This window comes from Humulus lupulus, chromosome 1 (assembly GCF_963169125.1).
Source record: "Humulus lupulus chromosome 1, drHumLupu1.1, whole genome shotgun sequence".
NCBI classification, from domain to species: Eukaryota; Viridiplantae; Streptophyta; class Magnoliopsida; order Rosales; family Cannabaceae; genus Humulus; species Humulus lupulus.
This window is the reverse complement of record NC_084793.1, coordinates 216,105,979-216,178,067: the sequence shown is the minus strand read 5'-3', so window position 1 is coordinate 216,178,067 and position 72,089 is coordinate 216,105,979.

Below are 72,089 nucleotides of genomic sequence, written 5' to 3'. Positions count from 1 at the left end.
TAGTAGACGGGTTTCTGTATTCTCTCTTCCTCTCGGACGAGCACCGCGCTTATCGCGTGTTCAGTTGTTGAGAGATATAAGAACAGTACTTCTCCCGTCTCAGGTTTCGATAGGATAGGTGGTTCGGCCAAGTGCCTTTTTAACTCTTGAAAGGCTAGCTCGCACTCGTCTGTCCATTCGAACTTTTTACTTCCTTTCAATAAGTTGAAGAACGGGAGACCACGGTCCGTTGACTTCGAAATGAACCTGCCCAGAGCTGCCATCCTGCCAGTCAAGCTTTGAACATCTTTATGCTTCCGAGGTGACGGCATATCAATCAGGGCCTTTATTTTATCGGGATTAGCCTCGATTCCACGAGAGTTGACAATGAAACCCAGAAATTTCCCTGAAGACACCCCAAAAAGTGCACTTCTGAGGATTCAACTTCATGTTGTACTTTCTGAGCACGCCAAAGCACTCTTCGAGGTCATCAACATGGTTCTTGTTAAGTTGAGACTTTACGAGCATGTCGTCAACATAAACTTCCATGTTGTTCCCTATTTGCTCTGAGAACATCATGTTTACGAGCCGCTGGTACGTTACTCCGGCATTCTTGAGTCCGAATGGCATGACATTGTAGCAGTAGAGCCCTTTATCCGTAATGAAGCTTGTATGCTCTTGGTCGGGGGCATGCATGGGAATCTGGTTATATCCAGAATAGGCATCCATGAATGACATCAGACCATGCCCCGCTGTGGCATCCACGAGCTGATCAATTCTCGGTAGGGGAAAACAGTCTTTCGGGCAGGCCTTGTTGAGGTCTGAGTAGTCAATGCACGTCCTCCATGTCCCATTGGGTTTCGGGACCAACACTGGATTGGCCACCCAATCAGGGTAAAAAGCGTCCCTTATAAAATTATTTGCTTTCAGCCTGTCCACCTCCTCTTTTAGTGCTTTCTTTCTGTCTTCATCCAGCTGCCTTCGCTTTTGCTGGTTCGGAGGAAAGCTTTTGTTTATATTCAATGCGTGGCTCGCTATATTAGGGCTTATTCCCACCATGTCAGAGTGGGACCACGCGAAGACATCCTGGTTTTTCTTCAGAAAGCAAATTAATTGCTATTTTGATTCGTCTAGGAGGTGTTTCCCGACCTTCACCTTTTTCGAGGGACTAGATTCATCGAGCTGAACCTCTTCGAGCTCCTCCAAAGGTTGGAGGTCAATCTTCTCTTCAATCCTTGGATCGATCTCCTCGTCAATTTTTAGAACTGTCCCGTCTTTATACTGTATGACAACAAGTGCTTGCGCGCTTGTTTGTTTCTTTCCCCTTAAGGAAATGCTGTAGCACTCCCTTCCTGCCAGTTGATCTCCTTTCAATGTTCCGACCCCGCTTGGAGTTGGGAACTTAAGGGCTAGATGCCTTACAGATGAAACTGCCCCCAGCCCGACCAGGGCGGGTCTCCCGAGCAATACATTGTAGGCAGATGGTAACTCTACTACCACGAACTCCATCATCTTGGTCACCGAGACTGGATAGTCTCCCAAGGTCACAGGGAGTTCAATGGACCCCATACAAGCGGTTCCTTCTCCAGAAAAGCCGTACAAAGTGGTTGCACAAGCCCTCAGGTCGCGAAGGGAGAGCCCCATTTTCTCTAGGGTTGCTTTATAAAGAATGTTAACTGAGCTCCCATTGTCTATGAGAACTCGGCGCACTCTTTTGTTGGCAAGCTGTAGGGTGATGACGAGTGGATCATGATGAGGGAACTGGACGTGAGAGGCATCCTCCTCGGTGAAGGTTATAGGCTGAGTCTCAACCCTTTGGCTTTTTGGTGCCCTTGGTTCGGGTTCATATGGAGACCCGTCCCCTGTCTTTAGCTCATTCACATATCGTTTTTGAGCATTTCTGCCCCCTCCTGCGAGATGAGGACCTCCCGAGATGGTTATTACGTCCTCTCCATCTATCGGTGGAGGCCTATCCTCATCCCGAGATCGGGAGTTATTATTCTGTGTTGCCGGAAGCGCGGCTACTCTCTGGCTGGCAGTAGCCTGTCCAGTATTCTGGTTTTTGACATACTGCCGGAAATAACCTCTCGAGATCAATCCTTCGATCTCGTCCTTGAGCTGTCGGCACTCATCAGTTGTGTGGCCGGTGTCCCTATGAAATCGACAATACTTGCTGGAGTCCCTCTTGGACTTTTGATTCCTCATAGGATCCGGTCGCCTGAAGGGGACCTGGTTTTCATTAGCCAGGTATATGTTTTCCCGGGACTCGTTGAGCTCGGTATGCACTTTATATACGGAGAAATATCTTTCTCCTTTTTTCTTCTTTCCTCCATCAGCCTCGGGATTATTTCCCTTGCTTTTTTTTCTCTTGGAAGGATTCTCCGAGGCAGGCTGTGTAACTAGAGGGTCAACCGAGGTTGAGGCGGAGTTAATGTTTATCGTTGTAGTTTCGGTCTGCGAGGTCGCTTTGAGTGTTGACCTCGCTTCCTCTACATTAACAAATTTCTGCGCCCGTCTGTTAAACTCGGTTATCGACCTCACCGGTTTCCCTTGTATGTCATCCCAAAGTGCACTCCCGGGTAAAACACCAGCTCGGATGGCCATCAAGTGCCCGCTGTCATCCACGTCACGAGCTCGGGCGACCTCTAGATTAAATCTTGTCAGGTAGCTCTTTAGTGTTTCGCCTGGTTGTTGTCGGACGTTAGTCAAAGTGGATGCTTCGGGTCTGACTCCCACCATAGCCCGGAACTGCTTCTTGAAGTCTCTAGACAATTGATCCCACGAAGTTATAGAATGTCTCTTGTACTTCTCGAACCAACTCTTGGCAGGCCCGGCCAATGATGTTGGAAACAACATACATCTGAGCTCGTAACCTACGTTACTAGCTCTCATAATAGTGTTGAATGTACTCAGATGGCTGCATGGGTCGGTTTTTCCTTCAAACGCTGGGACGTGAGGAATCCGGAACCCTTGGGGGAACTGAGTGTTAGAAATATTGGGAGCAAACGGCTCGAGTTCCTCATCAGAGTCCTCATATCGACCGTTTCCTCGCTCATTCTTCAAAAGCCTAAAGGCTTTTTCGAGCTGATCGATCCTTTCTTGTACTGGGTCCTTAGGCGGCGTTTGGAATTGATAGTCATTAATCGCGATCCCAGGCTCGCGTCTCCGTGAGGGATCTCTACGCCCATTCAGATGATTCCTAAGATCCGGGTTTGTCTGATCTTCCTTTCCCCTGCTCTGATTCAGGTGATTGCGCAGGTCGGGATGGCTCTTGTGATTCCCAGTATTTTTACGACCCCGGTCGTGTTTACTGACAGACCTTGTTTCTCCGGACTCATCGCTAGTGAAACTCATCGATCGGTCATTTCGTGGTGGATCCTTTCTACGTCGCCTCGTCACTGCAGTACGAGATCGGGACGTCTGACTTCTCTCGGATGGCGCGCCTTTCCGCCCCTGGAACGTCTCCCCGTTTCCTTGTCTCTCCCCTGTACGCCCTTGATCCTGATCTCGACCAGGTTGAGCGTTCCTGCGGGGAGGTGAAGGATATCTTATGGGAGACGGAGGAAACCGTATAGGTGACGGTGGTTCCCGTCCTTGCCTCGGCCTGGAAGGTCCAGAATTTGCCCGAGATGGGCCGGTTGCGTTTGGTGCGCTACCAGGAACCTGAGTCCGAGCCTCGACAGGAACTTGGTTGTTCTCAGTTCCTGCAGGCACTTCCACAGGTGGATTAGGCGGGACCCGAGCTCGGGTACTCCTCTGAGGCCTAGAAGGAGCAGATGGCTCTGTTGGTGCTGGAGGCTGAGCTGGCCTCCTTGTGTTAGCATTTTTTCGTGGACGTCCACGGGGCTTCCGAGGAGGAACGTGTACGTCCCTTGGAGGAGGGGCTCGGTCTTCGCGCGGAGGTGGGGGCTGAGCCACCTGCGCCTCCGCGGCTATCCTAGTCAACTCCTCGTTACGTTTGTTGGCATCTGCCAGCAGTTGTTTCAGCTGCCGATTCTCCAATTCTACAATAGGGACATAACGCTCAGGGTTATAGTACATGTCCTCATCCCTTGGTTGTGGAGGTGGTCCCCGGGAATCAGAGGACCCACTCCTTTCATCAGCGTCCGGGTTCTCCATTGGCTGTTTTCCAAGACGCCTTGGGTAATTTTCTTCAGGAGTGTTCTGATTGTTTGTAGCCATGAATCTCTCAGGGATGGATGCTTGAGGCTCTCAATGAAAGCACCAAACTGTTGACGCCGCTTTTCGTCAACAGATAAAAGAAGAGAGCACGCAAACAATTAAAGACAATGGCTAAAACAAACAAACGAATCAGACACGCGGTTTTTACGTGGTTCAGCAGTTAAATCTGCCTAGTCCACGAGTCTCTGTTATTAATCTCAAGATTATCTCTGAACAATCCTTTAGCATGAATTCTCCAGAGTTTTCTCTCAAGAATCAGAAATTCGATCCTTTACAATGGTGCATGCCTTCTCTATTTATAGAGAAGGATGCAGAATACTATCCCACATATTTTGGGTAGTTACTCTTTTGTGAATAAAATAAATGGCTTTAAATGCCTATAATCAGATATAAAAGGAAACGTCCCTGAAGACCAGGAAACGCATAACTGACCAAATAATATCCCACGATTCTTGGGGATTTACATTAATAAATGAGGATCATATCCCATATCTACAACACTTGTAGACATTCAAGGTAGTCATTGCGTATCTCCAAGGCTTCACGTCATTGTGCGAGCCGCTGACACTTCCCGAGCTTACATTTCTTTCGAGATGACATATCGAGCTCGAGATCCCTGCTCCGAAGTTGCTTCTGAAGATGAGGGGCTCACAGAGCTATCCTTCGAGATCGAGATCATTTCGAGGTCACCATATTCGAGATCTGTATCACACTTTGCAGGCTCCGATTTACAATCGTAGAGCATACCCTTAACCCTCACGAGACCATTTAATGCGAACTCAGCTTTCGAGGTCATATTTTCTACGGCTCGAAATCTGGGTATAACACTTTTCGTAATAAGAACAATCTTCCTATCCAAGTTGCTCCCAAGTACTCACACCAAGATCTTCCACAGCGTTCTCTACACCTTAAGAAGTGTGTGGGCACTTAGAGAATAAGAGAAAGTTTATTTGTGGTTCTACATGATGTACTCAACACATAAGATCAAGAGATAGGCCTGAGAATTGGTTCTTTATCTTTTCAGGGAGAGAAAAGTATCGTTTTATTTTTCGCAGAGCGAATGACTGAGATGTCTGAGTTTTTTTTTTTTTGTATATTTTCTGATTAGTCATACTTAAAAGAAAATATTCATATTTAAAAAATAAAGCAATAACCAACTTACAATTTATCTTATAATTAATTAATTATCTTATTAATGAAAATATCAAAAAATTGATTTTTTGAATTATCCATTAATTAATTAATTAAATAAAATTGAAAAATCTGTCCCTGAAAATATGCAGTACACGCCACACACAGTCCATGGACTGTGTGTGGTTGTGTACCACCCCTATTTATAGAGATATTTGATTTTTCTATTTTTATTTAATTATTTATTCAAACTACTTTGTTAGATAAAAATCTAACAACCTGATAACTAATTCAAATTTGAATTCAAATTTAAATTAAATATCTTTTTAACTAATTATCAAATATAATGAATTATTTGAATAAATATCAATCTTTTAAATTCAAATCCAATTTGAACTTATCAGATTATTATCTCCCACTCAAATAAAGATATTTAATTAATTCTACCAATTAATTAAACCCAATAATTTCAAAAATTAGATATTTAATTTATTATAATTTCGAAAATTATAATGAATTAATTATTTAAATAAATTTCAAAAAATAATTTAATTATTTAATATAATTTCAAAAATTATATTATAATTAAATATTAATTAATTAATTAATCACTATTATCATATAATTGCATATTTGGCCCGAAGAACAAATTTCTTCTTAAATATGTCTTTCAACTATTTTTTCCTTAATATCAACTCTTGCCTTGAATAGTGTTGATAGAGCCGCTGTGGGGACCTATGAACCTATAATTCCAAGCTCCAATAAATTTGAGATTATTAATTAAACTCTTTAATTAAATAATCTTAATTTATTAATATCATGATTACTCCACTATAAATATGAGATTGCACTATTGTAATTATAGACGTTTCATTTACTGAGTACTTTATAATGATAAAGCGTCCTGATATAATCATTGCATACAAATTGACTCTCTAATAATGGTTCATAATTAATCAGGAATAAAATTACCATTTTACCCTTTTAATTATCTCCCGTTTCCTTAAGTACCATTGACTTTACTATTGAAGGTTAATTCATAACTTAATTATGAATTTGAGCTCAATAACCTTTCAATCCCAAAAGTCAACCCTTAAGAGAACCATTATTCAATCTCTTGCGAGAAGGCATAGATTCCATATCTGTATACTATGTCCCCAGCCATTTCCATTAATGAGTTCCTAAAACAAAAGTTTCTAGCCTGATCATTCTGACAAATCCTAACGAGTGAATCAAAGAACTCATATAACATAAACAAGAGTTCATAGTAACTTCAGGATTAAGATCTATTTATATATGATCATCAGTTGATATATTTAATCAATACTTCGAAACGGTATTTAACTAAGTATTAATAAACATATTTGGTCCAGTTCTATATATTCTCTAATATATATAGTACCTCCACTAAAGTGTCCTACTACACTAGTGATCCGAATCTAGATCACATGTATTCATAATACTAATGGATCGTACTTGCAGTAATTAATCTAAAGATTCCATAACTTTATTTTACTGTAAACTATTCAAGTTCATTTATCTCAAACACAATCCTCCCGTACCAATACGTGTTTGAGATCACATATATGAACTTAGAAATTTTTCTGATATTTACATAATATTATCACAGAATAATATAGTCCATAAAATATATGCATAACAAATTCAATTTATTTATTTATTTCATAAAACAATGTCTACTACATATGCTTTCAGAGCACAATTCCCAACACTTACTAGTGAGGACGCATATACAGTTGACTAGCATGTAGATCTCTATGTGAGAGATAGTGCACCTTCATGGGGCTCTGAGGTCGATTGTGTCAGATCGGGACCCCACATTTACTTTCAAGTATTGGGAAAGTTTTCAGAAGGCTATGGGTACACAATTGAAGTTCAGTACTACCTATCATCCTCAGACAGATGGACAATCTGAAAGGACAATACCTATATTAGAGGACATGCTTCGAGCATGTGTGCTGGACTTTGATGAGTCCTGGAGTAAGTATTTGCCTTTGATAGAATTTTCCTACGATAACAGCTATCAGTTGACCATTGGGGTGGCTCCTTATGAGATGTTGTATGGTAGGAAATGCAGATCTCCCATTCATTGTGATGAGATAGGAGAAAGGAAATACTTGGGTCTTGAGGCAGTTCAGAGGACCAATGAGGCTATTGAGAAGATTAGAGCTTGGATGCTCACTTCTCAAGGCAGGCAGAAAAGTTATGCTGATCCCAAACGCAGGAATGTAGAGTTCCAAGTGGGAGACTATGTCTTCCTTAGAGTCTCACTATGGAAAGGGGTGAGGAGATTTGTGAACAAGGGCAAGTTGAGCCCTAGATTTGTGGGACCATTTGAGATCTTGGAGAGGATTGGTCAGCTGGCCTATAAATTGGCTTTACCTTCAGCACTGTCGGCCGTACATAATATGTTTCATATTTTGGACTTTTGGAAATATGTGTTAGACGTGACTCATGTATTGAGTTACGAGGATCTGGAGCTTGGGGCAGATCTCTCCTATGAGGAACAACCAGTCCAGATACTAGACAGGAAGGACAAGGTCCTGAGGAACAAGACTATACCTTTGGTTAAGGTATTATGGAGGAACAACAAGGTCGAGGAAGCGACTTGGGAGCTGGAGTCAGATATGTGGAATCAGTATCCCAAGCTGTAAAATTTCGAGGACAAAATTCCTGTAAGAAGGGGATAGTTGTAACGTCTCAAATTACCTAATAAGGCATAGGGCCTTGATTAGGGGGCTAGAATGGAAAACTTGGGAAAATTATGTGCTTATGTGATATATATGGGCTTATTATGTGGTTATGTGAGTTATATTATAATATGACTTGGTATGCATGTTTAGGTGTATTAAATATGCATGTGGGCTAGTTTCTTATAAGAAGGGAAATTTTCGTAATTTGGCCCGTTATGGGTATATTTGGCATATATGTGATATATGTGTGAGACCACATTATTATGTGGATATATTTGGGTTACTCGGCACGAGGTGGTCATAGGGAGCAAGCTAATGGGAAAGTCACAACAGGACCAATACTTAAATCAGTGTGAGTCAAGGGGGTATTTTGGGTATTTAGTGCATTGTCGGGACATTGGGTAATGGGAATGAATATTCAAGGATATATTTGGAGTTAGTGAGATCAGGAGGGAATTCTGGGAACTTTGACTATTTTACCCCTAGGGACGTTTTTGGTACCCCGAGCCTTGGGATTTGCTTAAGGTTATTGAGCCCATTTGCTCACGTGACACTTGTTAGCATTTTCAGAAACTCGAGTTGTAGGGCTCAGATTCAAGTAAGGTTAGAGTCATAACGATTCCAGGGAAGATTAGAAGCTTGATAGCCGGAGGATTTAACGAAAAAATGACATAATCAGAGGTAATTTAAGCTTTGAATTTCCGAGATCTGTTTCCTTAAGTTTCTTGAGTTTTGGATTGGGTTTTATGAATGGGATGAGTTTTAATAAGAGGGAATGTTAGGTTTTGTTGCTTGGGAGGTTCTAGGGATTTTGTGTGATTTAATGGTGAGTTTGGTACGGATTTTGGGTGATTTTTGAGAGAATTTTGGACTGAGAAAGTTGAGTTCACGGGGTAGCACCGCGACCCTGCTCTTGGGCATCGCTACCCTCACGAACTCCGTTGTCAGGCGGTTTCCTGATGCTGGGAAGTGTTGCAGCCCATGTCCTGAGTGTTTTGGGGCTGGGCTCTCTGGTTGTGAGAGCCACAATTCTAAATGGTGGGGCACCGCGACCCTAATTGGGTGCGTCGCGGCGCAAATGGGAGTTTTTGGCCAATGAGGGTTTTGAGTGTGGGAACTCAAACCTTAGAGCTCGGGATTGATCCTACTACCTAGTTTAGTAGAATTCGACATCCCGGAGGCTAGGAATTGGTTAGGAAGCCTGTGTTTACTCGTTATTGACGGGAGTCTATACTTGGTTGTTAATAGGTTATCGATAGGGGCTTAGGATCAGGATCGTGCTCAAGGGTCGTTCTTATTCTATATTACACTCGGACTTGAGGTAAGAAAACTGCACCCAATACATGATGTATATGATTAGGGCTTGGCCCGAATGTTGAATACAAAGTTGCTTAGGTCTTGGCCTGAATGTTGAATACAATTTTTATTAGGGCTTGGACCCTTGTAAATGTGTACAATTATGATTATGCTTGTAAATGATTGACTAAGCATGATGAGTGCTCTGTTTCTGGATATTTGTTATATGATGAATGCCTATTAGCATTATATGACTAAGAAAGGCTTGACTTATGAGTCAAGGACGACAATAGTGCTGAGCGCTGGTGAAAAAGCATTGACTTATGAGTCAAGGGCGACAATGGTGTTGAGCACTAGTCGAAAAGCATTGACTTATGAGTCAAGGGCGGCAATAGCGCACTTAGCGTTGGTCATTTTGAGTTATATCTAATCAGGAGTGCATTATATGTTTGTCCGAACCAATGGTCATGGAAAACTAAAGTGCCAGGTACGTTGGACAAGCTCTAAGGCTGATTATTCAAAGGATATGGAAATGGCCCCCCGGGGTGACTTATTAGTCTCATATCCTAGGGCGCTGGGCCCCAGTATGATTCATTAATCAGTGTTATGGCCAATGGGCTTCGATATGATTCAGTTAATCATTTAATTTAAGGCAACTGACCCCATATGACACTGTAGTCATTTATAGGAATGGTATGCATGCATGAGTAGGGTTATTACTGCTAGGCATGCTTATTATGGTTTAGTAATGTACTATTACTTCTTATGAGCATGTTTAAGTTTTCTTGCAGGGCCTTGGCTCACAGGTGCTATGTGGTGCAGGTAAAGGGAAAGGAAAGCTGGACAAGCCATGAGTTGGAGAGCTTAGGTGGTGACGTGTACATATGCGGTCGCTTGACCACCACAACCAAGGTTTCTCAGAGGAACTAGGGTTAAACCCTATTTTTGTCACTTAGAATGGTGGATTGTAACTTTTGAAGTTGTAATTACCCTTTTGAAATTGTAAACAACTCTATAAACGTTTATTATGGGATCCCATGTACAACTTAACGTTTTAATGAAAAATCTATCCCTTTTGACCAAATTTTTTAACCCTGGACTGTTAATTACATTTAGTTGCACGTTTATGGACAAATGATTCGTTTAGCGAGTTTAACACTATTTAAAATACACAGTGTAACATTCTTGGATAACCAGGGCATTACACTTTGACACTTATTGTAACGCCCTGGATAGCCAAGACCGTTACACTGTGTATTTATAAAGGTGCAAGACTTGCTAATCAAGTCATTTAGTTAGAAACGTGTTACTGAAACTACAGTTGAACTAGGGTTAAAAGATTTTGGTCTTGAAAGTTTCATTTCTTATAAACAAACATTTTGTTTACATGGGATCCCAGAAGTAGTAAAGTTAAAAGACAGTATACAAAATTTCAGGATTAAAATACAGTTACTAGCCAATCTAAGGCAAAACAAACAATTGGGCTTTTCTTGTCTTGTACCACTCCTTGGTCGTGGCGGTCGATCGGCTAACTATGTACATTCAGCCCCAAAGCTCTCCATCTCAGGACTGGTCCACTTTGCCGTTGCCTTTACCTACACCACGTAGCACCCGTGAGCCAAGGCCCAGCAAGAAAACACAATAACATAGTATAATCATCAAGCAAACAATCAGATAACTCATGCAGTATAATTATATACTCAACAGTCCAAACATTCACGTTAATCAAGTATTCAACATACCAAGTACATCATTTCATATCAATAATCTATTCACATATGATAACCAGGGTCAACGCCCTTAGGTCGCACCCTCTAATTATCCCACTGACTCCGGCCCGCTTAAACGGAGCTCAGTGAATATTAAGCTGTCCTCAGCTGCCAGTGGCCGAGCCGCGCCTTGTGCACAAGTATTATTTACGGCACTCTTAGGCCATTTATCACATTTCCCATGGCATAATACCATCTATGACATCATACAGATATAGGGAGCTCTTAGTCCCAACACAAACACATAACCGGGTGCAGTTTTCTTACCTTTAGATTCCTGTAGCTTTGTTCAATTCAACCCTCAAGCACGATCCCGTCTGAGCCCTAGCGTACACTTAGTCATGGTCACAAGTTAGAACCAACTCCAAACTTCAATTCCAAAACCTAGCCTCGGGACCAATCCCGAGCCCTCAGGAAGTCCTAATTCCACCAAACGGGGTGGTGGAATCAAACCCTGAGCCCCCGGGCAAAAACCCTAAGAAATAACCCAAAAATCCCTTTCCGGGAACAGGGTAGCACTACAGCACCCTAAAGTGGGTGCTACAGCGCTACAAACAGAGCCATCAAGCTCCCAGACATCAAAGCCTAGCGCTGTAGCACCCTAAGGCTAGCGCTACAGCGCTAGTCACAGCCAGGCAATACCCAGACTTCTCCTCTTCGAATTTCCTCAAGCCAAACCTTTCTAAAACTCAACCAAACCTCTACTAAACTTCAAAACAAGCCTCCCAACATCTCCAACTCATCCCAAACAACCTAACCACAAATAATTCAATCACATGCACCCCAGAACAAGGAAATCACCATGGCTGAATTTAAAGCTTAAGAACCCAGCAGAACAACATAAATCACTGAACTTAAAACTAGAGTTTCTTACCTTTGATGGATGATCTCAACCTAGCTTATCTTCCACACTTGCTTAGCCTTCACCTCCTCAAACCCTTAGGTTTAATTCCCTAGAATTCCCACAGAAACTCAGCTTAGAAAACCAATTCAACACCAAAGCCAAGAACTGAATAACAATCTCAAAACCTTACCTCAAATGATGAGTAACCTCTGCCAATTCCCCAAGCCAAATCAAGGATCCTAGGGTTGAGTCCTAGCCTAAGCCTTCCCTGAATTTTAGCTCCAAATTCCTAGAGAATTGGTGAAGAGAAGCCCAAACCGTGTAAGAGAGAAGACTCCTGCTTTTTCCCTTCTTTCCTTTTCCTTCTTTTCTTTTCTTTTCTTCAGACTTCCAACACTTTCTACACAATCCACTAAGGAATAAAGCAATATGACCCTTATCTCTGATTCTAAAAACCAAAAGACCGTATTTCCCTCCAACTTAAAACTATGTTTTTAAACATCTTAAGGGCATTTTAGTCATTACACCAAATTCCCACTAATTCCTCGAATGTCTCTAATATTTACTGATTACTTCCCAACACCTAACTAATCACCAATTATATTCCTCAATATCAAAATAGACTCCAATATATTTCCTAAATTCCCAGAAATACCCCAGGCTCGCCCCGAGCCGGGTATAAATCATCGCCGTGACTTTTTCGCTAAGCCGCTCACTAGGATTGCCTCAGGTCATAGATTACAAATATATCCACATAATAATGTGGTCTCAACAATTTATCACAGTTATTTACATTTATGCCCTCAACGGGCCAAAATTACGAATATGCCCTTCTAACCTAATCAGGGCCCACATGCATACTAATACACATAGTCATGCATCACAGATATCCAAATAATCATATAATATGCTTCTAATTATTAAATCACATATAATCCCGTTGTGCCCTCCTGGCACACTAATCAAGGCCCTTAAGCCTTATTAGTAAATTCGGGTCATTACACTTATCGCATTTTCGGATGTACTCCATGGAATCTTCATTCATCGTGGGCCAAAAATATCATTTTCTCAGTATCTTCTTGGCTAGACTTTGCCCCCTACATGGTTGCCACAAAATCCTTCATGAACTTCTATCATTAGAAGTCTGGCTTCTGTTTCAGTAACACATCGGAGCAAGGACATAGAATACCCTGTTATGTACATTATTCCATCAATAATCACGTACGTAGCAGCCTACCTTAAAATCCATCGGGCTTCATTTCTTTCTTGAGACAATGCGTCATGTTCTAGGTACGTAGCTATAAAAGTCATCTAGGAGGGAGAATTATTGAGCAGTAGTGTTTGCTCCATTTCGTTAATACTTAATTGGGCCACGTGCTCTACTAGTATAATGTTTAGGGTGTCTGCATCCTTGGCACTTGTAAGTTTTGCTAGGGCATCTGCATTGAAATTTCGGTCACAGGGTACTTGTTGGATGGTAAATTTTTTGAATTGTGACATGAGGTATTTTGCTTTGTTGAGGTAGGATGCCATTTTTATTCCTCGAGCTTGGTATTCTCCCAACACTTGATTCACGATCAATTATAAATCACTATATATGTCTACCACCATAACTTTAACATCTCTAGTGAGTCATAATCCTACTAGCAAGGCTTCATACTCTGCCTAATTGTTTGAGGCACTGAAGTTGAACCTTAGCGTGCAGTGAACACGATGTCCTTCAAGTGTGATAAGTATAAGTCCAGCTCCACCATTATGCTCATTGGAGGATCCATCGATGAACAACTTCCAAACGAGCTAGTTTTCTTCGTTGTCTTTAGGTTTTTTTTCTTGCTCATCCCCTTCTTGTATTTTGGTGCATTCCATAATAAAGTTTGCTAAAGATTGCCCTTTGATAGTAGTCCTTGGCTGGTAGGTAATGTCATACTGTCCGAGCTCGACAACCCACTTAAGTAATCGATTAAATGCCTCTGGATTTTGTAGAACTTCCTGAGAGGTTGATCGGTTAAAACAGCGATTGCATGAGCTTGGAAGTAGGGCCTTAATTTTCTTGCTGCATGCAACAATCAGTAAGCCAGTTTTTCAATTAATGGGTACCGTGATTCTGCCCCGATCAACCTTTTGCTTATATAATATACTGGATGTTGGGTCCTATTCGCTTCTCGGATTAGGCTGCACTAACAGTGTATTGCGTGACTGTTAGATACAAGTATAGAATTTCCCCATCAATCAGTTTCGACAAGACTGGAGGTTAAGTCAAGTGTTTCTTAAGTTCCTAGAAAGCCTTTTCACATTCATCTATCCATTCAAACTTGATATTTCCCCTTAGCAGGTTGAAAAAGGGTACACATTTCCTAGTGAATTTTGAGACAAATCTGTTGAGGGCTGCAATTCGTCCCATTAGACTCTGTACTTCCTTTTTCTTGGTCTGGGATTTCATATCGATCAACACCTTAATTTTTTTTGGGTTAGCTTCTATACCTCTTGCGTTGAAAATGAAACCAAGAAACTTCCTCGAGCTTACCCCAAACAAGCATTTTAAAGGGTTAAGCTTCATATTGTAATGCTTAGGGATGACAAAGAATTTTGATATACCCTTCACATGCCCTCAGCCTCTTTTGATTTTACTAGCATGTCGTCTACGTAGACCTCCATGTTTTTTCCTATTTGGTCTCTGAACATCATATTTACCAGTCATTGATATGTCATGCCAGTGTTTTTTAGACCAAAAGGCATTACTTTGTAGCAATACAAGCCTACGTCAGTTCTAAAACTGGTATGTTCGTCATCGGAATGGTGCCTATTGATCTGATTGTACCATGAGTAAGCGTCCATAAATGTGAGGATTTTGTGCCCTGCAGTGGTATCGACAAGCTGGTCGATTCTTGGTAGGGAAACAATCCTTTGGGCATGCCTTGTTTAGATCAGTGAAATCTACACAAGTCCTCCATTTGCCATCGGGTTTTGGTAATAGGACGGGGTTAGAAACCCACTCGGGGTAGAAGGCCTCTCTTATAAACCCGTTTTCTTTTAGCCTTTGGACTTCTTCTTTTAAAGCCTTTGATCTCTCTTTATTGAGCAACCTTCTTTTTTGTTGTACATGCTTAAAGTTGTCTCTTACTATATTTAGAGCATGGCTGATAGCTGCGGGGCTCATGCCAACCATGTCCTTGTGCGGCCAAGTGAATACGTCCTGATTGTTCCTTGAGAAGTTTATGAGTTCCAACTTGACTTCCTTTGCTAAACTTCTTCCAATCTTGATTGTCTTCATCAGTTTGTCCCCGGGTATTCAATTGGTCCCACCCCAATATCAAAGTCCCCAAAACGAGGAACAATATCTTCTCCCTCGCTTTGGGCAACTCCTTATTTGGAGCTGTTTGCCTCTTCTGAGGAGACATTACTTTGTTGCTCAATGTTGCTTATTCCTATCTGCTGTTGGCTTGATATTCGTTGGTTCAATAAATATCATGCTGGTCATTGCCAAGCCTTTCTTAGCAGTTGTAATGGAAGAATTATAACATTCCCGAGCTTCTCTCTGATTTTGTTTTGCACACCCGATCCTGGCATTGGTAGGAAATTTCATCATGAGATGAAACACAGATGTTATGGCTCGCAAGTCGATCAAGATCAGTCTTCCTAAGAGGGCATTGAAGGTCGAGGGAGTATTGACCACAACAAATGTTGCCATAACTGTGCTGTTTATAGGTGCACTTCCGACTGTTACTTCTAACTTGATCGTTCCTGCTGGAGTCAACCCTTCTCCGGTAAAACCATATAAAGTTTGCATGCACAGATCTAGGCCTCAAACAGATAACTTCATTCTTTCAAGGGTTGTTTTGAATAGAATGTTCACTGAGGAACCATAGTCTATCGTTGTTCATGCCATAATCATGTTGGCAATCTGGGCCTCGATTACCAAAGGATCATTATGTAGAAATCTTACATGTACAGCTTCATACTCATTGAATCTTATTGGCTTACATTCATAGCGAGGGGTTTTGGGAGTACGCTCCTCGAGTGCCAGTACTTCATTCACCGGTTTGTGGCAAAGTGTCCGAGCATAGCATTCTAAGGATTTTCCACTTTTGCTTGCCAAGTGTGGTCCTCTGCATATCATGTCTAGCCAACTAGTTACGAGAGGTGGCTGTAATGGTTGAGCTGGTGCATCCACATTTGGCGCTGCAACTTAGGGTTGATCAGTAGGGCACCGAACATACCTTCTCATGGTCTGAAGATTTTGGCAGATGAGAAGTTTGATTTTGTCCTTAAGTTGGTTACACTCGTTGGGGTCATGTCTGTAGTTTTATGGAAATGATAGAACTTGTACGTATCTCTCTTACTTATGCCTTTCCTTATGGGATTAGGTTTCCTATAAGGTACCTTAGCTTGTGTGGCTTGAAAGACTTCTGCCTGTGACCCCAAGAGCGTAGAGTAAGTTGTAAAACAAGGATTGTACTCTCATGGCTTATCATTGGTTTTGAGACTTTTGTTGTCTTTATTACTACCACCATTCAAGTTATTATTTTGTTTTCGACTTTTTTGTCCATTATTATTTCCATTACCATTTCTTGTCTGATTCTGGTTCTGGTTTGGAGCTCCATTGTCTTTGGCTAGAACGACAGTACTAGTACCTGCCTGATTGGCTTGATCTGCTATTCTGATGGCCTCTTCTAGTTTAATGAACTTGTTTGCTCGATCTAAGAACTCTCTTGTTGAGTAGACTGTTTTCCTCCTTAAGTCACTCCATAGGGGACCCTTTATTTAGATTCCACCCATGATGGCCATCAATTTTTCCTTGTCGCTGACCATCTTTGATTAGGCAACCTCTTGCATGAACCTCTACACGTAGTCCTTCAGAGGCTTATTCGGTCCTTGCTTAATGTCAACAAGGTCATTGACTTCAGTAGGTGGGATACGAGCAGCAAAGAATTGTGAGTAAAAGAGCCTAACAAATTTATCCCAGGATGGAATGGTTCCTGGCTCTAGTTTGAAGACCCATTGTTGGCAATATCAGATAAAATGGTAGGAAAGATCCTACAATGAACATCGTCTCTAAGCCCTTGGAGATCCGTTTGTATCTCAAAATTGCTAACATGTGAGATGGGGTCTTCCCTTCCAGTGTACATCTTCCAAGTTGACATCTTGAACTTGGGTGGTACTATCGGGGCATTGATCTGATCTAAGAAAAGAGACCATTTCTTTCTTTCCAGGTCAATGTCTGTAAGCTTCAGTGCTGTTAATTCTCGTTCCATCTGAGTAAGAGCATCATATTGCGCCTGGATTGCAGGAGCAACTAGTGGTACAAAAACTGGTGCTGTAATTGGGATTGCGGTATTCCCTGCTTGCGGTGCATGTGGGATTATCAGTGCGACAGATCCAACAACATTTGACGCATTTCCTTCTCTAAGATGATTAAGGACATCACGAAGATCAAGTTCTCTATTTCCCAGTCTATTAAAGACACTTTTCCCACTTGGTCGCCCCCTAGTATTTTGACTGTCTGCTCGAGGAGGACCTAGAGGTGGTATTGCAGGATAGTTTGTTGGCTTTTGCTGCCTTGGTGGGACAAACGGTCCTTCAGGCTACACATTCCCCCTAGGTGGAATAAATTGAGGCCTAAGTGGCCTTGGTGGAACAAACTATTCTCTTAGATTTTTGTCCTTTCGGTGGTCATTATACTGTTGATGGTCACGGGGTTGGTAGTACCGACTGTCCCCTTCATCATCATCATCATAACCATCTTTGTAAGTTTTTTGATAACTACTTCTTATGACCACAATTGTGTCTGGCAAAGTGAGGCGGCTGGCCTTGATTCTGGCTAGCAGATCTCCCATTCCTTGGCTATCGATACTGAGGACCGACTTCAGAATTTGGAGGCTGCCCTCCTCTTGAGGCTACTTACCTAGGGTGCTCATTAGCAGGTCTTCCAGATCTAGAGATTTGTCTGGCACAACCTTGCTCACTATTAGGAAGCACATGTTCATCTTGGTGGGGCGGTCACTGCACCCTTTACTGAGTTCCTGTAGTGATCCAATTTTTTTTTATTTGTTATGTTTTATTTAATTTTTTGTTTATTAGAAAATAATTTGAATTGTTTGTTTTATGTGAATTATGATTTAATTTATTTATTTGGAATAATTGTGTAACTTGTTTGTTTTATTATTAATGAACATTTTAGTGTGTCAAATTATGTAGTTAGAATAGGTTGCATTTTTTTATTATATTTATTTAAATGTGTGTGCCGAAATTTATGTGTGTGTGTGTGTGTGAGTGAATGTGTTTTAATTTTTATATGTTTATCTCTTTTAATTTAAGAAGAATAAAAGAAAGGTAGTATGAACCTAGACTTCATGTGAGTATTGAACATTTTCCTTTTATTAAGAAAATAGAAAAGAAAAGAAATATAAAGTTGTCATCTTTTAGGATAAGATGACAAGACTTATCTTTTGATTTAGTTCACATTGGGATAAGGGTTTCCAAGGCTCATAATCTTCTATTTATAACCCTTTAGTGACCTAACCGTAAGAAGAGCACCCAAGTGTGAAAATGTAATGCCCCGAATTTCCTAATTCATTTTTCTTTGATTTTTCAAGCTCTTTTTGAGGAACCAAGCTGGGATAAGCTAGGGTTGTGCTCCACCATTGAAGAGGGTGTGGTGCTGAGATCGAGGTGAGTTTTTAGCCATTAGAACTCTTATTTTTGCTCTGTTTTCTTAGTTGAGTTCCAGCTGGTTTTTGAGTTGGTAAGTTGGGATTGGTTGGATTTTTGGCTAGGGTTCTTGTGGTTGTGATGCTTGGGGCATGTGAGGATGGTATTTGCGTTCATTTGGGACTTAATTTGATGTTTGGAAGCTTTTGGTTTGGGTTAGAAATGATGGAATCGAAGGAAGGAATTTTCTGGGCAGTGTCTGGCTGGAGGTAGCGCTACAGCGCTACCTACAGGGGATGCTGGGGCAGTTTGGTTTTGTGAAGAGCACAGGGGCGCTAGGAAGGTAGCGCTATAGCGCTACCCTGTTTCTTCAGAACCCCGTTTTGAGTGTTTTTAAGGGTTTTTGGCTCGGGGTTCAATCCTTAAGGCCCGGGATTGAATTTACTCACCGTGCGGGTACATTTTGGGGTCCTGAGAGTGGGGTTTAGATCAAGACCCTATCTTTGTTGATTTTCATTAATTGGAGATTGTATTTGGTTATGGCTAGGTGACCGCTAAAGGATTAAAGGATCGATCGTTCTCAAGGGTCGTTCTTGTTCTAATACTCGCTCGAACCAGAGGTAAGAAAACTGCACCCTGTGTATATGACATGCATGATTGTTGTTGAGGCATGTTGGTTGATAAATGTGGACATTTATTGCATATTAAATGCTAGCAGATGCTGTTTACTTGTGTATGGCACTGACTAGTCAGGGACGGCACTGGTTGCATATTTCTGACCTGAGAGTCAAAAACGGCATAAGCGTCCTGAACGCAGGGCTGAATGAAGATTAGATCTAATCGATATCAGCTTTGAATGACTCTAGGAGCATTAATGCTGGACTGACCCGAAGGTCGATGAAAATTATAAGCGCTTGTCTAGTCTAAGACTAGTTACTCAGAGCCAGGGCCAAAGGCCTAGGTGACAGCTTGTCACATGGCTAGGGAGCGGAATCCCATGGTTGTGACTCTTTGGTCACGAGGTAGGTTATGTTAGTGACTAATCACCAAGCACCTATCCTGTTTAAGCTAGTGAAAGGATCACTTATTTATAAAGGGAACGGAACCCACCTTAGTGACTAGTACAACTGTCACTCTTCTATTTAGGGCTATCAGCTTGGTATGGTTACCGAGACCACCAGTGTTAAATCACTTATCTGATTGAGATTGATTTGGTAGTCATCCTCTCAGAAGGGGAGGATTCTTTATCTTGGATACCCATCGTTACATGAATTTGTTTGCCTGCTTGATTAGGGCTATATCTGCTAGGCGTGTGCCTTATGATTTGATGACATGTTATTACTGATCATGAGCACATTTAGTTTTCTTGCTGGGCTTCGGCTCACGGGTTCTATGTGGTGCAGGTAAAGGCAAAAGAAAGCTGGACCATCCTTGAGTTGGAGAGCTTAGGTGACGATGTGTACATATGCGGCTGCTCGATCGCCATGGCCGATGGTTGAAAGAGGAACTAGGGTTAAACCCTGTTTTGCCGCTTAGATCGGCCTGTTGTAAATTCATTCTTGTAATAGACCTTTAAATTATATTTTTGGGATCCCAATGTATACAGTAAACGTTATAATGAAACATTACATCTTAACCAAAAATTTTAATCCCTAAACTGATAATCATAGTTAGATACACGATTTTGGCCAAATGACTCGATTAGCGAGTTTAGCCTTGTTTACAAGGCACACCGTAACGGTCCCTGGAGTTTAGGGCATTATAAAAAAGCTCAAAACCTATGTGTGGCTGCCGAAATTGAGAGAGAAAGAAAGAGGAAAGTGCACGAAAAAAAGAGAAAAAAGGAGAAGAAGGGTGGGGTTCAAAATATTTAGGTATGTGCTATTGTTTTTGTTTTGAATCCCTAAGTCTAAGATTCTTCTTCTCAATTCTAAGAAAATTGCATCTCTTTTCTTTTGGTGGTGTATTTTGAAATCCATAGGTGCCTAAGGATTGATTTGCTTTGTGTTCTTGAACACTACTAGGAAAGGTAATGAGAATTTCTAACCTCTTTGTTGATTTGATGTTGTTATATTTTGTTTATGATTTTTGACATGTTGACTTGAGAAAATGTGTTTATAATGTATGATGATGTTTTGATAATTTTAGTCTTGATGCGTATATGTTTTAGTGTTGGTTTATGCACCATTGCTGTGATGAACATATGTATGGATATGGTATCTTGATTTGAAACATGTTAGGTTTTAATTAGATATTGGAAACAAGGGTAAATTTTTGGGGTATAGGTTTCAGCCATAGGTTGTATATGGGTTTTGATATGTATCTTTTATGTGATTATGTTGTGTAAGATGAATCATGAGGATAAATGATTAATATATAGGTTGTTAAATATTTTCATAGTTTTTGTTTTGAGATATGTTGGTGCATGCTAGGTTTGTTAATAATATGATGATAATTGTTGCCTTGCTTTGGTGTTTGTGTAGCAACATGCTAAGTATATATTTGTGATGCCTAATATTGTAATTTTGATAAGCATGCATGAAGGAAATGTAGGCAACTCTTGTGTTTGTTCTCCTTGAGGTTTCGACAATGACATTGTTTTAGGCCTAGGTATCTATTGTATGATTCAAGGCATGATGAATATTTATGTACTAAAACTAATAGAAAAGCATGCTAGGTTTTGTGTATTATTATTTATTTTTATGAGCATGTTGTACTATGATTCTTGTCTTGATGATTTAGATAGGAGCATGATTAGGATTTTATAATTTGTTAAAAATATTGATGAGTTTATGCTATGCTATGAAAAGTCATGATTTTATGATAAGATTTAAATGGAGAATTAAATGTCCCATTCTTTATAGAGTTTTCAGCCCATGTGTATAAAAAGAAAATTTGATTTTCTTGAGTTATTTACCAAATAATTATCATGATTTGTTACTATGAGTTTTGGCCAACATTTGAAAAACAAAGTGTCACATTTTGTGCATTTCAGCCTAGTATAGAAATTTTAACAAGGAAATATTTTGGTAACTTTTCAAGCATAATTGGTAACATTAGGTTTACATATGACATGAAAATTTGTTGATATTTTGTGGAAATAAAAGTGGCATATTTCTTTTGAAATAAACTATGGTTTCGACATACCTAGGGAGTTTCACATCCAAATATATTTTTTTAAAAGTGTAAAATCGTTCTCCATGATTTTATGAAACATGTAAAATGATTTTATAAAGTTAAAATAAGAAAAAAAATTGGTTATTTGATATTAATAATATTCAACCAAGTCTAGAATGTCAAGTTGGATTTGTTTAATTCTTATGTGATTAAATTTATGATTTTATGTACAAATAGTAGCATGATAAGTGGTATTCTATGTATTATGAGTTCTATTAAATTCTTTGGTTTTGACATAGGCACTTAGAATGTATACAAGTTCATGCAAACTTTTGTAATATGCTTGTGTGAGTATGAATTGTGATTGAGACCAAATTGTACTTGCTATGTTTAGAATTTTGAGGAAGTGGTCCTGTGCTGTTTGGGTTTTGTGCTTGGACCTGAGGTAAGGAAGATAGTTAGATTTTTGTATTGTTTCTCAATGGGCTCTAGTTATGATGATATGTATGGAGCCAGCTTTTGGTATTTGTTTATGAATAAAATCTAGTTATGAGGATATGTATGGATTTGTTTGTGTTTGCTTAACCTAGTGCTGCAACATTATTAAAGGCAGACATGCCTAGATTCTGGCCAAGAGGGTGCCAAAAAATCATGGCCAAGAGAGTGCCAGGTAAATTATGCCCACGAAGGTGCCGTGGAAGTGACCAAGAAGGTGTCACAAATGTTCTTATATTGTGTGTTTATGAATCTTATGCTAAGTTTCTTATGCGCATGTTGCAAATATTCTGATGTTAGGATTATGATTTGACAATGCACTATTATGCTTATATTGCAAGAATCTTATGCTTATAATTATGACTTATGTTGACAATGGTTGCTATAGCAAAAGCATGTTGTGAATTTATAAGATATGTCACTTATGCTTGTATGTTATGTATGTACTTCCTTATTGGGCTTTTAGCTCATCCCCTTACTTTTCCCCCTTACAGGTAGAAAATAGATAGACCTGTTTTGGCATGCATGGTGCGCTGAGTCATTTTTTCCATAAGTATGTATGTATGCTATGGGGAGCCAATGAACGAGGAAATGATCCGGAACACCGTAGTGCCTTAGAGCCTTTCCTATGTTAATTTATCAATGGGATGTATTTTAGTTATTTTTAAGACTACATCAAACTCTATTTTGTTTTGAACATTGGATCCAAACTCTGCATGTATTTCCAGTAAAGTCTCAATGTGTTTTCAAACAAAGTTATGAAATATTTTGAACTATTATTAAAACTACTATTAATAAAGATAGGAAATTAGGGGCGTTATAGTTCCCCTATGGGAGTGATGGCTCCTAGCAGGTCTAGGAGGGACCACTTGGTCACGAGACTGCGATCACTGGGCAGGTTATGGGGTTTGACCAGCTGGTCACTGGGTTTTAGGATTCGCCTGACTAAGTTCTCAGGATGAGGATCAACTGGTCGAGCTCTTGCTATTTGATTTTGTGACAAGAAGACCTCTAGCAACCTTGCTGCCTCAACATTACGATGATCGGCTTCTTCTTGGTGAGCTTCGAGGGTTCGCTGTCTCTTATCCATCCAGGCTTGAAAATCTTGTCGCTGTTTGTTGGGGGCTTCAGATATAGCCTCTTGAGCAGCTGCCTGGCTTTCATGAATGGCAATCTTCTCCTAAGTCCACATGGGGCTCATCATGACCGAATGTGGCTGGTGGAGGCAGGTCTCCAAGAGGATGAAATTGATGAGCAGGACGCAAAGGAGGGATCTGATTGCTCGAGGGGCGTTCAAGTTGGGCAGTGTTAGGGTTCCCCCCTGTGGCTCTTGACCCTGGCTTCTAGTAGTGATAGCAATTATTTTAGATGGATCTAATAGAATAAAATCTTGAGTTCAACTCTCAACGAAAGCACCAAAATGTTGACAAGCGTTTTGGTCAACAACACTGAGTCACTTTATACGACAAGAATTAAACGAACAAAAACCAAGTAAACAACACAAAGAATTTTATAGTGGTTCGACCCCTAGAGTTGGTAATGACCTATGGCTACTTGCACTTTTATTTATCGAAAAAGAGTCAAACTTAAGAACAAGAAGAAACATGGTTCAACTGAGTTTCTTAAGTTGACAAAATAATACAATTCGAAGGGTTTTTTTTTTGTAAAGTGCTTACAAAAGAAATCTCTAGCTCTTTCTCTCCTCTTTTTCACTTAGGGTTAATGATTGAATAAACCCCTTATTTATAGAGAGTCTTAATGGGCTATGGGCCCTTACAAGCAAATATAGGCCCTACACATGTAGGTGTGGGATCGGTACATCAATTACATATTCAAATAATATAAGAATGATACCATTTAAATATCGGTTACATAAATATCTTGAAATATTTTATAGAGTCTCGTGAAACCCAGATCTTTGGGTAAAGCGTACTGCTTATCAAGCAAGTCTTGTACTCTGAGCATCTTCATGAGATGGCACTAGTCTGCTCCATCATTGAGTAGAATATTGGCTCTTTGCGAAACAACCTTTTAAATTTTGACATAGCCTCCTGAGCAGCTACTCATTTCGACCAACATTCTGAATTTAATGTGGCATGATGCCACGTGTCTTCTTCGTAGAAGCCACGTCATCCAGTCGAAATTGGGTTAAACAATTGTTTTAAAAGATAATCAATTGGTATCATAAGTTGTTTCGGATGCAACCAAAAAGGTAGCTATATAAAAATCCAGAATAACGAAAAAAAATCCGCCCTCTCAGCTTCCTCCCTTCTTTTTGCGTGTTGAGCTGGCAAATGCCCATATTTTGTGGGATGTGTTATGGATAGATAAACATGTTAAGTTTATATATATATATATATATGGGTGCACTCTTAATGGTTACTACCCATGGATGGTTACTTTAACATTAACCATTGAATTAAGATCAATGGTCCATATTTATAGTTGTTAATTAATATTTCTAAAAATAAATTTTGATTTTTTCAAATTTTTGGAAGGGTTACCTGATGAAAAATGTGTATTTATTATGAAAATATAATATTGTAAATTTTTTCATTTTTCAAATGTATGTCAATTTCAAAATATAGCTAGTGTTTCTCATTGGTTGAAAACACCATTAATTATGGCAAAAAAAATAACTAAATTCGAAATTAATATAGAAAAAAAATATTTATTTGTTGGAGACTTGCTATACCAAGTTACTATGTTGCTACATCATCGTAATTGTTAGTACCCATCTATGAGTAGTAACCATTGAGAAGTCTTCCATATATATATATTTATATCAACAAAGTGAAACTTTTTGATATATCAACAATGTGTGTATGTGATTTATGAAATTATTTTTTGTCTTGGTATGATTGTAAATAAAACTTGTTTTAAGTACAATGATGAAAATTTCCCTTTTTCATAGAATGTTAGTTTTTTTTAAAAATAATTAAAATTATGGAATTGATTTTTTTGTTACAAGTAAAATTATGAATTTGTTAATATCATATATATATATATGTAATTTTTGAAAAATAAGTCATATTTTTTATTTAAATTATATGTTTAATTATTTTGTATTACTTTCAAAGGTATTTATGTATTTGTATATTTAAGATTAAATTATTGTTTTAATATATAGTAATATATTTATTTATAATTTTTTTTAAATTATTTTTGTCTATATATTTTGCTATTGCAATTTTATTCTTTTTAATTTAGTTACTAATTTTTGTATTATATATTTTTTAAAATTTGATTGTTGGTTTTATTTTAGTTAATATTTATTATAATTAATATAATATATGATTTTAAACATACTGCATTGCGGACATCCCCAAGGTTAGGATCAACAACATGCCCATGAAGTTAGGTCTCCACTGAGTGTTAAGGCCAATGATGAGATGGTTTAGGCAGTGATGATGGATTCACTTGATATATGCAATCTAGGAATCGACCATGCCTGGATTACTCGTCACTGACGTCTGAACAATGTGTCTTTGACCTTGACTTCGAAGTGGTTATTGAAATTTCTACAAACATTACAGCATAAACATTACAAAAAGTTCTTGCAATTTCTACTAATGAATCAACAAATACTTGATATCTTTACTAAACACCAGGACACAATACGGTTTGATTACCTTAGGAAAGCCTTGAGGGTTTGTTCTAATTGATTTTATTTTTGTTTTTGTCATATCCTAGTTGAAGCCAAGGTAAGTTGAACTATCCAAATGGAGAAAAATATTGGTCTTTAATATATATTATTTATGATGAATTAGATTATTAATTGTACATACTTTACCTATCTTCTTGATTATTCATTTCTTTAGCTTTGTGATAAACATTATTGATTGATTGATTAAACTGATTATGTGGTGTGAGATACTTTGTTATCTTTAGGCTCTATTTCAAAAAAGAGCTACCTACATTGATGTATGAAAGTCGTCTTTGAGTAAGTTGAGATTAAGTAATAAGCAGTTTTGTATAGGACACACTACCACGTGAAAAAGAACTACCATCATGTAGTGTGAAAACTTCTAATTTGGGTAAAAATAATAATTTTATGTTTGAAAAAGACATAAAAAAAATAAACATATTAGCCAATAAGGGAAACAAACCCAAATACTCACGTTCACACACAAATGCTTGGAATGGCATGGTTTTGTACCCCAAAATAAATAAGAAGTGAATTACTCAGCATAGGGTATAACTGGCAGACAAGTGTATGAAGAAAGCGTACAGATAGAACTTCTAGCTAACTCTAGAGTGAGAAACTCGAGTAAAACTTGATAGCTTACGACAACCGGATAATCTCTAGATCACGTATGGCGTCAACAACTTAGTTCAAGATGCGCGATGGTCAAGTCACCTTCATGAAACTCTGAACGTGACCCGTATCAACTCAGGTTAATTCTTCAACATCCAACTCGAAGCAGGTGTTCAGCTCGTGGAAGCCTGATCATGATGCATAGTGAAGGATCCCAAAAGACTTGGAGATTCCTTATACAATCACTAATGCCCAGATATTATTATGTATTTATTACCCAATATTAGGGGCATAGAATCAATAGGCATTAATGTATTTATGTAAATGGGAAGTTACCCAAAAATGTATGCTACCATATTTATGCACGGTTTCCCAAAATTGTCCAAGCAGAATTCCCTATAAATACAAGGGAGAATGGACAAAAAAAGAGAGAACATTTGATATATTGAAACTCTGGTGACATTGTAATAGAAGATTTCAAGGTGAGAAACAAGTAGATCAATAAGAGTGACTCATGGACTAGGTGAATTTTAACCTCTGAACCACGTAAAAAGTTGTTGACTCGATTTTTCGCCAGCAGTGTATTAAGAAATAATAAGGTAGATTAGTGCTTAGTAATAAACCGTAATGAAAAATGAAATGAATTCACAAGAACACAAATCTTTTACGTGGTTCAGTGGTTAAAATCCACCTAGTCCACAAGTCTATATTATTGCTGTTTTTCTCTATATTTTGGCAGAGTTTCAGCATTATAGAATAATCGTCCTTTTTCCGGTCCAATATTCTCAGTATTTATAGAGAAATTCCATGGAAAGGTTTGGGTAACCGCGTGAGTCAATCACAGATTTACATATTTAATACATTTATTACATATATTTCCCATTTATAATGGGATATGATTTGATGACAAAATAAATGTTCCCCTAATATCTAGGACATTAAATATGACAGGCTGATCATAAATAATCGTATAAAAGTACCCGAGTCATTGTGAATCCGCGGGTACACAATATATTTGAGTTATCATGAGCTGGATATCTCTCCTAGCTCATACATCGACAACTGTTTGAATATTCCGAGTTCGCAGTTCACAACCTTCATGTCCGTAGCTCAGGTTAAACCCAAGATGCTTAACATCACACGTGCCTATGTGAAACTGGAGTTGCTTACGTGGATAATAAGCATATATCACTCCCTTGGTTATTTCTCCGTATATTTATTTGGTAGCTGTACCCGAACTGAGTGAATGACTCGAGCTAAAATTAAATGATTTAAACTTAGTTAGTGCTAGGTTTATTGACATCTCGGGCTCTTAAAAAGCCGTTGAATAATCAATTTTCCAAGCTTCTAAGTTTTGGACCCGGTTGTATCCAGGGTTTTAAGTTTTCAACTTATCCAACGATCTTACCCTGACCCATCTTGGGTTATTCTTGGATTATATGCCCCCCAAGTAACCAGAATGTAGAAACTTTCTTGGTTGCTTTTACAAACATTAAATACGCGAGCTGATACAACCTTAACAAGAAAAATTATTTACAAATCCATCTATTATTCAATCAAATGGATTTTATACTTAAGCCTTACATGGATGATGGTACTACTGATAATATATATTTTTTAAATAAATGGCGTTCCAGGTCCATGGAACTATCTCCCCATTCAGCCAAGCCACCTAGAAGGTTCCTTCATGTAGAATCTCCACGATCTGATACGGTCCCTCCTAGTTCGGGCTCAAGACACCGTCCTTGGGATCCTTATTTGCTAGAAAGACCCTTCGGAGAACCAGGTCGCCCAATCCGAACCTACGCCTCTTGACTTTAGAATTAAAGTAACGAAAGATATTTTGTTGATAATGGGCGAGCTGTAACTGCGAATCCTCTCGTTTCTCATCAATCAGGTCGAGAGATGCGTTAAGTAATTGATCATTCCATTCTTGGCTAAGTCCTTTTCCTGTGAGTGGTTACCATGGCTTTGACTGGAAAGACGACCTCACTTCCAAAAGTTAAGGAGAAAGGAGTATGCCCCGTGGAGGTTCTGTGAGAAGTTTGGTATGCCCAAAGTACTTGTGGGAGCTGTTCGGGCCATACTCCTTTTACCTCGTCTAACCACTTCTTAAGGCTCGCCTTAAGGGTTTTGTTCACAGCCTCGACCTGTCCATTCGCCTATGGATATGCTACTGAGGAGAAACTCTTAATAACGCCGTATATTTCACAGAAGTTAGTGAAGAGATCACTGTCGAACTGTGTCCCATTGTCCGACATGATCTTTTTAAGAAGCCCAAACCGACATACAATATTTTTCACCACAAAGTCCAAGACTCTCTTTGAAGTGATGGTTGTCAAAGGCTTGACTTCTACCCACTTTGTGAAATAGTCAATTGCTACCACCACATAATGAACTCCTCCCTTGCCGATAGGTAAGGATCCTATTAAGTCGATTCCCCACACCACAAATGGCCACGGGGATGAGATCATAGTTAGCTCGACTGAAGCAGCCCGGGCAACTATGGCGAAGTGCTGGCATTTGCCACATTCATGAACATACAAGATGGAGTCTTTTGTTAACTCGTCCAGACTATTATCTCATTTTCTCTGTAATTCTTGCCCCAGGTCGCCTCCAACAAGGATTCTTGTCCTCATTTCCATGAGCTTGGAGCTCTCGTCGGCATCTCTAGCTCGTGCAAAGACATTGGCAAACCTACTTAAATATGCCTTCAATGATTCGCCAAGTTTCTGCTTTACATTGGTTAAAGAATCAGCCTTAACCCGAGCTGTCTGGGAAGCCCTGAGTGCTCTCTTGAAATCAACAGAAAACTTCTTCCACGAGCCAATTGAATGCCTCTTATACTGTTTAAACCACTGCCTGGCTGGCCCAATCAGAGTTGAGGGGAATAAAATGCACCTTAAGATCGAGTCTGACGTTGTGGGCCATCATCATGGTGTTAAACATCCAAAGGTGATCAGACGGATCCCCATCTCCGTCAAACTTTGACAAGTATGGCATTCTGAAGCCCACCAGATATGTGGCTGTTGTAATATTTAGAGCGAAAAGCTTGAGCTCATCCTCTGAGTCACAATCATCTTTATCTTTTCTAGATAAAAGCTTCTTCATTTGCTCCTCCATCTGAGCTAGCCTCTCGAGAGTTTGGTCCCTGGTCCCTAGGTTATTTTGGGGTTGTTCAATAGCTCCCATCCTATCGTACGTGTTTGATGGGTTTTTGTCCCTCCAAGCTCGAGCTTGGTTTTGTGGGGCATTTCCATTATCATGTACTTTGGAAGGGCCTCCCTCTTGACGAGTATAACTAACACCCTCGTCTCGAGCTGAATTTCTTCTATGCGAATTCATGTGATCACGCAGATTAGGCCGTGGATCGTATCGAGGGCTTTGTGTCAAACTTAGATGATTTCTTAGATTTCCCTCAGACCTACCACTTCGATGAATTTCAATCCAATAACTTCCATTTGCAAAGCTTACAACTCGCGGTTGAGGCCGAGAATCTAGATTTTTGACACATGGACATAGGTATGGGCAGACGGAGGAGGATTTCTCCTGCTGTCTCCATAAGCATGAATGTCTCGTGTAGGACGAGGTGGTGTTTGATGTCTAATAGGTGGCGGGGAATGCCTTACTGGGGAGGCAATCCATGTCCCATCAGGGCAAACTAAATTAGCCCACCTCTGTTCTGTCCCATTATTCCTAGCCCTCTGTGCTTGACGACCCGATCGTGACGTAGGACGGTTTGTTGGAACATTTTGTCTCTGTGAGCCTGTCCCAGGCCCTCCTCGTGGGTGGCCATGGGCATTCATAGGTGCTTGTGAAGGAGGCACCAAACTTGGGGTCGCGATTCTAACCGATCGACTGACATGTTGATGACCCCTATGAGGGCCACTGGGTTGAGCATTTTGGCGATCTCACGCTATAGGCACAGAGCTTGGGGTGGCAGTTCTGATTGACCGACTTGGTTTGGACCGGTTATTCCTGTGGGACTTATGAGACCCACTTTGCCTCTTTTTGACATTAACGTCAGTTGCCAGACAGGGTAACCGGGCCAAAACCTCCTCAATTTTTCTGTTTGCCTTAGCAAGATGGCTTCTTAACTGTATATTTTCCAACTCAACTGCCGTTAAGTAGTATGGGTTTGGATTCGGTGGCAATGACGTTGAACTTCCAGTATCACCGTGGCTCGCCGGTTGCTTTCCCGAACGTTGCTGGAGTCATGCTCGTTTAAAATAGCAGTATGATGGGCCTCCTACCCACCAGGCTGTTCTATCTCATTGTTGTGCATTGAGCGAGTGAGCACCATGATGAGATTTGATTGAGATTTTGATGAAAAGCACTAATTTCCCTCTCAATGAAAGCACCAAACTATTAACACAGTTTTTTGCCAATAGTGCATTAAGAAATAATAAGGTAGATTACTGTTTAGTAATAAACCGTAATGAAAAATGAAATGAATTCACAAGAACACAAATCTTTTACATGGTTCAGTGGTTAAAATCCACCTAGTCCACGAGTCTATATTGTTGCTATTTTTCTCTCTATTTTGGCAGAGTTTCAGTATTATAGAAGAATCGTCCTTTTTCCTATCCAATATTCTCAGTATTTATAGAGAAATTCCATGGACATGTTTGGGTAATCGCGTGAGTCAATCACAAATTTACATATTTAATACATTTATTACATATATTTCCCATTTATAATGGGATATGATTTGATCACAAAATAAATGTTCCCTTAATATCTGGGACATTAAATATGACAGGCTAGTCATAAATAATCGTATAAAAGTACCCGAGTCTTTTGGGATCCGCGGGTACGCAATATATTTGAGTTATCACGAGCTGGATATCTTTCCTAGCTTGTACGTCAACAACTGTTTGAATATTCCAAGCTCGCAGTTCACAAACTCATGTTCGTAGCTCGGGTTAAACCCAGGACGCTTAACACCACATGTGCCTATCTGAAACTGGAGGTTCTTACGTGGGTAATAAGCATATATCACTCCCTTGGTTATTTCTCCGTATATTTATTTGCCAGCTGTACCCGAACTGAGTGAATGACTCGAGCTAAAATTAAGGGTACAACAAAAGTGCAGGTAATCCTATGTCTCTTTTATTTATCCCGTTACGGTTTAGCAAAAGCCTAATCTCTCTACTCTCAGATTTCTTAATCCGTTGTTTGCGAAAAATCGCGTCAACATATTGGTGCTTTCGTTGAGAGCATATTAGGCTTAATTCCCCATGCAAGTTTCACCTAACATTCACCATGGTGGTCACCCGATCTATGCGTGACAACGAGACAGAACAACTTGGTGATCAAGAGGGTCATTATGCGACCATTCCCACTGGAGAAGGCTCAACTATTCAATGTCGTACTAGAAAAAAACATGTGGACCAAGATGATGCTGGGAGCTTAGCATCACCCCCACCAAATCCCCATCCGGGGTACTTGACAACCATTGAGATGGAAAATGCCCAGTTAAGGAGCCATCTTGCTTAGGCTAACAAGCAGATTGAGGAGATATTGGCTAGATTACCCCCTCCTGCAACCGATATTAACATCGCAAGGAGGCAAAGTGGGTCCCATAGGTCCCAAAGGAATAATCGACCCAATCTTAGTTGCTCTGTCAGAACTGTAACTCTGAGCTCCATACCTTCAGAGCGGATCCAACAAAATACTCAACCTGCTAATACTCATAGGAATCATCGACCCCATGTCAATTGGTCTGTTCAAACTGTGACTTCGAGTTTCGCTTTTAAACGGACTCCACAGAATGCTCAACCTACCAACCCTCACATCAACGATCATTCAACTCACACTCCCATGAACTAGCTTGGCCAAATAGGGTGAGCTGGGACTGATTCAAGGAGACGATACATCCTAGTAAATCCATTCGTGCCACAACCCTAGCTTCTGACACGGAGAAATGAACTGGTCCTGCCTCCAACCCGGGAAGTTGAAGTAGACTAGGGGTGAGCTAACCTAGTGCACCCCAATGGAATAAGGATAACTTCACCAATAAGACATCCTTCGTCACCGATTTGACATCCAATGCCACCTCCCCCATAGAGGAATGCTCCAGTTCAAGAGGATGGCAAGGGAAATCCTCCTCTCTAAGAGGACATTTATATCCCACGACCTCGGGCTAATAATCCAGGTCCTTGATCCCAGCCACGAGTTGTAAGCTTTGATGATGGAAGCTAGTGGACAGAGAGCCAACACAAAGGTAGGCATGAGAGCGACCTGAGGAATCACTTGAGCTCCACACTAAGTCTTCGTTCTAACCCACATCCCGACCTGCGTGATCATCTGAACTCACAAAGAGGATATCCAGTTCGCCATGATGATTTGAGTTATACTCAACCCAGGGGAGATCCATCTATCATATGCAAAAATTGGAATTTTCCACCTAACCGAGCTCAAGCTTGGAGGGAAAACAACCCATCTAAAGTGTACAATAGGATGGGGACTAATAATCAAGTCCCCGAATAACCTAGAAGCCAAGGATCCAACCCTCGAGTATCTGACCTTAATGGAAGTATAGATGAAGAGACTTTTATTTGGAAAATGAGTCGATGATTATGATTCCGATGAGGAGCTCGTGTTAGGAACGAGTTTCATTAAACGCAGTGGAATGGTGGTGGGTTGGCCCAGTGTACAACAAAAAATTTGTAACATATTTAAACTACCTTTAAATATGCAGATCCATTAATATGCATACATTAATCATAAGCAAGAGAGGAATAGGAATCATACCTCTTGAAGCCTATCAAGTGTCCTTGCTATCTTTTCGTAATAAGAACGATCTTCCTATCCAAGCTGCTCCCAGGTACTCATACCAAGATCTTCCACAACGTTCTCTACACCTCAAGAAGTGTGTGGGCACTTAGAGAATAAATGATAGTTAAATTGTGATTCTACTTGATGTACTCAACACATGAGATCAAGAGAATATGTCTGAGAATTGGTTCTTTATCTTTTCAGGGAGAGATAGAAAAACATCGTTCTATTTTTCACAGAGCGAATGCCTTGAGTTGAATTATCTGTATATTTTCTGATAAGTCTTACTTAAAAAGAAAATATTCAAATTTTAAAAATAAATCTATAACTAATATACAATTTATCTTTTAATTAATTAATTATCTTATTAATGAAAATATCCAAAAGCTAATTTTATGAATTATCCATTAATTAATTAATTAAATAAATAAAATTGAAAAATCTGTCCCTAAAAATATGCAGTACACGCCACACATAGTCCATGGACTGTGTGTGGTCGTGCACCACCCTAATTTTTAGGGATATTTGATTTTTCTATTTTTATTTAATTATTTATTCAAACTACTTTGTCAGATAAAAATCTAACCTCCTGATAACTAATTCAAATTTGAATTCAAATTTAAATTAAATACCTTTTTAACTAATTATCAAATATAATGAATTATTTGAATAAATATCAATCTTTTAAATTCAAATCCAAATTGAACTTATCAGATTATTATCTCCCACTCAAATAAAGATATTTAATTGATTCTACCAAGTAATTAAATCCAATATAATTTTGAAAATAAATATTTAATTTATTATAATTTCAAAAATTATAATTAATTAATTATTTAATTAAATTTCAAAATTAATTTAATTATTTAATATAATTTCGAAAATTAAACGTGATGCATGAATGAAACAATTAAAGAACACATGATGCATGAATAGTAAACGTGATGCATGAATGAAACAATTAAAGAACACATAAAAAAATTATTAATTCCACGATTAATTAATTTGAACATTAATGGACCAGCCTTAGGGTAGGTCGGACTAATTCCAAATTAATTTTGAGACAAGTTCTCAAATTTATAAGTGAAAGCTTAAATCAATATTTCCATTTTGACTTATAAACAACCGCTTGTTTGGTCAAGAATACACTAGTCCGCTCGAAAGCCTAATGTACCTTGTGAGTGTAACCCATTATTTTAGATCAATGACTTAACACAAGAGTGTGCCTTAGGGTCAGTCAAACTTGAAATACATCATTAAATCATATTCTTGAAAAAGAAGTTTTCCTTGAGAATAACACAGTCGGAAGCCTTCCTTAGGGGGACACAAGCAATGATGCCGCGAGGCCCACTCCATGCTACCTCGGTGCTAACTAATAATGGAGACCATGAGACTTATTGTCATAACTCCCTCTCCCACTCACTATTTTAGAATATGTGTTTTCTCAAAACATCCCATGCTTTTTAATTGGTTGTAAAAAGAAAGTGATCTATTTTTACCAAATGATGTTCTAATAATTACTAATCAGATTAAGCAAAATTAAAATTATAGAACTATGCCCTAATTAATTCAATTTTAATTTGCTATAATTACTAAGAATATCATTTATTTATTTAATAAAACAATTTTATTAAATATTAGAAATTAAACAACTTTTAAAATCTATTTCCGCTCTTGAACTAGTTAAAACTAGATTTATTATTATATAGCCCGTCACATAAAGCATATGATCACAAAGGACAAACCTAAGGCATGTTTCTACTCATATGAGATGCATGCACAATTTTAAATACTGTGTGGGGTTATATGTATGGCATGTCAAAAATGCATGATAAAGTATTAAACAATTTAATCACATTCAGCCATTTAAATAAATAAATAAATACGGGTCGGGTGTCTTGGGTATTTCTAGAAAATTACAACACTTGCAAAAATATACAAAAAAATGTAAGAAACTAAATAAGACCTAAAGAAATCTCGATCTTCAACTTTGGGCCTTCACAAGTATTCTTGATCCATTAAGCCACTTATCCATTTAACTTTGAATTAAAATAACTTTTAATTATCTTAAACAAATTTTAAGAATAATTAACTTGGGCTTTAATGCCCAATAAGTTATTAGACCCAGTTTTGAATTTGGGCTCATACAATTAATTCAAAATAAAATAATTTTAATTTTGGGCTAAAATTAATTAGGCCCATAATTTAAATGAATAAAAATGTGCAAACCTAGGATTAAAAACCCTAGGGCTGGCGGCAAAAATAGGCTCGGCATGGGGCATGCGGCAAGCAGTTAGGAGGTGTGGCTGGGGCACACGGGCTGCTGCTGGGTGCGTTGGCGAGATGCGCAGGGGCGCGCGACAGGGTGTGGCACGCAGGGGCGTGCGGCTGGGTGCGTCATGCAGGGGTGCGCGGCTGGGTGAGGCTCGGGCTTCGGGGCGCGGAACCCGGGGCTCGGGCCTTACATAATTTTTTCCAATAATTTAATGTAGAAACTTAAATTACAAAAAATTCCTATGCCCTAAATTGGCTTACATTTTTCATCTAGAAATTTAAGAACAATTCTTAAACCAAAAACACCATATAATTAACGACCCTTAAGAATAAACTATAATCATACATACATCCATCCATTCACATATATTACAATAACATAAGAATGCATATTATGCCCACACAATAATTAATGTATGCAGAGATTAATGACCACTCTGATACCAATTGTTAGGAACGCGTTTCCTAATACGCAGCGGAATGGTGGTGGGTTGGCCCAGTGTACAACAAAAATTTTGTAACATATTTAAACTAACTTTAAATTTGCGGATCCATTAATATACATACATTAATCATAAGCAAGATAGAAATAGAAATCATACCTCTTGAAGCCTATCAAGTGTCCTTGCTATCTTTTTGTAATAAGAACGATCTTCCTATCTAAGCTGCTCCCACGTACTTACACCAAGATCCTCCACAACGTTCTCTACACCTCAAGAAGTGTGTGGGCACTTAGAGAATAAATGATAGTTAAATTGTGATTCTACTTGATGTACTCAACACATGAGATCAAGAGAATAAGCCTAAGAATTGATTCTTTATATTTTCAAGGAGAGATAGAAAAACATCGTTCTATTTCTCACAGAGCGAATGACTTGAGTTGAATTATCTGTAAATTTTTCTGATAAGTCTTACTTAAAAAGAAAATATTCAAATTTAAAAAATAAATCTGTAACCAACTTACAATTTATCTTTCAATTAATTAATTATCTTATTAATGAAAATATCAAAAAACTAATTTTTGAATTATCCATTAATTAATTAATTGAATAAATAAAATTAAAAAATCTGTCCCTGAAAATATGCAGTACATTGTGTGTGGTCGTGCACCACCCTAATTTTTAGGGATATTTGATTTTTCTATTTTTATTTAATTATTTATTCAAGCTACTTTGTCAGATAAAAATCTAACAACCTGATAACTAATTCAAATTTGAATTCTAATTTAAATTAAATATCTTTTTAACTAATTATCAAATATAATTAATTATTTGAATAAATATCAATCTTTTAAATTCAAATCCAATTTGAACTTATCAGATTATTATATCCCACTCAAATAAAGATATTTAATTGATTCTACCAAGTAATTAAATCCAATATAATTTTGAAAATAAATATTTAATTTATTATAATTTCAAAAATTATAATTAATTAATTATTTAATTAAATTTCAAAATTAATTTAATTATTTAATATAATTTCGAAAATTATATTATAATTAAATATTAATTATTCTTGTTAATTACAACTCATTTGTAATTAATTAGTTAATCACTATTATCATATAATTGCATATTTGGCCCAAAAATAAATTTCTTCTTAGATATGTCTTTCAACTATTTTTTTCTTTTATATCAACTCTGACATTGAATAGTGTTGATTGAGTCGTTGTGGGGACCTATGGACCTATAATTCCAAGCTCGAATAAATTTGAGATTATTAATTAGACTTTTTAATTAAATAATCTTAATTTATTAATCTCATGATTACTCCACTATAAATAAGAGACTGCACTATTGTAATTATAGACATTTTATTTACTGAGTACTTTATTATGATAAAGCGTCCATTGATATAATCATTGCATACAAATTAACCCTCTAATAATGGTTCATAATTAATCGGGAATAAAATTACAGTTTTACCCTTTTAATTATCTCTTATTTCGTTAAGTACCATTGAATTTACTAGTAAAGGTTAATTCATCACTGAATTATGAATTTGAGCTCAATAACCTTTTCAGTCCTAAAAGTCAACCCTTAAGAGAACCATTATTCAATCTCTTGCGAGAAGGTATAGATTTCATATCTATATACTATGTCCCCAGTTATTTACATTAATGAGTTCCCAAAACAAAAGTTTATAGCCTGATCATTTTGACAGACCCTAAATAGTGAATCAAAGAACTCATATAACATAAACATGAGTTCATATTAACTTCAAGATTAAGATCTATTTGTATATGATCATAAGTTGATATATTTAATTAATACTTTGAAACGGTATTTAAAAAAGTATTAATAAATATATCTGGTCTAGTTCTACATATTCTCTAATATATAAAGTACCTCCACTAAAGTGTCCTACTACACTAGTGATCCAGATCTAGATCACATGAATTCATAATACTAGTGGACCGTACTTGAAGTAATTAATCTAAAGATTCCATAACTTTATTTTACCGCGAACTATTCAAGTTCATTTATCTCAAACACAATCCTCCCTTACTAATACGTATTTGAGATCACATATATGGACTTAGGAATTTTTCTGATATTTACATAATATTATCACAAAATAATATAGTCCATAAAATATATGCATAACAAATTCAATTTATTTATTTATTTTATAAAGCAATGTCTACTACATATTCTTTGAGGGCACAATTTCCAACAGCTCGAGCCTTTTGCTCCTAACATTGCAGCAGCTCCGTATCCTATTGGATTTAGGATGTCGACCATCCCTGCATATGATGAAGACACTGACCCGTCCAATCACCTCTGTATATTCAACACATTAATGATGGCCCACAACGTCAGGTTTGTCTTATGATGTATCTTGTTCCCAACAACACTGACTTGACCAACCAGATTGTGGTTCAACAATTACAAGAAACATTCAATTACCTCGTGGAAGAAACTGTCTTTCGAGTTTAAGAGACGGTTTCGAGCTGTGAAGGAAGCTCGCGTTGAAGCCGATTCGTTGGCTAACATTAAACAACAACCTGCTGAGTCCTTGAAAGCCTATTTGAAACGGTTCACCAATGCAGCAACATGAGCTAGGGATGTTGATGACAGCTCCAAGCTCATGGCTATGAGGACAGGGATCACAGTAGGAGGTGATTTATAGAAAGAAATCTAGCGGAAAGAAGTAAAGTGTGTAGATGAATTCTTAGCTCGAGCTGAGGAATGGATAAATCTGGAGGAGGCACAATCTGCTATCGCAAGAACCAGCTAGACCCCTGTTCAGCCTGCTGGAGTGGTGACCGATGTTGCATCTACGACTTAGCCCACTACCCAAAATAATAAGGCGGGGAGAAATAAGCGAAAGGGGATTGGTGAGGGCGACCATAATGGAACAAAAAAGAATAAGCCCTGTGAAAAGTACAAGTCCATCTACACCGCCTATACCGACCTGATAGATATATGAGAGCATATCTTCCTGGCAAACTCTAATTGCCTTCCATGGAAGAAACCGAAGCCCCTGAGGCACCAAAGGGCGAAGAAAGACCCCGCCAAATTTTGCTGATAGCACAACGACATCGCCCATAACATTGATGCTTTTCGTCAGATAAAAGATGAGATCGAGACTCTCATCCGAACTGGACCGTTAGCCCCAATATGCCTGAAACAGAGTAGTTCCCAATCAGCCAACCGGGAAAAATATTCATCTAGCTCCAAAAAATCTAGTCAGTCAACCCTAGGCTCAACCAGATTAGGGGAATCAAATCGTCCCCCCTCCAATAGAAGGGACGAATATAGCCATTATTGCCAGAGGACCTCTTTTGGCGGGCACGAGTAATGGGACCCAGAAAAGGTACATACAGGAGCTAAAATACCACAATGGCACTAAGTTCATTCCGGAGTAAAGGTTATCAAAACAATAGCTGTTGGAAAATCAACCAATCATTTTCATGGAAGAGGACACTAGCCATGTCCAGTTCCTGCATAATGATCTATTGGTGATAACCATTCAACTTGCCAATCGAAGAGTACAGAGGATATTGATTGATAGTGGGAGCTTTATAAACGTGCTATTCAGGTGCACCCTAGAAAAGATGGGGCTGTTTGTAGTCAATCTTAAAGCAACCTCGATGACCCTATACAGATTCTCAGGAGAAGGAACAACAACCATAGGGACGATTGGGCTTGTAGTGACACTGGGAGATGATGTGTGAATTGTTGCTAAAATGCTCAAGTTCGTTGTAATCAATTGTTCGGCTGCATACAACGCAATTTTGGGACAACTTACACTGATGACTTTTGAGGCTAACACCTCAATCCGACATCTAGCAATGAAGTTCCCCTCGACCTCAGGTACATGTACTGTAAGAGGAGATCAACTCACTGCCAGAGAATGCTATAACATTTCTATGAAGTGAAAATCACAACCCAGGCAGCAAGCGATGGTCATCATTGAGTGGGATGAGGAGCCTTGGGTAATAGAAATTGCCCATGGGGCAAAAGAACCTCAGGAAGGAGATAATGAGGTTGCCCAAAAGGGTGACATTGATCCGAGATTAGTCGAAGACAAGTCTGAGCTCCAAGCATTGGAGGAGCTCGAGGAAATAAGTATCGACCCTGAGGTACTTTCAAGGGTTGTAAAGGTTGGAAAGAATCTTGGAACTAAAAGGGAGAAGGAGCTGGTTGAGTTTTTGAGAAATAAGTTGGACGTCTTCGCTTGGTCACATGAAGATATGGTGGGAATCAATCCAAATGTTATAATGCATACTCTGAATCTGGATAGGAATGTGCCTGCGAAGGTATGGAAACAAAGGATTTTGGGGAATGAGCGATCAGAAGCTTTAGAAGAAGAAGTAGCTCGCTTACTTAAGTGTGGATTCATAAGGGAAGCAAAGTATCCGACCTGGATTGCTAACCCTATTTTGGTCCCAAAGCCCAATGGAAAGTGGAGAACTTGCATTGACTTCTTCAACCTAAATAAGGCATGTCCCAAGGATTGTTTTCCACTACCTCAAATTGATTAGTTGGTAAAAGCAATGACCGATCATGAGCTCATGTCTTTCATGGATGCATATTCTATATATAACTAGATTATGATGAACCTTGTAGACCAAGAGCACACTAGCTTCATGACTGAGCATAATGTATACTGCTACAACAATATGCCATTCGGGCTGAAGAATGCTAGTGCAACGTATTAGCGGCTAGTCAACAAAATGTTCGTTAATCAGATTGGGAAAAACATGGAGTGCTTGTTAAATCAACATTTGCCAGTAACCATGTCTCTGACCTGGAAGAATATTTTTGCATGCGAAGGAAATATGACATGAAGCTAAATCCCCCAAAATGCACCTTTAGGGTTTCCTCAGGAAATTTTTTGGGCTTCATAGTCAACACAAGGGGGATAGAGGCGAGCCTAGAGAAGATTAGGTCGTTATTAGAAATGCCTCTGCATAGGTCACGTAAATAATTACAGAGCTTAACTGGGAAAGTGGCGGCCCTAAACCACTCCGTTTCAAAGTCAACTGACAAGTGTCTCCCGTTCTACAACTTGCTCAAGGGAAACAAAAAGTTTGAGTGGACTGAAGAATGTGAGTAGGCGTTTCAAAATCTGAAAACTCACCAAGCTGAACACCCCATATTATCAAAACCAGCAGCTGGAGAATTTTCGATCTTATACCTAGTTGTGACAAAGAATGCGGTCAGCGGCGTATTATTTCGAGAAGAAAATCAGGCGCAGAAACTTGTGTACTACATGAGTAAAAGGCTTCTGGAAGATGAATCAAGATACCCTTTAATAGAATAACTCACATTCTGCTTGGTCTTGGCCTCGAGAAAACTCAGGCCGTATTTCTAGTCCCACACCATCCACGTCTTAACCGATCAACCTTTAAGGCAGGTCTTGCAAAAACCTGAAACATCAGGATGTTTACTTCAGTTCGAGATATTATTTAAGCCACACACAACAATCAAAAGTCAAGCACTCACTGATTTTGTGGTAGAATGCATAGGTTTTCAGAATGAGGCAATGAGAGGACCAGTGCAAGAGTTGTGGAAACTCTTCGTTAATGGATCATCTAACAAAAATAGATCCGGAGCTGGGATAATTCTGATCTCACCTGAGGGAAATCAATTCTATACCGCCTTGAGGTTCAGATTCGAAGCATCCAACAATGAAGCAGAGTACAAAGCTCTATTGGCAGGAATATGGGTGGCAAAAGAATTGAAAGAAAATGCGGTCCAATGTTATAGTGATTCTCAACTTGTGGTTAATCAGATATTGGGGGAGTATCAAGCTTGAGGTATCAAAATGGCATCTTATCTAGCCAAGGTTAAAGATGAGTTGTCCAAGTTTGAGTTTTGCTCCAGTGAGCATGTACCCCGCGAGAAAAGTTTGAATGCTGATGCTTTAGCCCGACTTGTCACGACCAAAGAGGCAGATACGTTAAACGTAGTCCCAATGGATTTTCTAGAACAACAAAGCATAAAGGAATAACTGGTTGAGGTCGAAGTGATTGACCCAAAACAAACTTGGATAACCCCCATAGTGGAATACCTCACAATCGGTAACCTACTAAATGACTGAAATGATGCAAGAAAATTGTTATATGAAGTTCCACGGTATGTTATGGTAGAGGGAATTCTCTACTGACGGGGCATTCTCTACCTCTCCTGTGGTGTGTTCTGCTCGAAGAAGCACAGACTATCCTACATGAGATACATGAAGGACTCTGTGGGGACCACACTGGGTTTTAAAACATGGCTCTAAAGATATTGAGGCAGGGCTATTTTTGGCCTACACTAAAAAAAGACTCAGCCTCATACGTCCAAAAATGTGATAAGTGCTAATGCTTTGCCACAATTTCTCGAGCAGCACCCATGGAGCTAACCATGATTTCATCGCCCTGACCATTTGCAGTATGAGGGATCGACCTGAGTGGTTCACTACCAGTAGGAAAATGAGGAGTTCGCTATGTAGTTGTCGCCATCGAATGCTCAATGCATCTCTAGACCTGATTGAGGAAAAATGGGAGGAGTCACAATTACATCTCTCCCATTAATAGCAGAGAATTAGTCGTTACTTTAACTCAAAGGTAAAGGGACACAGACTCAGACTGGGTGACGTAGTGCTCTGATGGGTGTTCTTAGAAACTAAAGATCCTAAGGATGGTGTATTGGGACCAAACTTGGAAGGGCCATAACAGATCGTGGAAATGTTATGTGAAGGAACCTTCAAACTAGCTCACTTAAGTGGAGAGTTGGCCCACAGACTTGTAATGCTTTACTTCTAAAAAAATACTATCAGTAATAGGACGACTTTGTTAATTTTTAATATTTTTAGTACATTTATGTGTAAGGCTTATTTATAAAAGCCATTCTATTTTAATGGCACTGGATCGCTTGGGGGAATATAACCCTTGAAGAGTGAATTTTATGAATTTGTGAAACTTAGAATTTGGAAAATTGATTATTCTACAGCTTTTTAAAGCTTGAATTTTCAAAGAAATTCTGAATATGAACTAAGCTAAAGAAAATTTAAAGAAACAAAACCTAGAATTGAACTAGGAAATCCTGGATATAACCAGGTCTGAGGCCTGATTTCTAACATGTATAGCGCTATTAGGCGAGAAAACTCCTGGATATAACCAGGTCTGAGACCTGATTCCTAACATGTATAACGCTATTAGGCGAGAAAACTCCTAGTTATAACCAGGTCATTGACCATAATTAACTAGTCGAGTCATCAGACACTTATCTCGTTCTAAAGCTTACCTTTATGACTATGCAAGGGTACAAGGACTTAAGGTTCAGAAACATGATAGGATAATAGATTAAGGGGAACAAAAATAAATAAACAATTAATGAACATATACTAACACAAGTATATCAATAAATCGATTAGAAATTGTCTTGACCTAAAAGGCCAACAAACTAAAGGCTCCAGGCCTAAAATAAAATAATAATAATTTTTTTTTACATCTATAAGAGAGGTCCCCTCTCATCCATGAGCTCTGGTGACTTGCCTCTGGAATGACACTTCTTCCTCCTCGACCCCTGCTGTTTCTCCGGAAGCCTCGGCTGTGTCCGCGGGCTCCTTTGATAATCAGTCTTGGAATTCGACAAGGTAGCGCCCCCAAACTTTCGCGTCAAGGAATGAGAAATCCCCTTCCTAGTTATACGCCTAGACCCGATAGAACATTTCTTCTAAAGAGTTCTCTGATTCGGCAACATCCTCCTTGGCTTTGGCCTCAACCTCGCAAGCCTCTACTTGAGACTGTTGACCTCCGCATGCCTCTGCTTGAGACTGTCAACTTGGGCAAGCTTTTCCTTATGATCGTTAACCTCGATTTGAAGCTGCTCCCACTGTCGAATCACCTCCAAGGCTTGGGCATTGGCAAATCACTCATTCTTTTGTGGGGTCTTCAGGGCATTGTTGGCCTCATCTAGGGCTGCCCTGGTGGCATTGGCTTCCTCCAAGGTAGTACTGGCCTCATCAACCTCACCTCAAACTCGAGTGATGCCACAGATCTGAGCCATGCAAGACTACAAATGAATGATAAAGAGGGGTTAGTTTTTGAAGGCATGGAACTAGAAGAAGAAGATCAGAATAGTACTTACCGTCAGAGTCATCCCTAATGCAGAGTCAAGGATGGTTGTTAATGGTCGTCACTCGATAGTCTGCAACTCTTTAACGGTGACCAAACTCGCGTGCTTCATCATGTGGCTCACAATTTTCCTGATACGAGATGCGCAAGGGCTCTGGATATTTCTCTACCTCGGGGAGGGGAGCTGGGATGGTGATTGTCAGAGATTCGGTTTTGGTGACCTGTGGGATAGGAGTGGGGTCACGAGGAGCTAGTGGAGGAGCCAGCAGGGTCATGACTATGGAGGGCTGAGGCTGCTGCTTCTTCGTGGAACTGGCACCGTTATCATTTGCAGGAGACCCAACGATAGTCCCAACCTCGAGAGCAGTTTTCTTTGAAACCCTCAGCCTCTTTACTTGTGGTCCGGTCTTGAGGGCCTCCTTTAGATTCATTTCTACGTTTGTAAAAGGGCGAGCAGAAAATTCATATCCAAGAAACGATTTATCAAGATAACATAAAACAAAGAGTAACAGTACAGGGGCCTAACATTCAAACTAGAGGAGGAAACTACTGGATTATGAACTGGGTTGGGTAAAACCTCTAACTCTAGGATTATCGGAGGGGGAGACTCGTGCTCAGCCTGCCTAATACCCAGGGTAAAAACACCATGACACAGGGAAGGCCACGACAAAAGGTTTGTACCATATTCCTAAAAAATAGTGGACCTAAAATGAAGGGTATTATCTACCACTACAGTACATTTGGGGTAGCTATGATCATGGCATACGACCAATTGATCCACACACTGAAGGAGGGTCACATTTAGGTTTGGATCAATTGGGTGTCAACTCACGAGCTGCCTTGGGTTGAATAAAACTAACCTAAAACTGGATGCAACTCAATTCATTTCTCTATATGGGTTACCTTAGCTTGAGGTGCCGGTTGTTTCCCTCAATTTAGCTCGGTCTTGGTCAGGATTTTGTCCATCTTTAGGAACCTTGCTCTTGGGCCAACTGCACGATCTCCTCCTTTTCATCAACCTCTTCAACGACTGGGATAAGTTCATGGGAAGGAGGGAACTCGGGGAGAGGGCCTTGAGCTCTGATGGCTAGTGTCTGATCTTTCCGGATCAACTTGTAGGCCACCATGATGACATCATTCACCACCATCTGGAACTCTTTCTTCTTGGTAGGAATACGAACCAAAGTCTCATATTGACCTTCGAGGGTCTCTGACCGCCCCGTTCTCTTATATATAGCTGCACAAGGTAACAACTTTGCTAGAATATGTTTAAACTTGGTTGACAAGGAATTCAAGTACATAGTACAAAGAGATGAGAAACTTACGAGGACAATTGAAATATCAATGGGTGCAGTTCTTGAGCCCGTTTGACATGAAGAATTGATCCTTGTAGTCATTTGGGTGGCTGGGGAGGTCAATAATAGAGGTTGTGCTGGGGAATCTGGTGAGGTAGTAGAATCCAGCACCTATCCCTTTGATTCTGGGTTGGCTTTGTGGAAAAATAAGTACATGATATCGGCGGGGGTGGGGACCTCCCACTCGTGCTTAAAAAATAGATATTTTAGCCCCGCCAAAAGTCGGTACGAATTTGGGGGGAGCAGGAACGGTGCCAACTTGATGTAGTTTAAAAAATATACGAAATACTGGTCCAAGGGAAGAAAGGCACCTACCTTCAGGTGCTCATTACTTCGAGCCTCAAAGTCATCCTCCCTCACGTGGAGGGCGGGCGACAAGAACCTCAGACCCCAACTCGATCCCATGACTCAGTAAAATTTTATTCACTTTTCCCTGAGTATTTATCCAAGATTCGATATGCTTGGCCTCAAAGAAGGCGTTGGGGTCAACCATGATCTCCCTATCCACTTCTGGATCGAAGTGAGGAATAGGAGTCTCGAACGCAGTCTGCTTACCCTTATTCTTACTTTGGGAAGAAGAGCGTACCACTGACTTCTTCTGGTTAGCCATAATTTAGTTTGCCTAACGACAAAGCGGTCTGTTAGAGGTGACCTAAGATAAAATCTTGCTACAATGATAAAGGTATGGCAACCCGAGGGTTTGGATTCAGTCTATTCAACCTAAGATATATACGAGTTAAGATTTCCCCTAGCACCAACGCATGTGTGCATGTGCAGTCAATGACCACGCGCTGTAATCTCAGAAAACCCTTGATACATTGGGATTCTTGTGTCAGACCCAATACCTTTTTGGAAAGCGGTTTAATGCAAAACCACTTGAGAAACTGTAACTCTTAAGCTACCCAAAACTGAATCTAAAAACCATCAAATCTTTACATTCACAAACTAAAATGATCATCTTTCAAACCTAGAAAACCCAGGAAATCACCCGTTTCTTTTTGTGCATTATTTATAATCAGACCTAGTCTTGTTATTTTTGGTCGAACAAAAACCCATACTAAACTCACACAAAACCGAAGTAAGAAAATATACTGGAAAATTTCATAAAACTTATTGAAAAATAAGATGAAATTTAAACTGAATATAATGATACTTATAGTTTGGTTTTCGTTCAAGGAAATGATAGCAGCACCGGAGGTAATAACCTTGAAGCTTCTGGAAAATGAGGAAACACAGAAAGCTCTAAGAGTATTTTGAGAAGAAAAAAGAGGAATTTTTTTTAATGCAAAGGTGGCTAGGTTCAGGTCTGGTTCTCCTATTTATAAACAAACTTCAGGAAACGATCCAAGCCACATGATTAGATCAGTTTGAGATCCAAGGGCCTATATTAGATAAACCAAGCGATGACAAAAAGTTGACAAGATAGTTGTCACAGTACTTGAAACCCAAACATGCACCTATTACAGACTGACACGTGTCTCACACTCGAGTGGGGAGGGGAGGGGGTAAGCATGTTTTCAATAACATAACCCTAAAAGCCCCTACCGTGTGTGTCAGATAGTCTCCAAATCACCTCTGGCGTCAACAACTTAGTTCAAGATGTGCGATGGCCAGGTCACCTTCGTGAAACTCTGAACGTGACCCGAGTCAGCTCAAGTTTGTTCTTCATCATCCAACTCGAAGGAGGTATTTAGCTCACGAAAGCCTGATCATGACGCACAGTGAAGGATCCCAAAAGACTCGAAGATTCCTTATACACTCATTAATGCCTAGATATTATTCTGTATTTATTACCTGATATTGGGGGCATAAAATCAATAGGCATTAATGTATTTATGTAAATGAGAAGTTACTGAAAAATGTTTGTTACCATATTTATGCATGGTTACCCAAAACTGTCCAAGCAGAATTCCCTATAAATACATGGGAGAATGGACAGAAAAAGAGAAAACATTTGATATACTGAAACTCTGGTGAAATTGTGACAGCTGATTTCACGATGAGAAACAAACAGATCAATAAGAGTGACTTGTGGACTAGGTGGATTTTAACCACTGAACCACGTAAAAAGTTTAGGTAATCCTAATTCTTTTTTATTTATCCAGTTACGATTTAGCAAAAGCCTGATCTCTGTATTCTCGGATTTCTTAATCCCCTATTGGCGAAATACCACGTCAATACATGGCATCAAAAATCTTAAAATATTCAGTTTTTCTTATCAATCAATTTTATTTATCACATTGATATTTTTGAGAATTTTTTTAGAAACCAATGGCAATACATGTATAATAAATTTTCTAACTTATGGAAATATATTTTCTTTAAAGGCTAGTATTTTTATTTTCTTTAGAGATGTCAATGGTATACTTTCGACAATCATAGGATATTTTGGTAATATATTATACTATATATGTTGTTAGGGTTGGTGCCCTAAAAATATGTGAAAATATATTTGTATTGATTTAAATAAAAATACAGTTTTATTATATATAATCATTGAAATTATTGTTTGAATAATTTATACATAAATATCAGAAAATTCTATATTCATTTATGAGAATATGATATGTTAGAAAATATAATATTCAATGAAATAAGTAGAAATCAAGATAGAACTCTAAGCAATAAATACAATAGACAACGTGTTTACTAAAATAGATGTTACAAAGTCAATTGCTAACAATACAAGTAAATAGATTTGAGAAGTAGTAGAAGAGAAGAAGATTACAAACTTCAAAGCATGAATAATACAAATATATAATCTAAGAAATTAATAAACAAAAGATGTAAAGAACAAGAATAAAAACAAGAACTCTCACACAATCAAAGTGTAGAGTATTGAGGATCACCAACTTGAACAAGGTTCAAGAACTTTGTCCAAAAGCTTATTTTCCCCCTATTCTCTAAGCACTAAGAGACTCTCAAGTTTGGAAATAGCTCTCTGGAATTATCAAGCCTTTTGGTGTATTTTCTAGCCAAGTGCTTTATAGATGGAAAATTGTGTGTCTTGCAAGTGATCATTAGGCTCATATTTATAGATGTAATAACCAAGGTTATTATTTTCTTATAAGCTCTTTAAATATGATCTTAGGTTAAGTTTTATTAGTTTATAGTTATGACTTGAGTGTTGGAATTTAAAAAGATCGCTTTAAGTTTAAATTATTTAATTTAAGGTATGATCTTATGACTTAGAAATAATTATAATTATTATAGCTAGTATTTATAAGATTTTTAGTATATGATTAAATTAGAGTATAGTTTTAAGCTTTTATTAAGAATAATGTACACATGTTTAACGGTAGCTTAAGAAGTATACATATGGCATAAAAATAAGTCACAAATTGAATTTTAAAGTGTACAGCCGAAATTCCCTATAGTATTATTAGGTGGAATTTTTGTGAATTAATTAATTTAGTATTAAAGATAAATTGAAGAAACAAATGAAGTCTTACTTAGTCATAGGCACGTAACACATAATGTAACGACTCAAAATCACTAATAAGGCTTAAGGGCCTTAATTAGCGTGCCAGGAGGGCATAATTGGTATATGTGTGATTAAATGGTTAAAATGCATGATTTTGTGGCGTGCATGATTAATATGATTATATGATTATGTGATATGAATGCTTATGAGTATTAGATATGCATGTGGGCCCTTTATAGCTTATAAGGGCATATTTGTGATTTTGGCCCGTTGAGGGCATAAATGTGATTATTTGTGATAAATTGTTGAGACCACATTATTATGTGGATATATTTGTAGCATATGGTTCGAGACGGTCCTAGTGAGCGGATTAGCGAAATAGTCACAACAGGGTTTATACCTGGCTCGGGAGGAGCCTGGGGATATTTTCTGGGAATTTAGGGAATATTTGGGATTTATTGAGTATTGAATAAGTATCTGGTAATTAATTGGATAACGGGAATAATTGGTAGATATTAGGAACACTTGAGGGATTAGCGAGAACTGGGAGCAGAATGACCATTCTACCCATAGGAACAATTTGAGGACTAATAGGCTTAAGGGGCATAATGGTCTTTTGTTAAACAAGGGATATATTCAGTAACCACTTAGGACTACTTCAGAAAGAAATAGAAACTTTAAGTCCTCACTCTCCTTCTCCCTCACAATTTTTCTCCCTCACTTGTGTTTTGAAGCTAAGGGAAGGAAAGGGCTGATTGAAGGCTAGAGCTTAAGGAAATTCTGCTGGGAGTCTTGAGGAATTGAGGCCTTTATCCTGGAGGTTCAATTGGGAACTTAGGAGAATTAAGCTTAAGAGTAGGAAGAAAGAGCTTGTGGATTCAACAGGCAATTGAGGTAAGTTCTAGTCATTGATTTTGTTAGAGAATTTGGATTATTAGAGTGGAATTTAAGCTGAGTGTTGGGTGATGATTTCTACTGAATTAGGGTATTGATTTTAGTATATTTGTTAGGAATTTTATGTTTAAATATGTGATTAAAATCCTGAACTCGTAGATGGGTTCGGTTTTGGTTGAGAGGCTTTACTGGGTTTGAGTTTTGGGAAAAATTGGATGGGAGAAGTGTGAAGAAAACCCAGAATTTCTGGCTTCGAAGGGGCACGCCGCGACCCAGCTTTGGGATGACACAACACGTGTGCTCAAAAGGGCTTGGGTATGCTCTCTGATTTGGAGGCGCGCCGTGACCTTAAGAGGCAAGTCGCGGCCTACCTCTCTTGTGGCTTGGGTTTTTGGTCTCTGACTTGAGGGCAAGTTGCGACCCATGGGGTCAAGTCGCGACCCGCCTAGGGATTTTTACCTTGGGATGGCATATTGAATTGGTAAGGTTCAGGAAAATTTCTACTACCCCGTTTAGTAGAAATTGAGGTCCTGGAGGCTAGTTTTTATCTCCTAAGTATTTATTTGGATTAAAAGTTGACGATTATCCAATGACCCCTGTGACTAGGTTTATCACCAACGCTCAGGACTGAGGATTGTGCTCGGGAGCATTCTATCATCTTCGCTAGGAATTCAAGGTAAGAAAATTGCACCCTTGTGTGGCTGTGTGGGGACTAAGATTCCCTGTACCTGTATATGTGTGTGTTGTATAACTACGATATCGTTATGCGAACATGAAATGCACGACCTAAGAGAGCCGGGGCTGATAATTTCTGCACAGGACGCGGCTCGGCCACTCTGAGCTGGGGTTAGTTAGATAAACACTAGACTCAGCCTAAGCTAGCCGGAGTCAGTGGAGTAAATAGAGGGCTCAGCCTAAGGGCGCTGACCCCGAGCATTTGCATATTATCTGGGATATGAGTTGAACGTACATGTTGACTGTTATCAATTTGATATTTATGATGTGTTGAACTTTGAAATATCTGTCTCATGATTGATAATATTGATTGTGTATTCACTGTTATGGTTTTCTTGTTGGGCCTTGGCTCACGGGTGCTACGTGGTGCAGGTAAAGGCAAGGGTAAGATGGATCAACCATGAGTTGGAGAGCTCTGGGGGCGAGGTGTACATTGTCAACCACTCGTCTGCCACGGTTGAGGGAAAGTATAGGGACAAATCCTAAAGTTTGTATTTTGCCATTAGAGTGGCCACTAGATTGTATATAACTTTTGAGAATTTGTAAAATTGTTTCTTCAACCCTATTTTGGGATCCCATGTACCAAAAATCTACTTTAATGAAAATTGACAGTTTACGATCAAAATCTTTTAACCCTAACCTGATTATTGACTTTAGGACTACACTTTTAATCAAATGACTTGATTAGCAAGTCCTGCAATATTTTAAATACATAGTGTAACAGTCTTGGTTATCCAGGGCGTTACACATAAGTAGGAAGGGTTTTTGACTCATTTTGAATTTTACAAGACAGGTGTCACACTAGGCTTGAATCAAGTTACCAAGTTGAAGATTGGTTGAACCATTTAAAAATATTTGAACTTGAAAACACATGGGTGGAGGTGTGGGGGGACATTGTAGAGAGATTAGTATGGACTTTGACTACATGTTGTTGAGTTTGAGTTTGTGTGGCATCAAATGAGGATTTGTAGCGTTTTGAATTGGTACACCATGGGGCTTGCTGAAACTTCCTTTGGGAGGGAAGTTCAAAATTTAAAAATGTTGTTGAAGAAGAGTGGAGAAGTTTAAGAAAAGAGGTTAGGGTTTAAGCCTATAAATAGAGCATTTCCCCTCACCATTTTTCACACTCAAAATAAAGCTTTCAAGCCTCTCCATTTTCGAAATATACATCTCCCAAAAGTTCTCATACTTTTGCCCCATAAACACACCATATAGCTTTTATAGTGCTCGAGAATTATTTTACTTCAATTTTCTCTATAAAGCCTCAAACACTACGGCCATTATAAATCCCAACATAGCCGAAACACCATGCCTTTCAAATCCTTGTTATAGCCGAAATCTACCCAAGTATTAAATCTCTTGGTGTCGTTGTTGGAGATAAGCATTAGAGTGAAGGCTCGAGATTTCATCTTTTGGTTGTGGGGTGAAGGTATGAATTTATGAGGGTTAAAATTCTTGGAACTATAGTTTTATTATAAGTCTCTAATTTAAATCTTTTATGTCATATATAAGGTTTTGGGGGATTAATTGCCACCCCTTGTATAAGAACTTATCTTTTTCTTATACCTGTCTTGTTATTATGACCTATGATTTCGACCTATGTTATGACCTAGGATATATTGTGATCTTGTATGATTATGTTATGAAATTTTGCATGAATTAATGATATGTTTCTTATGATTATATGTTTATATGACTTTTGTATGTATTTTCCTTACTGAGCTTAGAAGCTCACTCCTTATGATGTTATTATGTAGATAATTGAGGTTAGAATGATCGGTGATGAGTGGGACCTAAGAGCTTAGCAATGTATTCGTGGGGACCGTATAGTCAAGGAATGATCAATGGGCCAATGATTTTATTTACAAAGCCTTTTCTTTTAAGTTTTTATTTTTATTCTAATGTCGCTCATTTTATTTTGTTAAAGACTATTATTTTATTTTTGTAAAAACATGGGATCCATTTGCTTATTATGATTTTATTAAATAAAAGAGCAATGCTTATGTTTATGATCCAATGTTGTGTTCTCGACATTATTATGAGAAATTAGGGTGTTACAATTGGTACCAAAGCCACAACTATATTGGTCCTGAACGTTCTTAAGAAATACACACGACATCTACAAAGGGCCAACTCGCTACCATGTAAGTATATTTTTTTAGATATTGTAGAGTCCCAGAACTTTACTTAGCTAGTTAGATAGTAGTAGTAGTAGTAGCTAGTAGTAGTTATAGTATGATAGTTACTGTGGTTTTTGGTTCAAGCCGGGACTTAGTTGAACACTCGTAGCAACACTTATAGATTTGATAAGTTTAACCTATAGTTTAAGAATATTAATTATAACATAAGGTTTATATTAATATAGCTGATTATAAAGATGTCATTATTATACTATAAGGTTTAGATAGAATTAATAAGATCATGACACTTGTCGTGTGCATGTTTATTTAAGGATTTAATTATATTTTAAATAAAAGAAAGTTCTAGAAACTCTAGAATCTTCCAAGACCATTAAGAGCACGACACTTGTCACAATCTTGTTTATTTGGGGATTTAAGCATTTTAAGTGGATAATTCAAAAATAGAAGTTTCTAGAAGCCCTAGACCATTCCAGAACTTGTTGGAATCACGTATTACTCAATCAAACCTATTTAATCAATTCAAATTATTATGAAAAAGTGCAATTACATGTTTAATATATTTACGTATGCCGATATATCGCAGCATAGGGGCTGATATATTGCCTATGGAAGATATGAAAAATACGTCGACTTTGCATGAACGATCGAACCAGCCTCGGGAATACTGGGTGAGGCGATATATCACCTATAGGGGGTGATATATCAACCCCACCTATGTATTTTTGAAAGTTCAGTTTTTCAATTTTAAAAATAGCCTTAACCTCTTGACTAGCCTCTGAATGTTTTTGACCGAGTCTTAAGCACCTGTTGAACAAATATTCAAATATTATTAATATTCATTATTTTATTCAAGCTAAAAGAAGATCCTAGTACCCAGCCATTTTCTCATTCTTCAAGCTGTGTTCAGAGCCTTCAAGTTGCTAGGGTTACTATAGAGTGATAAACACTTGGGTTGGGATAAAAGCTTTATCATCTTAAGCTTTATAAACACTTGGGAAGTGAGATATAGAGTGTGTTTTCAATATTGAGGTGTAGATCGGTTCTAGTACATCTAAAGGTATTCCTATTTTTAAGTTCATTTCTGTATGGTTCTTTAGTTTCCTTTAGTTTTCTTTACTCAAATCCGAACTCGTTATTTTCGATTCTTGGTTACGTATTTAAGTTCTTTGAACTTAAGGTTTCTTTTCGGTAAGTTTCTTCTTGGTGGTTTAGTTCTCTTCTTTTCATCTATTTTCTTTAGAAATACTCACCATTCTTATTGTTGGTTTTAAGAATGTTCCAAAGCTTGTCCTTGTTCTCAAATATCCCGGTATTGGTAAGGACAATAGGATAGATTTTGTATGCTTTTATGTTTTGATATGTTTATGCTATGATATATGCATGATATGTTTTTAGATTTTTTTTAGTATATGTTTTGTTTGATAACAAGCACATAATTTGTTTAGATAACAAACATATATCTTGTTTAGATAATAAGTCCCAATAATATATTCCTTGGGCATATGATTGTTTAGATAACGAGCCCCATAAATTTATATGACTTTTTTAGATAACTAAGCCTCGTAAATTTATGGGAATATGATTGCCTAGCTAGCAAGCCCCAAGAAATATGATGGCCATTATAATACATGTTTTTATAGTCATATGTTTTGTAGTCTTATGTTTATGTATATGTTATATGTGCTAGTAGATTTTTCTTGCTGGGCATTAGGCTCACTCCTTTATTTTTATGTATGCAGGAAAATAATTATGGCGGCGAAAGGATTCTTTGTAGCTTGGCTTGTGTATTAAGGATGAAGTGATTCGATGGACTGCTTGACGATTTGAGGACGACGTTATTTTTAGTCTCTTTAAATTATGTTTTTATGTATTTTCTGCATTTAGCTTTGTAAACAATTTCCTTTAGTTCAAAGTTATGTTTTATTTTAAAACAATAGGATCCCATACCGCTCATTTATGTATTCAATATTTACTTTTGAGTTTTTAATAAAGTTATGAATATTCCTTATGTATGTTTTGGAAAAAATAGTGGCTATGTCTAGTAGTTTTAATGGTCCATGGTCTTAGAAATAATTGGGTCGTTACAGTTGGTATCAGAGCAACGGTTCATTCGCATGAAGTTCTCCCTTATACACACGCTCAAGCTCTGAATCTAACCGCCAATGTAAGTATTTATGTTATAATGATTATGTTTATATGTATAGCTAACATTTTAGCCTTATGTTTTCAGTTAAGAATGAATGGTGCATTAACTTATGGGGATATCCGAGCCATTAAGGCCTTGAAAAGAATTAGAGAGCCAAGAAATATCATAGGAGTGCTAGAAATAATCACTCGGAGACTACTCTTATTCCACAGGGAGATAGGTCACCTCCAAGCAACTAAGCAAATCATGATGAGAGCTACGGAGCAATATGTTTTAGTGATTAGACTTTTTAAAGATTATCCTACTGTAATTATAGCCTTAGAAGATTTATGGGAGACTATAGATGATGAAGATGAATTACTGGTAGCTATGAGATATTATTTTCTTATACTTAGGTTCACCTCTAAGATGAAATTCCAATTCACAAATGAGCGAAAACATAGAATCTTTATGAATCTTCCTTGAGGGCATTTTGAGGCTCAAGATAATGATGACTATGAGGAGATAGATGATGACATGTTAGATGAAGGATCAGATGTAGAAGATCCCGATTTTTAGAATAGATTAGTTTCTTTATTTATTTTATTTATTATTTTTTATTTTATGATTGTATTTAGTGAAAACTTTTTCCAAATAAATATCATTCTTATTTTGATGACATTTATGAGTTTGATTTTTTCTTTTGCAATCATAATAAATAATAAATCTAATAAATAATGACCAAGTTCGGTGAGGGTGGATACAAATCAATGAACCAGGTTCTATATTGAGAGTTAGGGGGCCATAGTAGTGGGAACGATTTTACTGATCCCAGCCCTCCCTCAATATGGTTAACTTTGGAACAACGATGAGTTTCGAGCCTGAGAATTAAGTCATATAGGATGATTATAAACAGACTTAGAAAATAATAAAAATGGCTTATTTTTCTAAGTATAGAAACATACTCTAATGATAAAGAAGGCTTATATAATTTTTCATAAGAAATCATAATTAATAGGTCTGAGTTATGTTTGGTTAGATTAAGTTTTTGCCTTAGAGCCTATTAGGGTAAGTTCTAACATGTTTCTCTCAACTGTTAGAACTCCACTGAAGATGTCGCTCAGAAGGTCTGCTCGCACCAATGCCAATGCCTCCAACGTCGCTCCTGAGAGCGATGAAGCCCCTCCAGTTCGCAAAAGGGGAGTGCGTGCTACTGCCAATCGAAATGCACCGCCGCCGCCACCGGTTGACATCACTGCAGAAATTGCCAGACTACGATAGCAAGTTAAGGAATTACTGCACCAACATCGACAATAGGCTCAGCCTCCGCCGCAACCGCAGTCCTAGCAAATGGCTCAAGCACCCCATCAAGTAGGTCCTTATGGGGGATGGCCAATGGCGAATTATGCGCCATACCCAGCTTAGCACATGGAGCCAATTTATGCGCGGTTTTGTAAGCAACACGCTCCAAAATTTGAAGGGACAACAGACCCTTCGAAGCGGAAGAATGGCTCAGAAATGTGGAGCCGATCCTAGTGCACATGAATCTCGGCAACGCGGACCACATATCCTGCGTTTCGTCTCTACTAAAGAAGGATGCTAGAATATGGTGGGACTTAGTTCAGCAGACTCACGATGTCGCCACCATGGCTTGGACCAGATTTGTGGAGCTGTTCTACAAAAAGTACTACAATTCGAAATTCATCGCTTAAAGGGTCGAGGAGTTCGCTGGTCTGAAGCAAGGGAACTTATCAGTAGCAGACTGTGCTCGGTAGTTTGACTGATTAGCCAAGTTTGCACCAGAAATGGTTCCAACTAACTTTCTAAGGGTGACCAAGTTCGTTAGAGGACTTCGACCAAAGATTGAGCTAGGGGTTAAGCTAGAAAACTCGGGAAATACTACCTATGCCGATGTCCTAGAAACGACAATAGAATTAGAAAGGCTTCAGGCGAATGTTAGTAAAGAGGAGGCCAGTAAGCCTGAGCCTAAACAGCAAAGTCAACCTCAGAATGGTCGAAACAACAACCACAACAACAACAACAATCATTCCAGCAACAATAATGGTCAGAAAAGAAAGCATCCTGACAACAAGCAGTCCGACAACGATAAAAGGGCACAGACGAACAATGGAGGTAATAGGTCGGGTTATGTAGAATACCCACAATGTGCTAAGTGCCAAAGGAAATATCCTGGTGAGTGCCGTACAAACACTAAGGGATGCTTCAACTGTGGTTTGGAAGGTCACCAGAAGAGGCAATGTCCTCAGCTCAAGCCAGAGGGAAAAAGGAAAGACAAGATGGTTCCTGCCAGGGTATTTGCCTTAACCCAAGGAGAAGCTGACGCTAGCAATAAAGTGGTCAGTAGTCAGATTTCTATCCTCAATAATATATGTTCGGTATTAGTTGATTCGGGAGCCACTCACTCATATATCTCGTTTGGAATGATAGAGAAATTAGACAAACCTTGTGAAAGATTTAGAACTAGGTTTGTAACTGAGGCCTTCGGGCGAAGTAGTCATATCATCATGGATAGTACGAGGCGTACCAATCAAGATTGAGGACGTAGAACTAGAAGGAGACTGATAGAACTAGAGATCAAAGACTTCGACGTGATACTAGGCATGGACTAGCTAGCAAGGCATGGCGCAATCATCAACTGCAGACGTAAGGAAGTGATATTCGAGATTCCTGACGACCAGAGATTTTGCTTTATGGGACAAGTTTTAGGACTACGCACACCGCTTATATCATCTCTCAAAGCACAGAGGATGATAGAAAAAGGATGTCACGCATTTTTAGCCAGCGTCACAGATGTGGTAAAGGAAACACCACTAAAGGCTGGAGACGTTCACATTGTAAAGGAATTTCCAGAAGTATTTCCTGATGACTTACCAGGTCTGCCACCGACTCGGGAAATTGACTTCACAATCGAACTAGTACTGGGCACCAAGCCTATCTCTAAGGCACCATACTGAATGGTACCTACCGAACTCAAGGAGTTAAAGATGCAACTACAAGACCTCTTAGATTTGGGATTCATTAGACTGAGCCATTCACCATGGGGAGCACCGGTTCTATTTGTAAAGAAAAAGGATGGAAGCATGCGGATGTGCATAGATTACCGCGAGTTGAATAAGGTGACGATTAAGAATAAGTACCCGCTACCCCGGATTGACGACTTGTTTGATCAACTCCGAGGAGCGACCGTGTTCTCAAATATTGATTTACGGTCCGGGTATGATCAACTCAAGGTACGGGAAGAGGATATTCCTAAGACAGCTTTTAGAACTCGTTATGGGCATTACGAGTTTCTAGTTATGTCTTTCGGTCTTACCAACGCTCCAGCCGCGTTTATGGATCTAATGAATAGGGTCTTTAAGGACTACTTGGATAAATTCATCGTAGTGTTCATCGACGATATCTTGGTGTACTCAATGGACGAAGTCAAGCACGAGGAACATTTAAGATTGCTTTTGTTACAACTAAAGGAGCATCAAATTTACGCCAAGTTCAAGAAGTGCGAATTTTGGCTTTCACAAGTAGCATTCCTCGGGCACATTGTATCCAAGGACGGAGTTGCAGTAGACCCATCTAAGGTAGAGGCTGTGAAGGATTGGCCAAGACCAAAGAACGCATCAGAGGTAAGAAGCTTTCTGGGATTAGTAGGTTATTATCGAAGGTTTGTAGAGGGCTTTTCTAAGATAGCCACTCCGCTTACCAACTTGACCCAGAAACAGCAAAGGTTCAACTGGACTGATAAGTGTGAAGAGAGCTTCCAATTGCTTAAGGGTAAGTTGTGCTCAGCATCAGTACTTTGTGTACCGAATCCCAATGACAAGTTTGTAGTCTAATGTGATGCGTCGAAGAAAGGGTTGGGTTGTGTGTTGATGCAGAATGACAAGGTGATAGCCCACGCCTCAAGGCAGCTGAAGGAATACGAGCAACGCTATCCAACACACGATATGGAGTTGGCAATAGTGGTCTTTGCGTTAAAAATCTGGTTCCATTATCTTTACAAAGAACAGTGTGAGATTTTACGAACCATAAAATCTTAAAGTATGTCTTCACTCAGAAGGAGCTTAACATGAGGTAGCGCAGGTGGTTAGAACTAGTGAAGGATTATGACTGCGAAATCCTATACCACCCAGGAAAGGAAAACGTAGTTGCTAATGCGCTAAGTAGGAAGAGTTATGGAAGTCTAGCAGCACTAGCCAGAATAGAAAAGTCGCAACAGCAGGAGCTGATCAGTGCCGGAATAGAAGTAGTCATCGGTAAGCTGGCTAACTTGTCTATCCAGTCATGTTTGTTAGAAGAAATACGGATTGGGCAAGGGCATGATGACACATTAGTAGTACATATGGATGCAGTTAAAGAAGACAAGGCCACATATTTCTCAATATTAGGACAGGGGTTATTAAGATATAAGGATTGGGTATGCGTGCTGAATGATCAAGGGATTAAGATGAAGATTTTAGAAGAAGCGCACAATACCCCATACCAAGTTCACCCAGGGTCGACCAAGATGACTCACGAAATTAAGGCAATATATTGGTGGCCAGGAATGAAGAAGGATATAGCAGAATTTATGTCTAAATGTTTAGTATGCCAGCAAGTAAAAGCATAACATCAGCGGCCTGCAGGCTTATTGCAACCACTTAGCATTCCAGAATGGAAATGGGACGATATAACCATTGATTTCGTGACGGGATTGCCACGAACAAGTAAGCAACATGATTCAACTTGGGTAGTAATAGATACACTAACCAAGTCAGCTCATTTCCTCCCTGTTAATACTTCATACACAGCAGATCAATACGCAGACATTTATGCCCAAGAAATAGTACGACTGCATGGAATCCCTTAGACAATAGTATCCAATAGAGGGTCGGTGTTTACATCAAGATTTTGGGGAAGTTTGCAGCAAGCCATGGGTACCAAGTTAAGTCTTAGTACAACATTTCATCCTCAGACAGATGGTCAATCCAAGCGTACCATACAGATTTCAGAAGAAATGTTGCGCGCTTGTGTACTTGATTTCAGAGGATCATGGAGTAAGTACTTGCCATAGATAGAATTCTCCTACAACAATAGCTACCAGTCAACGATCGGGATGGTGCCTTTGGAATTACTTTATGGAAGGAGATGTCGATCGCCGTTGCATTAGGACGAGGTAGGAGAAAGGCAACTTCTTGGTCCCGAAGCTGTTAGAAAAGCTCAGGAAGCAGTAGCACTGATTAGAAAGCGTATACTCACTGCTCAAAGTTGTCAGAAAAGTTATGCGAATGCCAAGCGGCGTGATGTGGAATTCAAGGTCGGAGATCAAGTCTTCCTAAGGATATCTCCTATGAAAGGTGTGAAGCGTTTTGGGAAGAAAGGCAAGATTAGTACCCGGTTTATAGATCCTTTTGAGATATTAAACAAAGTGGGAGCAGTTTCATATAGATTAGCCCTACCACTAGCTCTGGCAGATAACCACAATGTGTTCCAAATCTTGATGCTACAAAAGTATGTATCATACCCATCTCACGTCCTCAAGTATGATACGATAGCACTCCAGAAAGACTTGAGTTACGAGGAACGACCGATTAGTATCCTAGATAGAGGGATGAAGGATTTACGGTCGAAGAGTTTTCCGATAGTCAAAGTCCTATGGAGTAATAGTTCTGAACGAGAGGCAACGTGGGAGTTGGAGGAAGACATGTTAGCACGGTTTCCGGAATATTTTGGTAAGTAAATTTTGAGGACGAAATTATTTTTAGTAGGGGAGAATTTTAGAGTCCCAAAACTTTACTTAGCTAGTTAGATAGTAGTAGTAGTAGTTACAGTATGATAGTTACTGTGGTTTTTGGTTCAAGTCAGGACTTAGTTGAACACTCGTAGCAACACTTATAGATTTTATAAGTTTGACTTATAGTTTAAGAATATTAATTATAACATAAGGTTTGATTAATATAGTTGATTATAAAGATGTCATTATTATACTATAAGATTTAGATAGAATTAATAAGATCATGACACTTGTCGTGTGCATGTTTATTTAAGGATTTAATTATAGTTTAAATAAAAGAAAGTGCTAGAAACTCTAGAATCTTCCAAGACCATTAAGAGCACGAAACTTGTCACAATCTTGTTTATTTGGGGATTTAAGCATTTTAAGTGGATAATTCAAAAATAGAAGTTTCTAGAAGCCCTAAACCATTCCAGAACTTGCTGGAATCACGTATTACTCAATCAAGCCTATTTAATCAATTCAAATTATTCTGAAAAAGTGCAATTACATGTTTAATATATTTACGTATGCCGATATATCGCAGCATAGGGGCCGATATATCGCCTACGGAAGATACGAAAAATACGTCGACTTTGCATGAACGATCGAACCAGCCTCGGGAATACTGGGTGAGGCGATATATCGCCTATAGGGGGCGATATATCAACCCCACCTATGTATTTTTGAAAGTTCAGTTTTTCAATTTTAAAAATAGCCTTAACCTCTTGAATAGCCTCTGAACATTTTTGACTGAGTCTTAAGCACCTGTTGGAAAAATATTCAAATATTATTAATATTCATTATTTTATTCAAGCTAAAAGAAGATCCTAGTACCCAGCCATTTTCTCATTCTTCAAGCTGTGTTCAGAGCCTTCAAGCTGCTAGGGTTACTATAGAGTATAAACACTTGGGTTGGGATAAAAGCTTTATCATCTTAAGCTTTATAAACACTTGGGAAGTGAGATATAGAGTGTGTTTTCAATATCGAGGTGTAGATCGGTTCTGGTACATCTAAAGGTATTCGTATTTTTAAGTTCATTTCTGTATGGTTCTTTAGTTTCCTTTAGTTTTCTTTACTCAAATCCTAACTCGTTGTTTTTGATTCTTGGTTAGGTATTTAAGTTCTTTGAACTTAAGGTTTCTTTTCGCTAAGTTTCTTCTTGGTGGTTTCGTTCTCTTCTTTTCATCTATTTTCTTTAGAAATACTCACCATTCTTATTGTTGGTTTTAAGAATGTTCCAAATCCCGTCCTTGTTCTCAAATATCCCGGTATTAGTAAGGACAATAGGATAGATTTTGTATGCTTTTATGTTTTGATATGTTTATGCTTTGATATATGTATGATATGTTTTTAGTTTTTTTTTAGTATATGTTTTGTTTAGTTAACAAGCACATAATTTGTTTAGATAACAAACATATAACTTGTTTAGATAACAAGTCCCAATAATATATTCCTTGGGCATATGATTGTTTAGATAACGAGCCCCATAAATTTATATGACTTGTTTAGATAACTAAGCCTCGTAAATTTATGGGCATATGATTGCCTAGCTAGCAAGCCCCAAGAAATATGATGGCCATTATAATACATGTTTTTATAGTCATATGTTTATGTTTATGTTATATGTGCTAGTAGATTTTCCTTGATGGGTATTAGGCTCACTCATTTATTTTTATGTATGCAGGAAAATAGTTATGGCGGTAGAAGGATTCTTGGTAGCTTGGCTTGTGTATTAAGGATGAAGGGATTCGATGGACTGTGTGACAATTCAAGGACGACATTATTTTTAGTCTCTTTAAATTATGTTTTTATGTATTTTCCGCATTTAGCTTTGTAAAAAATTTCCTTTAGTTTAAAGTTATGTTTTATTTTAAAACAATGGGATCCCATACCACTCATTTATGTATTTCAATATTTACTTTGGATTTTTTTTAATAAAGTTATGAATATTCCTTATGTATGTTTTCTAAAAAATAGTGGCTATGTCTAGTAGTTTTAATGGTCCAAAGTCTTAGAAATAGTTGGGTCGTTACAGATATGTTTTGAATATGTGAAATGATATTTTTCTTTTGTGATTTATTTTCAAAATTTAGCACAATGGACCCAATTGTTGTTAGAAAAGTTAAGGCAATAAGGAGAATAACCGACCATGATGGTGAGACTGAGTTCGAGAGAGTGTTTCTTAGAATCAATTGAATCCACAAAGAAATAGAAAAGATTATTGCCAGTCACATAGCCTTACTGAAAGCACATGAGAAGTTTATAGTTCTCATGCACTCAATCAAATTACCGCTAGCAGAACAAAGCTTAAAGATAGTATGGAATGAGGTTTTATTTTACGGAAATGTACCAATTGAGGATAAATATGACATATTTATTGATAGGTTCTCCCGAAATTTTAGAATTAATGAAAATATCATTTTACTAAATGGAGAGATAGGTGAAAGAGTACACCAATTAGCAAATGATATTAGGGAAGGATTTTTTAGTAATGTTCCTTTCACTTCAAGATTTATCTACACCCAAGATGATTACGAGGACATCACTCAGGATATGTTAGAAGAAGGGTCCGATGTGGAAGATTTAAAAAAAAAATAAGTGCATGATCATTAGTATATTTTCTTTTAGAACTTTACTAGGCTATAAATAAATTTTTATATTTCAATAAAGTTTGTTATTTCTTTTATTATTTGAATGATATTGTTTAGTAAATATTAAGATATTTTGGGTTTAATTGAAAGTGTAAAGTTTAAATTCCTCTCATATGGGTTAGCCCATTTGTGAAGGCCCATTTGCTTTGCATTATTAGATTGGACCTAATTAAAATGAATAACAATTAATAAGGCAAGGGTTCAAATTCTTGTCTTTTGGGTTGAAGTGAAACTTAGGGGGCCTTAGTAGTGGGTACGATATAGTGAACCCTACCCTCCTCCATGGAAGATTCAATTGTTAAGATTCATTTACCAGAGTTGGACTTACTTGTAATATGGTAGTTTTTAGTAGATAGATGGACCTAATAAACAGTAGTATAATAGGCCAAGTTATAATGTTTGCTTGTTTTGTCTAGTTTTTACATTTTCCTCTTTTGGGGAAATAGGAAGGACATACTGAGCAGGAACCAAGAAGATTCGAAAGACTAAATGGCCACAAAAAAGGACAGGGAAGAGGCCGAGGACACTACAAGAAAAAATGCCTTCAATAACACCGAAAATGTGTTATCAAAACATACCATAACACTTTTTGATGTGTTAAGACCGACTATGTTATCGTAGGTTAGGGTACTTTACATAACACTTTATCATTGTTATACAGATGTGTTATTATACTTCAACGATAACACACATTCTGTGTTATTTTAATATATAGATAAGTGTTTAATTATGTTATTTATAGTCGATTATATAACACATTTCAATACTTATAAATTTGTGTTATACTACACTTTAGTATAACACTTTTTTTTGTGTTATACTACACTTTAGTATAACACATTATTTGTGTTATATAATGAAGTTTGCATAACACAATTCTTTGCATAAAAAGTGTTATTGTAATAGATATTATAACACAATTTTCGTATTATTGTTATATTTAGATATGTTTAAATTCTCATTATATATTTTATTTATATAACACTAATTTATTCTATTATATTTTAATTTTTTTTATATATTTAAATTAGCTTTCTAATATATACTAGTATCATCAAATGAACTTGATTTTCAAATAACAAAAAGTAAGAACATTCAACACTGTCATCAAAAACAAAATGTTCTTTAAGTATTCAAGGAGTCTTAAATATTCAACATAGTTAAAAGTTACTACTTCCAACACAAAATATTCTTATTGATATGATTGTTAGAATTTACAACATAACAAAGTACTGCATCTACAAGGCATGGACTTTTAGACTCTACTGGCCCAGAGGAAACCTCAAATACTGGCAGCTTCCCATCACTAGCATTACCTGGTTGGACGTCCATAAACTCTTTGGTGGCAAATACAACAATAAAAAAAGTAGGCTGTATAGAACACAAAGTTCAATATAAACAGTTAATGATAAATCCCAAAATGAAACAACGGAAAATTACCTAAGAGTGATACACTTATTGACACCAGAAAACATATACAAATTTCAAAAAGTAGCACACCTGATAACGAGCAGCAGTAGTGAAAAGATTGACAGTAGCAACAAATAAGTCTTCATTTTCTTCAGATTGCTCTAGTAGAATAAAGCTTACAGAATATTTCAAATCAGCAACCTAGATGGTGTATTAATTAAAATATATTAAATGAGAAATAATGGGCCAGTTGTTCAAATAAAAGAATTAATGATCAGGAAAGAAAATGCATTAACTCAAACACGCTAAACTTGTTTATCATCTAGACCAAAGCTGCTTGCAGAAAAATATGGTGGCAAGAAATCTGCTGTCATCAATAGCATTGACAGTACTTTAGTGGCGCCAATCTGTATGGCCTACATGGATAAGTTAAAACTCCTTAGTAAAATGTAGTAAAGATTGCCAACAATATAGGAATAGCCAGTCTACATACAACCATTAAACCATAAAAGGGGTCCAAAGCATATAAAGGATACAGACAAGTTTGTTCCAGGTTGTGTGCTCAGCACAATTTCTCATTAATAATTATGGAAGCCTTGCACTTAATGCCATAGTCAATCTATAATTAGATCCATTTTACATGAATAGACTTTCACGTTTTAGCATGGGGATACACCAATTGAAGTCAAGCATGACGAAACAAATGCAAGTAAAACTATGTCGTATCCATCCCGTCAATATCAAACAATGAAGTTTACTTATGATATGAAACTATGAGTTTCATTAGTATTAAAAGCCATAATTGATACCAACAAAATAGATACACACTAAAGATATGCCAAGGTCCAATATAAATGTTTTCTGTGGAAGAAATCACTTCATCGTGTCTCTTTGGGTTTCCTCAACCAAAGAATTTAGGGACTGCCCCTTCTTTTTGTATCTACCATTAATGGATAGTGTGCTTCAATATATATTAATATATACATATACACATATACAATTTACATGCACAATCCACAAAATGTTGGTGATGAACGAATGTGTGAATCTAAACTGAGAAAATCAGAAGACCAACAAGGAAAAAGAACACCAACAAAGTAAAAGAATCTTTAAGTGTTGTTGTTGAATGCATAACACGCAGAGAAGTTCCCCTCAAATAAGAGGAAAAAACATAATATGAATTTTTTTTTTCAGTTCAAGCATCGAGAGAATCCTTACAAGATTGCGAAAATAAGATACCAAGGAGACAACAGCAGCAACTAGAGATATTGGTTTTGTTGTAGATGATAAAACTGATTGAAGAAAGATGGGGAGGCTGGAAGATGTATCCTGAAATTTCTAAATAATAGTACATCATCTCTTGTAATTAAAAGTACTAATCACAGAATCAACAAAAATCATAAAGAGAGAATTCTATTAACAAAGGTATATTTTGCAGCTTTAGACAAACAAAATTTTTGAATTCTGGCCCAAAAAATAGTTAGTAAAAAGATCATAATATAATTACTCTTCTTTGCAGCAAAGAAGGTTAATAATTTGCAATCCTCAAGCACTTCTAGTTTCCCACACCCTAAATATTGTAAAGTTAGGGGGGAACCCCAGTTTCGAACTTGGGCTCCCTAAGCAGGTCTATGGGATTTCTAGGTATAAAATATTTTTGCTATGAGAACAATGTTCAGATTTAACTACATCTAATAACCATAGCACCAAGAATTGCCAACATCTATGTTACTAATTCCAACTTGAGCCAAGAATAAAAAATTATCCATCTCTTTAATGGACAATGTACCTTAGGAAATTTGGCAAGCACATTGTATATAATATCCAAAACAGATGATATAGCAAGTGATAAACCTTCAATTTTCGTGACATCAAAGAGACGGCTAACATGAAGTTTCTGCAATATAAATAGAAAAAAACAAGACAAAAGAAGAAAAAGATTATAGGAAGAAAAATGCTCAAATTAGTGAAGAAACAAAATTAAATAGCAAATTTTGACCAAACAGAATCAGAGCATTCAGACCTCCAATGCTTGTGAAGTCCTGCAAACAATCCGAAAAAGAGCACTATGGATTGAAGAATCAGAAGTAGCATGTCCCAGATGACCCCAACCAGCTTTCCAGCGTATGATGTCAACGCGATACCTTTTTTAATCAGTTTAAGCACCTAAAATAGAATTTTTAAAAAAGAAAGAAAATCAGACTGGCTTGTAAAGAACAACCAGACTTTAAAATATTGACCTCTGATGTGTAGAACTATATTAAACTTGGCAAATCAAACTAAAGGCCTCACCTCAAGGAACCATTAGAGATAGTATCAAGAATATTTGTATTTAAAGCCACATCAAATAAATTTGCCTTAACAGCTGCTGCAGAAACATATGAAGGGCAATGGACCAAAAAAAAAACAATGTAAAAGTCATCATAATCAGAAGTAAGGCTTCAGGCAAGCAAACAATTTAAGTATATGCCAAGAGGCCCACAAAACATTTTAACACCGTGAAGTTTTAGGGTTTGTAGCATTCAAGAACTTAAATGCCTTATTGAAACAATTGCATCAGTAAATCTTCTCATAAGAAACGTGCTGGTGGAAAAGTATAATGATATCTTTATACACAAATTTTTTTAGTCAAAAGCAAATGACATAACTATGATGCTCTTGGTGACCTTAACTACTAGCTAGAGAGAGGTCAATATAGAGTTACATCCTAAATTTATATATATAAAATGTAACTGTTCTAGCATGTGATTTACACATTCAATCTCTATTTATCTTTCCAACACTCATTTTCTCTCATAAAAAATAATCTTAAGTTATTAATTTTATTCTCAAGACCTGAAAGAGAATATAAATTTGTAGTGCGTGTAAATATATACAGTACAAATTATTCAGATTTCCTCTCTTCATTCTCTTCTACCACTCTAATTCTTCTTTCATCTATATTTTCTACTGATTCTGTTATTTCTTTATAAATTCCTCTTTTTCTACTATTCTCCTCTCCAATCATCTTCTTTATTCTCCTTCCCCACCATGTCCTATATCGCTCAACTACTAGCGAAACATCAGAACAAGGAATATATATAGTTTCATAATCATATATAACTCATGCTAAAAATAAATGTTTTTTTCTTAAAAAAAAAGGGCATTGGTGATTTACATTGTGAATGTGAGTACTAAAATTAACACTCGTGTCATAACATAACAAAATTATGAAGATTTTAACTCACCAATAAAGCAACATACTATAACAGATACAGAAAATAGGAACAATACCTAATAAATGTGATGAATCTTACAAACTCAATAGCGTACACATCAACTGCCAGTTCCAAGAAAGCAACCTTTCCCGTCTTTCTGCCCAATTTAAAACAGAGATGCATTAGGTAAACCCACTAGAAAAACAACGAACAAAAAAATGGATGACCTAATAAAAATATTCATAAGACAATAATTATTATAACCCTTTGGAGTAGTAAAGCCTATCAAAATGGAAAATTTACTAAAGAGGCAGAAAAGTTCCAACAAAATAACCAAGAGAAAGAGTAATGTATTTGACCAATGTTTGGTAAGAAAAATTTACTAAAGAGGTAGAGACTAACATTTGGTAGGACCTAATTCAAGAAGAGTAATATGTTTGACTATATTTGGATCACTCTCTGAATATATATACATATATATATATAAAATGAATTAAAATCTCAAAAATCAGATTAGTATCCAAATTCAATCCTATTTAAACTTTCAAAAATTAATTCTTAGCATAAAAACCATATATATACAAAAGAATAAACTAAAGGGAACAATGCTAGATACAATGCTATATCTATATATATATATATATAAATAGATAGATTGAAAGTGAGAGGTTATTATTAATTAAATTTTTCTAGAACACTTGAAGCAAATAGGATTACACACTAGGTAAATAGTTAGCTGCAACTGCACTAATTTGATCATATTATAGATCAATATCTAATAGGATAAAAAGACAATAAAATATTGGTATGGTTTTACTACCCCAGACCTAATTTTTTTTGTCAATAATAAAATAAGGGGCCAAAACATGATTAGAATGGTAAAATGAGACACTTGAAAGTTAAAAGGGCCAAAGTTAGAATGGTAGTGCATAAAAAAACAGGGGCAATAATGGAGACCCGGGTATATCCACTACAACAAAAAGGCCACAGCCAACAGCAGATCATAAAAACTTCTGTAATGCTTTTTTTTAATGCAAAATGAATGTCCAAAAAGCAACATGCCACCTTCACAGATCAAAACAGGAAGGGGAAACTTTTCTAGAGCAATTATCATCATATTCATCATCTATCGCATATAACGGTTACATGAAAAGACTGTAAAGCCAAAGCGGTAATCATAGCTGGTTTGTAGTTATGGTGTTCAGCCAAAGATTCCTACACATAAAGTTGGTCTTACATAATAAGATCTATTGGTGAGCTCTATTAGTTTGTGTAGAGAAGAAAACATTTGAATATTCAATATTGACTATCGAGAATTGTTAATGGAAATTAACTATGGACAATTTAAGTTTTTCCTATTGTCTAGAGACAGTGTAATAAGGAAGATATTAAAGGACATATCTTGAATTAGGTTAAAAGAGTGGTCAGTTTTGCCTTTTCTCTGAGATGCCAACACTGAAGCAAAGCTTTAATCATCAGGTGGGAAATCATCATCCGAGGCATTCTCAAAAAGGGAACCCAAAGTTTTCCTCAAAATGCTAAAAGTTTTGTCGTCCTAAATCCAAATAGGAATGCTAATTAGAATTGGCAGAAAGAGACCCAAATGGCTTGAGCTCAGAAAACCTGAAGTTTATGATTAGTAATTTAGTATATACCTGAGTTTTCCTTTTTTAGAGACTCCTCCAATCGAGTAATCTTATCTCCGCAAGCTTTCTCATGGTCTGACATCATACTCTTTTCTTTCTTCCCTGATGTCATTTATTTACAACAAGACTACTTTAATTACATTTCTCTACAAGGGAATGAAAAGAGTAGTGCCCTGTAAACTTACTCATTTGTTCATATCACTTTAAAAGCCTTTCCTTCTCTTCTTCAAACTTGGAAATGGTATCTGACACCAGAAAATGAATCTATTTAACTTATTATTGTCACTAATTTTACCCATATAGCATGTTGGTAAGTAAGAAAATATAGAATAAGAATAAAAAAAATGTGGAACTAACTAATGTATTAGAACATGAACCAGTACAATTTCAGAAACAAAATTTAAAGAGTTCAATCCAAATCACATGTCCATTTTTTTTGTCTCCGTAATCATTGAATGGAGAACATATCATGTTATGAATTGAAACACCAAATGTGGAATTTAATTTAAATTTAAATAAGAGAGAATACCTTTCAACACCTGCAAATGGGTTGCTTTTTCCTTGGAAAATTGCTGATAAAGTGTTTGGAACTTGGAAGTTTACTTTTTCAAACAGTTCTCAAACTGAAAATATGAAAAACATGTGATCAAGAGGTCAAAAAAATTGCAATACACTAATGGAGTATCCGCTATCGCTGAATTCGAAGACCACTAAAGAGAAACAATAAGCTAAGAGATGAACGAAGAGAAAATTCCACTACCAAACAGACTATCCGCTATCACTGAATTCAAAGACCACTAACAATAGAGGTACAAAACTAAAAATTAGCTTATAGGAAAAAAAACAAAAATAGAATAGAGCTTCTTCTATTTTTGTAAGCAATTAGTAGATTGAAGCAAACAAGGTTAAAAAATAGATCCCCACTTTTTAATTATCTTTCATTCCAATACAAAATAGCAAATCAAACTCATAGACACGCTTCAACCATTATCAAATATAACCATTACAAATAAGTAAGCAATCCAATTCACCAACATGCATTAAAGTAGTCATTATGCTAAGTCAAGCTAATTTCAGCAGCCATGCTAAGTAAAGGTAAGACCATTTTTGAACTATTGATTGGCCTTTCTTTCAAAAAAATTAAGTTTTGTAACTTGTACATGTAATGCCCCGGATTCCCTATTATGGTTAATGGCTGGATTAGTAGGCCGGGAGGGCCATAACTGCTTAATTATGCCATTTAAATGTGTTTATGCATGTTTATGAGAATTATATTATCATATGATGTTAAATGCATGCATGTGAGTCCACATTTGTTTACAGGGGTATTCTGGTAATTTGGCCCGTTGAGGGTATAATTGAATACTTGTTTGTATGATAATGATATATTGTGAGACCACATTATAATGTGGATTGGTTTGAGTATTTCAACATGAGACGATCTTTGAACATGATTTATCGGTTTGGTCATAACAGGTTTGAGCTCGGGGTGAATCTCGGGGTGATATTAAAGGTTATAGCGTTACTGGGGATTTTAGGGTAACGGGTTATGAAATATTGGTGTTTGAGGATCTTGAGATTAGCGGGAATTGGGAAGCGTTAATTATGATTAACGGGTTAAGCTAGAAGTACCAATTTTGCCCTTGGGTTGGTTTAAGAGGCTTTGGATGGTATAAGGGCATTTTGGTCATTTTAGAGGTGGATATACTTGTTTTAAATGGCTGAAGGCTGTAGAATAAAACAGAACAAAACAGAGGCACTCTTATCTTCCTTTCCCGTACATCACCCTCTTCATTTCTCCTTTGAGGTTTTGAGCTTTAGGTGTGGATTCAAGCTAGGGAAAACTTCAAGGCTGAGTTGGTAGACTTGGTTCTGCTTGTAAGGGAGGTTCAAACAGGTTTTAAGGTAAGTTTTGATCATTGAACTTAAGCTATGCTCTGTTTTCGTTTTAACTTTTCAGTCATGGGTTTTGTTGTGGAAAGTGTGAATCCAAGGGGGTTTTGGTGTTAGTTTGATTGGGGTTTGGTGTGAGTGAGATAAGGATGTTGTTTGGGGGTTCAATTATATGTTTGGAAGAGGTTTAGAGAGGGTTTGAAGGTCTGGTTTGAGAGGGGAAACGCAGGGTTGAAAATCTGGTTCGTGCGTGAGGCTTAGGCTGAACTGGGCTGGGTGCCGCGGCACAGCTTTTGCGTGCCGCGGCCCATGCGCGTCTGGCAGATGGGGGCCTCTTTGTTTGGGGGTGTGCCGCGGCACAGCTTTTGGGGGCCGCGGCCCATAAGGCCAAATTTGCTAAAAAGTGGTTTTTAGCTTAGGGATTCAAACCATAGGCCTCGGGGTTGGACCTAGTACCCGGTTGGGTAGTATTTGAGGTCTCGGGGGCTGGGATTTGGTTTGGGAACCCTCAGTTATCATTTTTATTGATGAATCCTATATTTTGGTTATGACCAGGTGACCGTCGAGGAATTTAAAGGTTGATCGTTCTCAGGGGTCATTCATATAATTATTCTCACTCAAACCAGAGGTAAGAAAACGGTGTTTGAGTACAGTTGCACCCTGTATAGGTATATGACATGCGTGGTTTGATACTTGAGGCATGTTGGTTGATATATGTGGACGTGGATTGCATATTAAATGCTGTTGAGCGTTGTTTACCTGTTTGAGACACTGACTAGTCAGGG